Source organism: Orbicella faveolata, unplaced genomic scaffold (genome assembly GCF_042242905.1).
Source record: "Orbicella faveolata isolate gen_17 unplaced genomic scaffold, um_ofav_v1 contig_14, whole genome shotgun sequence".
Classification (NCBI taxonomy): domain Eukaryota; kingdom Metazoa; phylum Cnidaria; class Anthozoa; order Scleractinia; family Merulinidae; genus Orbicella; species Orbicella faveolata.
In genome coordinates this window covers 23,921,632-23,993,019 of record NW_028301541.1, presented here as the reverse complement: position 1 = coordinate 23,993,019, position 71,388 = coordinate 23,921,632, and the positions used below count along the sequence as shown (strand labels likewise).

At 43.4% G+C, this 71,388-nt stretch overlaps 1 protein-coding gene across 1 annotated transcript; it reads left to right on the top strand.

The window, feature by feature from the left end:
* Positions 1-13,727: 13,727 nt before the first annotated feature.
* On the top strand, positions 13,728-18,588 carry LOC149114564 (uncharacterized). Its single transcript, XM_089287216.1, has 8 exons — positions 13,728-14,556; positions 15,026-15,088; positions 15,260-15,342; positions 15,586-15,651; positions 15,992-16,063; positions 16,631-16,696; positions 17,035-17,106; positions 18,467-18,588. Exons 1-8 carry the CDS (start codon positions 14,395-14,397, stop codon positions 18,552-18,554), a joined length of 672 nt encoding a protein of 223 aa, XP_089143342.1. The 5' UTR covers positions 13,728-14,394; the 3' UTR covers positions 18,555-18,588.
* Positions 18,589-71,388: the final 52,800 nt, after the last annotated feature.

Here is a 71,388-nt window from a genome sequence, read left to right as displayed (position 1 = left end):
ATATCATCTGCTGGCCGGACGTCAATTCGCCACCATCGGGACGCAGTGTCGGTGGCTGGATTTTTCTCTGAGGTGCGTAGAGTTGAGTAGCTACTCGGTTTGATGATTAGTTTCGTTTTTGTCGGGTAAAACCGCCTTCAATTAACTTAGTTAAAGTGGAGCTATTTTCTCCAAGCTCTGATTGATTTCATACCGACAGAGGCCCGTGTGAACTGCTTAGAGTTTCAGAGGTATTGCCGGCTGTCTCTGTTCGAGCAATGAGCGCGCAAAGATGATTTACTAAGAATGAATTCTACTCACAGCACATTTTAGGTTGTTTTTTTTCAGTTTTTGTTATGTCCCCGTATTAGTAGGGGAGTTTTCCCCCAGCTAGTCGGCTGATGGCATTCTTAATAAAGTTTCTATCTATCTATCTTATTGTGTTTTCAACTAACGCGAAACGTCGCTTTTAACTGAGACATGTATCACCTCAAGTTCAATTTTCTCGGTCAATGGCGAACGAAGTTAATTGACCCCTTTTATCATGATGGTCTGATGTCATTCATGTCGGTTCTCTCTCCTGTGCCGGTGTCTAGATCGAGGCATATATCATCTGCTGGCCGGACGTCAATTCGCCACCATCGGGACGCAGTGTCGGTGGCTGGATTTTTCTCTGAGGTGCGTAGAGTTGAGTAGCTACTCGGTTTGATGATTAGTTTCGTTTTTGTCGGGTAAAACCGCCTTCAATTAACTTAGTTAAAGTGGAGCTATTTTCTCCAAGCTCTGATTGATTTCATACCGACAGAGGCCCGTGTGAACTGCTTAGAGTTTCAGAGGTATTGCCGGCTGTCTCTGTTCGAGCAATGAGCGCGCAAAGATGATTTACTAAGAATGAATTCTACTCACAGCACATTTTAGGTTGTTTTTTTCAGTTTTTGTTATGTCCCCGTATTAGTAGGGGAGTTTTCCCCCAGCTAGTCGGCTGATGGCATTCTTAATAAAGTTTCTATCTATCTATCTTATTGTGTTTTCAACTAACGCGAAACGTCGCTTTTAACTGAGACATGTATCACCTCAAGTTCAATTTTCTCGGTCAATGGCGAACGAAGTTAATTGACCCCTTTTATCATGATGGTCTGATGTCATTCATGTCGGTTCTCTCTCCTGTGCCGGTGTCTAGATCGAGGCATATATCATCTGCTGGCCGGACGTCAATTCGCCACCATCGGGACGCAGTGTCGGTGGCTGGATTTTTCTCTGAGGTGCGTAGAGTTGAGTAGCTACTCGGTTTGATGATTAGTTTCGTTTTTGTCGGGTAAAACCGCCTTCAATTAACTTAGTTAAAGTGGAGCTATTTTCTCCAAGCTCTGATTGATTTCATACCGACAGAGGCCCGTGTGAACTGCTTAGAGTTTCAGAGGTATTGCCGGCTGTCTCTGTTCGAGCAATGAGCGCGCAAAGATGATTTACTAAGAATGAATTCTACTCACAGCACATTTTAGGTTGTTTTTTTTCAGTTTTTGTTATGTCCCCGTATTAGTAGGGGAGTTTTCCCCCAGCTAGTCGGCTGATGGCATTCTTAATAAAGTTTCTATCTATCTATCTTATTGTGTTTTCAACTAACGCGAAACGTCGCTTTTAACTGAGACATGTATCACCTCAAGTTCAATTTTCTCGGTCAATGGCGAACGAAGTTAATTGACCCCTTTTATCATGATGGTCTGATGTCATTCATGTCGGTTCTCTCTCCTGTGCCGGTGTCTAGATCGAGGCATATATCATCTGCTGGCCGGACGTCAATTCGCCACCATCGGGACGCAGTGTCGGTGGCTGGATTTTTCTCTGAGGTGCGTAGAGTTGAGTAGCTACTCGGTTTGATGATTAGTTTCGTTTTTGTCGGGTAAAACCGCCTTCAATTAACTTAGTTAAAGTGGAGCTATTTTCTCCAAGCTCTGATTGATTTCATACCGACAGAGGCCCGTGTGAACTGCTTAGAGTTTCAGAGGTATTGCCGGCTGTCTCTGTTCGAGCAATGAGCGCGCAAAGATGATTTACTAAGAATGAATTCTACTCACAGCACATTTTAGGTTGTTTTTTTCAGTTTTTGTTATGTCCCCGTATTAGTAGGGGAGTTTTCCCCCAGCTAGTCGGCTGATGGCATTCTTAATAAAGTTTCTATCTATCTATCTTATTGTGTTTTCAACTAACGCGAAACGTCGCTTTTAACTGAGACATGTATCACCTCAAGTTCAATTTTCTCGGTCAATGGCGAACGAAGTTAATTGACCCCTTTTATCATGATGGTCTGATGTCATTCATGTCGGTTCTCTCTCCTGTGCCGGTGTCTAGATCGAGGCATATATCATCTGCTGGCCGGACGTCAATTCGCCACCATCGGGACGCAGTGTCGGTGGCTGGATTTTTCTCTGAGGTGCGTAGAGTTGAGTAGCTACTCGGTTTGATGATTAGTTTCGTTTTTGTCGGGTAAAACCGCCTTCAATTAACTTAGTTAAAGTGGAGCTATTTTCTCCAAGCTCTGATTGATTTCATACCGACAGAGGCCCGTGTGAACTGCTTAGAGTTTCAGAGGTATTGCCGGCTGTCTCTGTTCGAGCAATGAGCGCGCAAAGATGATTTACTAAGAATGAATTCTACTCACAGCACATTTTAGGTTGTTTTTTTTCAGTTTTTGTTATGTCCCCGTATTAGTAGGGGAGTTTTCCCCCAGCTAGTCGGCTGATGGCATTCTTAATAAAGTTTCTATCTATCTATCTTATTGTGTTTTCAACTAACGCGAAACGTCGCTTTTAACTGAGACATGTATCACCTCAAGTTCAATTTTCTCGGTCAATGGCGAACGAAGTTAATTGACCCCTTTTATCATGATGGTCTGATGTCATTCATGTCGGTTCTCTCTCCTGTGCCGGTGTCTAGATCGAGGCATATATCATCTGCTGGCCGGACGTCAATTCGCCACCATCGGGACGCAGTGTCGGTGGCTGGATTTTTCTCTGAGGTGCGTAGAGTTGAGTAGCTACTCGGTTTGATGATTAGTTTCGTTTTTGTCGGGTAAAACCGCCTTCAATTAACTTAGTTAAAGTGGAGCTATTTTCTCCAAGCTCTGATTGATTTCATACCGACAGAGGCCCGTGTGAACTGCTTAGAGTTTCAGAGGTATTGCCGGCTGTCTCTGTTCGAGCAATGAGCGCGCAAAGATGATTTACTAAGAATGAATTCTACTCACAGCACATTTTAGGTTGTTTTTTTCAGTTTTTGTTATGTCCCCGTATTAGTAGGGGAGTTTTCCCCCAGCTAGTCGGCTGATGGCATTCTTAATAAAGTTTCTATCTATCTATCTTATTGTGTTTTCAACTAACGCGAAACGTCGCTTTTAACTGAGACATGTATCACCTCAAGTTCAATTTTCTCGGTCAATGGCGAACGAAGTTAATTGACCCCTTTTATCATGATGGTCTGATGTCATTCATGTCGGTTCTCTCTCCTGTGCCGGTGTCTAGATCGAGGCATATATCATCTGCTGGCCGGACGTCAATTCGCCACCATCGGGACGCAGTGTCGGTGGCTGGATTTTTCTCTGAGGTGCGTAGAGTTGAGTAGCTACTCGGTTTGATGATTAGTTTCGTTTTTGTCGGGTAAAACCGCCTTCAATTAACTTAGTTAAAGTGGAGCTATTTTCTCCAAGCTCTGATTGATTTCATACCGACAGAGGCCCGTGTGAACTGCTTAGAGTTTCAGAGGTATTGCCGGCTGTCTCTGTTCGAGCAATGAGCGCGCAAAGATGATTTACTAAGAATGAATTCTACTCACAGCACATTTTAGGTTGTTTTTTTCAGTTTTTGTTATGTCCCCGTATTAGTAGGGGAGTTTTCCCCCAGCTAGTCGGCTGATGGCATTCTTAATAAAGTTTCTATCTATCTATCTTATTGTGTTTTCAACTAACGCGAAACGTCGCTTTTAACTGAGACATGTATCACCTCAAGTTCAATTTTCTCGGTCAATGGCGAACGAAGTTAATTGACCCCTTTTATCATGATGGTCTGATGTCATTCATGTCGGTTCTCTCTCCTGTGCCGGTGTCTAGATCGAGGCATATATCATCTGCTGGCCGGACGTCAATTCGCCACCATCGGGACGCAGTGTCGGTGGCTGGATTTTTCTCTGAGGTGCGTAGAGTTGAGTAGCTACTCGGTTTGATGATTAGTTTCGTTTTTGTCGGGTAAAACCGCCTTCAATTAACTTAGTTAAAGTGGAGCTATTTTCTCCAAGCTCTGATTGATTTCATACCGACAGAGGCCCGTGTGAACTGCTTAGAGTTTCAGAGGTATTGCCGGCTGTCTCTGTTCGAGCAATGAGCGCGCAAAGATGATTTACTAAGAATGAATTCTACTCACAGCACATTTTAGGTTGTTTTTTTTTCAGTTTTTGTTATGTCCCCGTATTAGTAGGGGAGTTTTCCCCCAGCTAGTCGGCTGATGGCATTCTTAATAAAGTTTCTATCTATCTATCTTATTGTGTTTTCAACTAACGCGAAACGTCGCTTTTAACTGAGACATGTATCACCTCAAGTTCAATTTTCTCGGTCAATGGCGAACGAAGTTAATTGACCCCTTTTATCATGATGGTCTGATGTCATTCATGTCGGTTCTCTCTCCTGTGCCGGTGTCTAGATCGAGGCATATATCATCTGCTGGCCGGACGTCAATTCGCCACCATCGGGACACAGTGTCGGTGGCTGGATTTTTCTCTGAGGTGCGTAGAGTTGAGTAGCTACTCGGTTTGATGATTAGTTTCGTTTTTGTCGGGTAAAACCGCCTTCAATTAACTTAGTTAAAGTGGAGCTATTTTCTCCAAGCTCTGATTGATTTCATACCGACAGAGGCCCGTGTGAACTGCTTAGAGTTTCAGAGGTATTGCCGGCTGTCTCTGTTCGAGCAATGAGCGCGCAAAGATGATTTACTAAGAATGAATTCTACTCACAGCACATTTTAGGTTGTTTTTTTCAGTTTTTGTTATGTCCCCGTATTAGTAGGGGAGTTTTCCCCCAGCTAGTCGGCTGATGGCATTCTTAATAAAGTTTCTATCTATCTATCTTATTGTGTTTTCAACTAACGCGAAACGTCGCTTTTAACTGAGACATGTATCACCTCAAGTTCAATTTTCTCGGTCAATGGCGAACGAAGTTAATTGACCCCTTTTATCATGATGGTCTGATGTCATTCATGTCGGTTCTCTCTCCTGTGCCGGTGTCTAGATCGAGGCATATATCATCTGCTGGCCGGACGTCAATTCGCCACCATCGGGACGCAGTGTCGGTGGCTGGATTTTTCTCTGAGGTGCGTAGAGTTGAGTAGCTACTCGGTTTGATGATTAGTTTCGTTTTTGTCGGGTAAAACCGCCTTCAATTAACTTAGTTAAAGTGGAGCTATTTTCTCCAAGCTCTGATTGATTTCATACCGACAGAGGCCCGTGTGAACTGCTTAGAGTTTCAGAGGTATTGCCGGCTGTCTCTGTTCGAGCAATGAGCGCGCAAAGATGATTTACTAAGAATGAATTCTACTCACAGCACATTTTAGGTTGTTTTTTTCAGTTTTTGTTATGTCCCCGTATTAGTAGGGGAGTTTTCCCCCAGCTAGTCGGCTGATGGCATTCTTAATAAAGTTTCTATCTATCTATCTTATTGTGTTTTCAACTAACGCGAAACGTCGCTTTTAACTGAGACATGTATCACCTCAAGTTCAATTTTCTCGGTCAATGGCGAACGAAGTTAATTGACCCCTTTTATCATGATGGTCTGATGTCATTCATGTCGGTTCTCTCTCCTGTGCCGGTGTCTAGATCGAGGCATATATCATCTGCTGGCCGGACGTCAATTCGCCACCATCGGGACGCAGTGTCGGTGGCTGGATTTTTCTCTGAGGTGCGTAGAGTTGAGTAGCTACTCGGTTTGATGATTAGTTTCGTTTTTGTCGGGTAAAACCGCCTTCAATTAACTTAGTTAAAGTGGAGCTATTTTCTCCAAGCTCTGATTGATTTCATACCGACAGAGGCCCGTGTGAACTGCTTAGAGTTTCAGAGGTATTGCCGGCTGTCTCTGTTCGAGCAATGAGCGCGCAAAGATGATTTACTAAGAATGAATTCTACTCACAGCACATTTTAGGTTGTTTTTTTTCAGTTTTTGTTATGTCCCCGTATTAGTAGGGGAGTTTTCCCCCAGCTAGTCGGCTGATGGCATTCTTAATAAAGTTTCTATCTATCTATCTTATTGTGTTTTCAACTAACGCGAAACGTCGCTTTTAACTGAGACATGTATCACCTCAAGTTCAATTTTCTCGGTCAATGGCGAACGAAGTTAATTGACCCCTTTTATCATGATGGTCTGATGTCATTCATGTCGGTTCTCTCTCCTGTGCCGGTGTCTAGATCGAGGCATATATCATCTGCTGGCCGGACGTCAATTCGCCACCATCGGGACGCAGTGTCGGTGGCTGGATTTTTCTCTGAGGTGCGTAGAGTTGAGTAGCTACTCGGTTTGATGATTAGTTTCGTTTTTGTCGGGTAAAACCGCCTTCAATTAACTTAGTTAAAGTGGAGCTATTTTCTCCAAGCTCTGATTGATTTCATACCGACAGAGGCCCGTGTGAACTGCTTAGAGTTTCAGAGGTATTGCCGGCTGTCTCTGTTCGAGCAATGAGCGCGCAAAGATGATTTACTAAGAATGAATTCTACTCACAGCACATTTTAGGTTGTTTTTTTTCAGTTTTTGTTATGTCCCCGTATTAGTAGGGGAGTTTTCCCCCAGCTAGTCGGCTGATGGCATTCTTAATAAAGTTTCTATCTATCTATCTTATTGTGTTTTCAACTAACGCGAAACGTCGCTTTTAACTGAGACATGTATCACCTCAAGTTCAATTTTCTCGGTCAATGGCGAACGAAGTTAATTGACCCCTTTTATCATGATGGTCTGATGTCATTCATGTCGGTTCTCTCTCCTGTGCCGGTGTCTAGATCGAGGCATATATCATCTGCTGGCCGGACGTCAATTCGCCACCATCGGGACGCAGTGTCGGTGGCTGGATTTTTCTCTGAGGTGCGTAGAGTTGAGTAGCTACTCGGTTTGATGATTAGTTTCGTTTTTGTCGGGTAAAACCGCCTTCAATTAACTTAGTTAAAGTGGAGCTATTTTCTCCAAGCTCTGATTGATTTCATACCGACAGAGGCCCGTGTGAACTGCTTAGAGTTTCAGAGGTATTGCGCTCTTTCTTTATCATATTTAATTAAAGTTTTTTTGAGATTTTGATGTGGTCAGGTAGGTAATTTTATACCGTGGGCCTCCCTCTGGCCTATACGGCGCGTCCCCTAGGTGGCGGATAGGGGAATGCCCCTGATGATCCTGGAGGTTGTCTAAGAGGTGGATTACTGCTGGGTAGTTTGGGGTATCTGTGAAATAACCAATACACAGGCGCGGACCAAGAGGGGCTTAAAGGTGGCTCAAAACAGTTTCCAGTTTCCGGATTAACCACTCTTTATCACCTGATCATTTGATTATTTGATGAGCATGCTAAATATTGCGTCTTATCATGCTTTTGAAATATTGATAGTATGAAAAAATTTTATCCTGCTGTTTTTGAATTAAGGGCTCCTAAAGTTGTAATTAGCGGTGTTTTTAGCAGGTGAAACTGTTTCTATGGTAGTCTATTGTGTCACGACAATGATAAGAACGTGTTGACCAATGGTTGGGCAGTTGTTTGATACCATGATTGTAACATCAAGTGATTAAGAGTGGTTTTAAGGACCCACGAAAATCTGAGTGCTGGAAACTTAGCGTTTAGATTTTGATGGGTCGTTATAACCACTCCTTATCACTTGATGCTACAATCATGGTATCAAAAAACTTAAATGTTTAAAAACTTTCAGGTGGTTATGAGATAGCATCAAGTGATAAAGAGTGGTTATAATGACCCATCATAATCTAATTGCTGGAAACTGTTTTGAGCCACCTTAACTTTTATTTCTACTACATAAATATCATTAATGAATGTGTGCCGATTTTCTTGTCTATCCCTAGAAGTTTGTGGTTGAATGATTGGCACGAACTTTATTATTTTGTTATTGCTTTTTCAGTAGTTATATTAATTAGTAAGGGATTAAGCGGTCCCTGGACGCTACTTTCCCTTCTTATAAAAACCTTCTGCTTGTTGGTTAAAAACAATCCTAACTATGTCTGGACATAGCGAGTTTGGTAGTCCGTCAATTCCTTTAAGTGTCAGCTTTGCAATCATGCATTTCATTTTCACTGTCAATTCATTTCATTTTATTCCTTCCATCACTAATGCGTTGTTTATCTTATTTTAGAGTCACTGCTAAATTACATAGTGATGGAGTCTACAAAAAAGCAAAAAAATTGGTTGTAGTTATAGATCCCTTTAAAATTGAGGTCAACTGCAACTTAGCTAGGTTATCATGCCATTATAATAGACTTAATGATGAGAAATAGAGCTTATGCCAATTTTGAAATCTTTTCATCTGCCATTATTGTTATTCTAATTCTCGTGAAAGTAAACAAAGAAGCAATAAAATTAATATGCATTTTTATTACAGGGATAATTCGCCACTGCTGTTTTGTCAATTACATTACTTTTCATCTTTTTCTTAGATAAATGTAATGATTAGATTTAACGTATTTTGCTATCTATTCTGTTCCATATTTTTGGACCTTTGGTAGGCCAATGAGTATTGTCTAAGTCTCGATGGTTTACGTGGTCATCTGCATGCCGTGTATTATAACTACGTATTTGGGAATTAGCTGGGAAAAGATTTGTCATATTTTTAGGAAACTGATTGTTATGAAATTTAAACGTAAAAAGAGATATTCCTAGGTATTAACTGGACTCCCTCCATACTTAATCTTTAAGCTTACATTCCTAACCGCTCCTTTTTGAAGTGTCACAATTCTAGACAATCTTGTACGATAATTGTTGGCCCAACTAATATTACAATTGTGGATATATGGGTAAACAAGGGAGTAGTATAAAGTGTTGATTACTTTTTTAGTTAAACATTGTCCTACTTTAAACATGATTACAATGTTTTTTTTATATATTTTATTAGTTATAAAATTGATGTGAGGTTTCCATGTTAGGTTTTCAACTTTAATTGAACCTACAAACTTGCATTCGCTAGCTCTGTTTATGATGCGTTCATCTATCTTAAGATTGATGGTCTTCATTCTTAACATTTTTCCTATTTGAGAATAATATATAATATTGTTTTAGAAATATTTCAACATAATTTATTTGCTTTGAACCAAGCTGAAAGCTGTGCTAGCTCATTAGTAGTCATTGAGAGTAACTGATTTGAACTTGTACTATTATAGAATATGTTTGCGTCATCAGCAAATAATGTGAAAGAAAACACTTAACTTGAAGCAGTTATGTCATATATGTAAATCAAGAGGGGCTTTAAGGTGGCTCAAAACAGTTTCCAGTTTCCGGATTAACCACTCTTTATCACTTGATCATTTGATTATTTGATGAGCATGCTAAATATTGCGTGTTATCATGCTTTTAAAATGTTGATAGTATAAAAAAATTCCACCGTGCTGTTTTTGAATTAAGGGCTCCTAAAGCTGTAATTAAGGGTGTTTTTAGTAGGTCATACTGTTTCTATGGTAGTCTATTGTGTCACGACAATGATAAGAACGTGTTGACCAATGGTTGGGCAGTTGTTTGATACCATGATTGTAACATCAAGTGATTAAGAGTGGTTTTAAGGACCCACGAAAATCTGAGTGCTGGAAACTTAGCGTTTAGATTTTGATGGGTCGTTATAACCACTCCTTATCACTTGATGCTACAATCATGGTATCAAAAAACTTAAATGTTTAAAAACTTTCAGGTGGTTATGAGATAGCATCAAGTGATAAAGAGTGGTTATAATGACCCATCATAATCTAATTGCTGGAAACTGTTTTGAGCCACCTTAACTGTTATTTCTACTACATAAATACCCTTAATGAATGTGTGCCGATTTTCTTGTCTATCCCTAGAAGTTTGTGGTTCAATGATTGGCACAAACTTTATTATTTTGTTATTGCTTATTCAGTAGTTATATTAATTAGTAAGGGATTAAGCGGTCCCTGGACGCTACTTTCCCTTCTTATAAAAACCTTCTGCTTGTTGGTTAAAAACAATCCTAACTATGTCTGGACATAGCGAGTTTGGTAGTCCGTCAATTCCTTTAAGTGTCAGCTTTGCAATCATGCATTTCATCTTCACTGTCAATTCATTTCATTTTATTCCTTCCATCACTAATGCGTTGTTTATCTTATTTTAGAGTCACTGCTAAATTACATAGTGATGGAGTCTACAAAAAAGCAAAAAAATTGGTTGTAGTTATAGATCCCTTTAAAATTGAGGTCAACTGCAACTTAGCTAGGTTTTCACGTCATTATAATAGACTTAATGATGAGAAATAGAGCTTATGCCAATTTTGAAATCTTCTCATCTGCCATTATTGTTATCCTAATTCTCGTGAAAGTAAACAAAGAAGCAATAAAATTAATATGCATTTTTATTACAGGGATAATTCGCCACTGCTGTTTTGTCAATTATATTACTTTTCATCTTTTTCTTAGATAAATGTAATGATTAGATTTAACGTATTTTGCTATCTATTCTGTTCCATATTTTTGGACCTTTGGTAGGCCAATGAGTATTGTCTAAGTCTCGATGGTTTACGTGGTCATCTGCATGCCGTGTATTATAACTACGTATTTGGGAATTAGCTGGGAAAAGATTTGTCATATTTTTAGGAAACTGATTGTTATGAAATTTAAACGTAAAAAGAGATATTCCTAGGTATTAACTGGACTCCCTCCATACTTAATCTTTAAGCTTACATTCCTAACCGCTCCTTTTTGAAGTGTCACAATTCTAGACAATCTTGTACGATAATTGTTGGCCCAACTAATATTACAATTGTGGATATATGGGTAAACAAGGGAGTAGTATAAAGTGTTGATTACTTTTTTAGTTAAACATTGTCCTACTTTAAACATGATTACAATGTTTTTTTTATATATTTTATTAGTTATAAAATTGATGTGAGGTTTCCATGTTAGGTTTTCAACTTTAATTGAACCTACAAACTTGCATTCGCTAGCTCTGTTTATGATGCGTTCATCTATCTTAAGATTGATGGTCTTCATTCTTAACATTTTTCCTATTTGAGAATAATATATAATATTGTTTTAGAAATATTTCAACATAATTTATTTGCTTTGAAGCAAAACCGAAAGCTGTGCTAGCTCATTATTAGTCATTAAGAGTAACTGATTCAAACTTGTACTGTTATAGAATATGTTTGTGTGATCAGCAAATAATGTGAAAGAAAACACTTAACTTGAAGCAGTTATGTCGTTTATGTAAGTCAAAAATAGAGGTGGGTCAAGAACAGACGCCTGTGGAACCCCACATGCTATGTCCATCATTTGTGAGTCTATACCATTGTATATGCTATTGGAGCTGAAATTACTGCGGCTGCTGGCACTAGACTTACCCTCCAATGGATTCTTCATTTGGCGTTGTGGCCTTGACTGTTCCGCTCAGCCGAACGGTAAAACAGGGGCTTATTTTAGATGAAAAGTGACTGAGCTAACGTTTAACCGGCTTGGAACCGTGGTAAGTACATTTTAAAATTCCGTACTAGTGTGCGTAAGTGGTAAGACCTAGCCGTGAGTTATTTAAGCAGTAGAGCACACTACCTCTCTATGGCTTTACAGGGGTAATACGAACGCACTTATGCCAAAAGTCAGACTGGATTTTGCACGCCGTAGCTTTTATTTTTTAGGTGCCTCGATTTTTAATTTATTGCCTTTAAGTTTAAGAAACATTAATTCTAGAGTTTTATTTAGGAAAGCCTTAGACGATTATTACTTGTAATTTCTATTGTATTTTTAACGGTTTTTAATATGTATCTTATTTTATATATCTTAATAATTCTTGTTTATTAGTTTTTAATTCTTAGCAGGACCCCGTTGATAACAGTACTTTATACTGAAGGGTTATCCTGAGGAAATATTCGATTATTATTATTATTTGGGAGAACATGAGGAAAGTTTTTAAGTGGGTTATTACCGCCTATAAACCCATTAAAAGTGTGGTCTGTTGCTCTTATAAAATGACTATGGAAAATGTTTGTTATACTTCGTGAAATTCATCGTACGTTTCAGATCAAGTTGCCTCTTCTCAACAAATTCGTCAGACGACGGAGTAAAACTTAAGGTAATCAGTTTTATGTAGCTTATAAGTTGCTCGATAGTTGTGATAAGTCATCTGATGTTCCATGGGATGTTTAGTCTCGCTTAATAAGTTCCAGGCAATAAAGACAGTAGTGTGTCTGCCAAAAAATTGAGTATGTATGTATTGAGTTCTGAGTGATTTGATACGGACAGAACAAGATATGAATTACTTGCGATCTGAAATCTGTTTGCAAGAGTTATATCATTCCATTTCACTCTTTGTCGGTAAGCAGGAATTAGTTTGACAATTCGTTCACTGTACTGCGGATGAAAAAGAGTTATCTCTGTTCTGTTCTGTTCTTTACACTCACTTACAAACTCTCACTCTTCCTATCAAAATGTTTCCTTTGGATATCTATCTATGTGACAAGAAATGTCTTTAAAATCTTTCATGTACACTTCAACCCCTATTAAACGGCCACCCTCGGGGAAATGGATAGTAGTCGCGCACGAGGTGTTTGCCACCTAATAGAGGTAAAAAAAAAATAGAAAAGCCGAGTCTAAAACACCTCACGAGTACATATGAGTACATATGGGTACACACAAGTCTCGATGATTTACGTGGTTAGCAAGGTAAATTTACGTGGTAAACAAGGGAATAGTAAAAAGTGTTGATTACTTGTTTAGTTAAACACTGTCCTACTTTAAACATGATTACAATGTTTTTTTTATATATATATTTTATTAGTCATCAAATTGATGTGAGGTTTATTTAAGCCAAAGGCAAAAACAATCAAGAGTTGCCCGTAAACAACTACATTTGAATCATGTCGTGTCAGAACGAACAAAAGGAGGACTAAACCTATACATCAGGCTCGAGAAACATGAGCTCGATCAGGTATAGGTCCAAGAAATATACGAATGTCTCCAGAGGAACGTATAGCTTACTTGAAGTAAGGCTACGGCGTCTCCTAAGAAAAACGTACGAGGACAAATTTTCCGTGGTAAGAATCTACCTACTGTACTTGCAAACAGTTCTAATCACAGCCGGGCCCAGCGTCACAATATAGAATGCACGTAAGCAACATTTTCACGGTAAATCTCATATTTTTTCCTTCGAAAGCGAATACTTGGAGACTTAAAAACATGTCTTACAATAGAAATGAGCCTCAAAAATGCATAAACACATGGCAATTATAGAGGTGCAAACTCGACATGCAGATAACAGCGGAAATCAAGCAGACCTATGACCTCTAAAAATTTTGCCATAGCACGGTCTTTATACGACATGAAGTCCCCTTCATGAATAGGAGTGAAGAGACAAAAAAGGTCGAGTTACCGAAGACAACGGCAAATGTACAAATGTCACGAACTGTTGGAGTCGTGTAAGCTAGTCAACTCAAACAGGATGATACGCTATCGCATGCTCGCTCGAGACTCTTTGTTATGCTTCGCGCGAAACTTATGACGTTTTATTTTCCCTCCTGTCAGCTATCTGTCATAGGGCACATATTGACTAATCAGGTACTCCATTGTTGGGCTGACGGAGGGTTTGAAAAGTTAAAAAGAGTCCGCAGACGGTGTTTTCTCGTCTCGCCTTCATACTGCCTTTTTGCGTCCGCGATGACCAAGCGCTCGTCTAAGTGACCCTAAGAGAGAAAACCAGCTGCCAGCAGACTATCTGGAAGCTGTCAAGTTTGTCTATAGGATCTCTGCTGTCTTTTAAAGAACAACAGAGTTACGCAGCGCATGTTTGAAGATTTACAACACAGATGTTTTTTTAAGATTAGTTAGTGGCGCCCGGAATTCGACCTTGTGTGGGTGTTATCGCGCAATTAACTGGCACGATTAACTGGCAGGGCTCTTCAGTGCTTGCCTTTCTTGCTCTGTTTTTCTTTATTACTTTTTAACGAAACAAACCACCAGAGAAAGTCGTGTATGTGGTGTTCCACCTTTTAGTAATTTCCTTTGGAGGAGATTTCAACGTTGTTTACCCTTCTGAAGATCGATTTATTTAAAGCAGATGTTCTTTTTGTGGGCGTTTCGTCTTAGAAGCTGTCAATTACGATCACACCGAACACCCTTATTTAGTCGGTTTTAGAGTGCATTCTCATTTAGTAGCTGTTGCGCCAACAGAGTGTCGTGCGGCATGTAGTATGTTTCATGTTTCATGTTTCATCATTTTTCTGCAAGCTACGTTATGCTTGCACTCAGAAAGAAAGAGGAATCATGCAGCTTCTCTTAGTTTGTTACTGAGTCGTCTTTCGCCACTGTCTTATCCCGGAATTATGTCGCGGGAGCGCGACCACGTATTCCAGGTGAGAGCTTTTTGAACAGAGAAACACTCGATGGATTAAGCGCTTAATCAGGCCGGTCATTAGCATTGAAATTTGTTTTTTTTTAACAATGAGTGAAGTCTACAAGAAAGAAAAACGGAGTACTCGCTTTGTGGTTTCAAATAACTGACCGATTTTATAGGCCGGATTTTCACATTTTTAAGTTTGTTTACCATGAATGTGGCGTCGGCTGATTTTGCAAGCTGCCCGTGGGCATTTTACGGCTATCAAGGTGATCTAGGAAGTTTCTACTGGGCGCTGCCTATTTATGCAACATTTAATGTCACTGAACGACCCACAACAGACTGGTAGGGGTGTGGCAGATGAGACGTTGAGGGCCGTTTTGGTTTGCTACCGTAGTTTAATTGTTCGACCAAACCTGCCAGCTTCAAAATGAGAAAGTCCTACATGTCATTAATATACATTGCCTGTTTTCTTTATCTCATTGCAGCCATTGACTACAGCCAGGGAATATTCTGACACTTCTGACGAAATGAGCCTCGATTCGCCTCCGGTAAGAGAGTTTTGCAATGCATGTCTCTTCGATGAGATTGCAACGCTTTAGATTTCTAAAGACCTCTTAGTGTACTTGATAATTATAGAAAACCATTTATCTTTTACATCTGGCTGCTATCAAACGAGACTTAATGCTTTCTTCTTTTATGTTTGTCTAAAACACGCACAGGGTTTGTTCCAAACGCCAGCCATTAGTTCAATTGGGGTTGGTTACCATGATGCTCTGGCAGACAAGAGAAATGTCAAGGTGCGGTAAGTCAATGTCAAATTTAAAAAGCTATCTATCTATGCAGTTTGGTTTCTTTCAACATTGCTTTAAGTGAGACTAGTTCGTCTTCGATCTTATTTGAGCGAGAGAAAGAACAAATGTTCAAAGTGTCAGTTCAGTTTGACGTGGAAATGTGTTGTGCGAGGGATATACCCTAGAATGTGAGAATTGCACTTTAAGCCCGTGATTCACAGCATAATTTATTTATTTGTATTTATTTTTCTCAGAAAAAAGCGCGGATCCGACGAGAACCTACGTGTAGTGGTACAGAGACGTCAGAGCTGGAAGGTCCGGTGAGTTGAGTGAAAACCACCGCTTGATTCTCCATGAAAATATTCAAGAAAGTCAGATTTTTAATTTACGTTTGGCAGAAAAATGCAAACATTTGTTGAATGGAGTCAGGGCGCACTCTTGCTTCGCCGCGGAATCAATTACGGTAGATCACTTTCCAAAAACATGGAGGCCAAGTGTGAGGTCTTAGCGTAGAAAGTTCACTGTTTATTAGGCTGTTATTTTTTGAAACATTGGCAAAGAATTATTTGAGTGACGTATTTTCACTAGTGTCAGAGAATTCTGGTTTTGGTGATGAATGTCATGAATGATGATTTTTTTCATTATTTCTTTTTCTTTCAGAGCAAAGTGCGGGTTAGACGCGAAGAGTTACGAAACTCAAGCTGGACGTCCAACCCGTTACTGGAAGATTCGGTGAGTGTGTCCACATTGTTACGAAATAAGACGACAAAAGCTGGGAGCTGCTACCATCAAATTCATTAACGCATGGCAATCCCCGGAGACTAAGCACTTCCTATTCTTAGCAACAGAATATAAAGGGACAATTTGTAAATCGCCAACAACCATGAAAAATATTACTTCAAATGGTCCTTTATAAGGAATTTGGGTACATTTTACTAAGCGACCACTTTGGTCCGGTTGCCATCAGACAGAAAATCTGGAAAACTTAGCTTAAAACTGAACTTAGATGCTTAAACGTTCAAGATGTAAGTCGATTAGTAATTGGCGGCTCCAGTAACTAATTAAAAGCTAATCACTTCCTGTGTGATTATTGCACCATTTATTCCAAAACAAGTCACTGAGGGAGATTTTCTCTTGAACCTAGGAAACCGAAATCATCACAGTCAATAAAGTAAGATTAAAACAGGATTTTCTAAAAGAGAAGATCAATAACAAGAAAGAACAGATTTGCAAGGCGCGTATTTATAGCGCGTGATTCACATCCTTTAACATTAATCACTTCTTTTCTTTTTTCTTCAGAGAAAAGCGGGCATCGGACGAAAACAAACCTCCAGTAGTTCAACGAGAACGGAGCTTGGAGATCCGGTGAGTTGAGTGAGAACCACTGCTTGATTCTCGTTTAAAACAGTCCATTTCAGATTTTGAATTTGCGTTTGGTAGAAAAATGGGTACATCACTGATTACATGGAGTAAGGACATTAACTTAACTGAGCCGAGAAATCAATTGCGGTTGATCATTTTCGGAAAACATAGAAGCCAAGTGTGAGGTCTTGAACATAGAAATTGCACTGTTTATTAGGTTATTAGTTTTTGAAACTTTGGCGGAGAAATGATTGAGTGAAGTATTTTCACTAGTGTCGGAGAATTCTGGTTTTGGTGATGAATGGTGAGATATAGTTTTTGATTATATGTTTTTCTTTCAGAGTGAAGTGCGGATTAGACGCGAAGAGCTACAAAACTCAAGCTGGACATCAAACTCAGTATTGGAAGATTCGGTGAGTTGTGTGTTCACACTGTTTCGAAATAAGACGACGTCGAAAGGAAAAGGATTGAGCTAAGCTTTCGCTAGTGGGTCTGATTAAGGCTTCGGTAATGGCTATCAAAGTCTGTTTCAATTTCATCTCTCGTCACAAGAGTTGTAAAAGCTGGGAGCTGCTACTTAAGATACGACGATCTCCGGAGACGAAGCGCTTTCTATTCTTAGCAATAGAATTTAAAGGCACCATTTGCTAAACGCCAAGAACCATGGAAAATAGTACTTCAAATGTTCCTTTGTAAAGAATGTGGGAACATTTTACTGAGCGAGCACTTTGGTCCGGTTGCCATCAGACAGAAAATCTGGAAAACTTAGCTTAAAACTGAGCTTGTTGACTGAATGGGCTTGACATGCTCCTAAAGAACCTCTCGTGCAAGAAACAGGGATCACTGAAATAATTTGCTGTGAAATGGTAACCCTGGTTCACATTCGTGCACCACCCCACCCACCTCCACTCGGACATTTGTGCATATATATTGATTTCCACAGAAATGCTTACCTTAGTGGTACATTTTATCCTGTCCACTTTTGAGAAAATTTATCGTCTTATTTGCAGGGAAAATTGATGCTGAGGACGGTTTCAAAGGCTGAAAGCACTGTCAGATATTAGGAATAGCTAGGACAAAGCATTTTCATTTTATTGCGGTTTCTGTTTTTCAACTTCTGGTGACATGTGTTTATCTTAGGATGGAAATTACTTATCCTCAAGAACGAGTTAAAGAGGTAAGTCACCAAACAAAATATAGCTACACATTGAAAAGTATCCGGTATGAAATACAAATTACATAGAAACTTCAATTTAGTACCTCTTCTTTGATTTTTAGGAACAGTGAGTCTATAAACTGTATACGGCTGAATAAAAATAATGTAAACAGAATTTGCGTCACCACTATTTGCATATGCACTGTTGTTATTTGAAACGAACAGCACTGGATGTTTAGCAGCATTATCGCCCCCTCACTCCATATACTCTATAAGCTTGGAGCCTCCTTTACTGACAAACTTAAAAAATGGGTTAGAATATTTTTTGGCAATGTGCTACTTTTAAGAAGTTACTCCGTTCGATAACTGACAGCCGTGAAGAACTGAATTCAAGTACAGAGCTAGTTATTTACGCTTAACCCACGAAACAAAACATAATTACACACTGAGAATGGCTTGTAAACAATTTTAAAGAAAACAGAAAATTATTGTTAAACTTAATATTTGTCACCAGTCTGCCAAATTTTAAGGAATTTCACAGCAGGAAACGCAAAAAATTCACTGTCAGTCTTTAATTCTGATGTAGTGCTCAAATTTCATCATACTTACCCCCGCAGGTTGGCGGCAGATGAAAATTTGACAATATCCTCAAGATCAAGCTACCGACCTCCATCAAAAATAAAAATATCTCTAGACATTAACTAGTATCTGGCACGAAATAAAATTTGAATAGAACTTCCATTTGGTAAATCTTTGAATTTTAACAACAGCGAGTCTATGAACTAAATACGGCTGACTTTAAATAATGTAAACAGAATTCGCGTCTCGCCTATCTGTAGATGCATTGTCGTTATTCGACGCGAACAGCACTGGATGTTTATCAGCATTATACTCCCTCTTTGCTCCATATACTATATAAGCTAGGAGCATAGTTTATTAAAGAACTAAAAAATGGGTTAAAATATTTTCTGACAATGTGCTATTTTCATTAGCGACGTTGGCTAGTTCGATTTCTGACGGCCGCGAAAAAATTAATTCAAGTAACGAGCAAGTTATTTCCGCTTAACCCACGAAACAAACCATAATTATGCGTTGGGTAATGGCTTGTAAACAATTTTAACAACAAAAAATTTATATATAAGGATTTGTCTTCGTTTTCAACAAACAGATGGTCTGCAAACAAAAGCCAATAGATTTTGCTTTGTAAACATTAAAGTTTGGGTAGCAGTTGTTGGGTGTCAAATAACGCAAGCAGAAGGTTTTTGATGTTATCAACTCGTTACATTACACGAAAGGCAAATAACATAAGCAGAGTTCTCCATTCGAGAATCGCATGTCATAACATCGACTTAAAAATATTTCATGACATTGCGTACCCCAATAGAAGTTTCTCGAAACGACCAATTCGAAACTTTCGTCCCATCGAGAATTTCATGCAAGATATGACAAGCGAAATTATCCATTCCACAATTGCATATAATTACGACGACTCACAGATATTTCACAACATCATGTTACCATTATCTAAGTTTGTCGATACGACAGATTCCTTTCATTCGTGGAAAGGAAAATTTTCTGCACGAACCTACAAGCACACTCCTCCATTAGACAATTTGATGTAAATACAAGCCCTTGTAGGTTTTACTTTATTTTACACAACGATACAAAACGAAAGAAACAAATCTATACCGAAATAAACGTATCAAGTATCAAAACAGTAAAATTCCTCTGTACGAAAACCTAAAAAGGAATAAAACAGCGGAACTCCGAAATTTGTAAACTCGAAGATCTGTATTCCGAGAACCGAGTCCTTCCAAGACTGTACTATATAACACTTATTGCTTCAGATTATTTAACACTTCGTACATACAACTGGATGCAGTGATATTTTTTAACAGCGAGTTACAGCCGAAAGATCACAAGTGCTCCATTTCGCAAATTACAAATACGTATTTTAAGAAACGGGTGCTTCAGTACCTTACTTCCTTCGTGACCATAGTGATAAAGCGAACATTAACTCGCGAAAGGTGAGTCAAGTAGTAGGCACTCCTTTTACCGAGCACAAATCTGTAAGCTCGAAACCGAGCGTGCAATAATTTTTCCCCTGACTATTTCCCTGCAAACCAAGGCCATCACGTGCCAGTTTAGAGTCCCGGGTACTGGGAAATATGATCCAAGTTCTGGATATCAACCCATAGTTGCTCAACCGAGCGTTCAATTGTTTTTCCCTGTCCATTTCACTGCAACCCAAGGCCATCAGAAGTTAGTATAGAGTCCCTGGGACTGGACAATATCCCCCAAGTTCCGGGAAATCGAGCCAAAGTTGGTCAAAATCACGATGCGTGTAAGTCGGTCTTCGCTATCTTTTTCACTCTTAAAATTAAGTGGGGCTATTTTGGCGCTAGAAATTAGCTCCAAAGCGAGCGTGCGATAGTTTTACCTCCATCCATGTCACTGAAAACCAAGGCTATCACGATGAAGTTTAGAGTCCCTGGGACTGGAAAATATCATCAAAGTTCCGGCATATCGAGCCAAAATTGGTCAAAATCACGATGCGCGTAAGGCGGTCTCGGCTATTCTTTCAGTCTTAAAATGAAGTGGGGCTATAATTCGGCCTAGAAGCTCAAAACCAAACGTTCAAATATTTTTCCTCTATCCATTTCACTGAAAATCAAGGCCATCACAAGTTAGTTTGAAGTCCCTGAGACTGGAAAATAATCGAGCCAAAGGTGATCAAAATCACAATGCACGTAAGGCGGTCTCAGCTACTCTATCAGTCTTAAAATAAAGTGGGGCTATATTTTGGCCTACAAGCTCGAAACCGAAGGTTCAAATATTTTTCTCTGTCCATTTCACTAAAAACCCAGGCCATCACGAATTAGTTTAGTGTCCCTGGGACTGGAAAATATCCGAAAAGCTCCAGGAAATCGAGCCAAAATTGGTCAAAATCACGATGCTCATAAGGCGGTCTCGGCTACTCAATCAGTCCTTAAATGAAGTGACGTGGAGCTATCTTTCGGCCTAGAACCTCGAAACCGAGCGTTCAAATATTTTTCCTCTGTCCATTTCACTAAAACCCAGGCCATCACAAGTTAAGTTTAGAGTCCATGTGACTAGAAAATATCCCCCAAGTTCCGACAAATCGAGTCAAAGTTGGTCAACATCCCTATGCCCGTAAGGCGGTCTCGGCTACTCAATCAGGATTAAAATAAGGTGACCTGGGGCTAAATTTCAACCTAGAAGCTCGAGATCGAGCGTTCAAATATTTTTCCTCTGTCCATTCTACTGAAAACCAAGGCCATCACCAGCTACTTTAGAGTCCCTGGGACTGGAAAATATCCCAGAAGTTCCGCAAAATCGAGCCAAAGTTGGTCAAAATCAAGATGCGCGCAAGGCAGTCTCGGCTACTCTATCAGTCTTAAAATGAAGTGAGGCTATATCTCGCCCTAGAAGCTCGAAACCGAGCGTTCGAATATTTTCCCTCTGGCCATTTCACTGAAAACCAAGGCCATCACCAGCTCGTTTACAGTCCCTGGGACGGGAAAATATCCCTGACGTTCCGACAAATTTAGCCAAAATTGGTCAAAATTACTGTCGATGCGCGTAAGGCGGTCTCGGCTACTTTTTTAGTCTTAAAATGAAGTGGGGCTATATTTCGGCGTAGAAGCTGGAAACCGAGCGTTCAAATATTTCTCCTCTGTCCATTTCACTTAAAACCAAGGCCATCACGAGTTAGTTTAGAGTCCCTCCCAGTGGAAAATATCTCCTAAGTTCTGGCAAATCGAGCCAAAGCTAGCCAAAATTACGATGCGCGTAGGGCGAGCTATATTTCGGCCTAGAAGCTAGAAACCGAGCGTTCAAACATTTTTCCTCTGCCAATTTAACCTAAAACCAAGGTTATCACGAGTTAGTTTAGAGTCCCCGAGACTGGAAAATATCCCCCAAGTTCCTGGAAATCTACACAAAGTTATTCAAAATTATGCTGCGCGTAAGGCGGTTTCGGCTATATTTTGGGGCTATATTTCGGCCTAGAAGCTCGAAAAAGAGCGTTCAAATATTTTCCTCCGCTTATTTCACACAAAACCAAGGCCATTATCAGTTAGTTTAGAGTCCCCGGGACTGGAAAATCTCCTCCAAGCTCCTGGAAATCGACCCGCAGTTGTTCAAAATTACGCTGCGCATAACGCGGTCTCGGCTACCCTTTTAGTCTTAAAATAAGTGAAGCTATATTTCGGCCTAAAAGCTCGAAATCGAGCGCTCAAATATTTTTCCTCTGCCCATTTCACTGAAAACCAAGGCCATCAGTATTTAGTTCAGAGTCCCCGAAACTGGAAAATATCCTCCAAATTCCTGGAAATCGGCCCAAAGTTGGTCAAAAGTACGCTGCGAGTAAGGCGGTCTCGGTTACCTCTTTGCTCATGGATGTTAGACATCCATGAGCTTATAAGGCAGTCGGATGGCGTTCACTCACTCACTCAGTCCATTGTGATTAATTTATTCATTAAAACAGGATTAAATAGTTTTCACCTATCCCTCCCCTGCTAAGTATAATTTTTGTCCCAGACACTTCGTACTGTTTCTTTGGCTTGTTTTAGGGGGGACAAGAAAGGCGAAATTTTGTCCTATAACACGGAGTTTATACAGGGGAGTTTATACATGGCGGTTAAGACGGCACGAAGATGGGTTTTGGTTCAATCCGTGGAGTTTTAAAATGGAAAGTTCTTAAGCTAATCAGCAGTAGCTGCGACAAATACACATGGAAAGACTAGAAGGACATACTATACCATTTTTGTACGGCATTTTGAGGAGACCTTCGTGGAGTGGTAAAATGGAAAATTATCAAGCTAAGGAACACTAGCTTCGGCAACGGACATTGAAATCCTGAAAGCTACGATGCTCGTTTCGAAATCTTTAAAGCTACGATGTTAAAAAGCGACGATGTCATGTCACGACCGAGGACAAAAAGTCTTTTAAAATGTCACCCGGAGGAGGAAACAATGCAATGGGCCATGAATTCTGTATCATCTGGAACCTAAGGTGAGCCTCCTTGTTGTGTCATATTTTTTTTACTACGCCTTTTATACGAGGGGGATTATTTCGTTCGGAAAGTAGCTCGGGTGCAGGGTCGACCGCTCTTTGAATGAAAAACAAAGACAGTTTTTTAGCATGTCTTATCAGATTTCTAAATAGTATCACTGGAGAAAATTCAGATGATGTGAAAAATGTCAAGACTGCCCCAACTAGTAAAGCAGCATTCAGCATTAAAGGCAATACACTACATGCTGCTTTTAAGATACCTGCCAATAGAGGTTTTGAGCATTTTGCACTGGACAGTGATAGACTGAATACCATTAGAGCAAAACTAAACAAACAGGGTAATTTTCATTGATAAGATTTCTATGGTTGAAAGTGGCATGTTCAACTTTTTGACTTAAAGATTACAACAAATTATTGGAACTAATGAACCATTTGGTGGAATAAGCTTGGTAACTGCTGGAGATCTTTTCCAGCTTAAGCAAGTTTTTGATAAGTGGATCTTTGAAAATTCCCAATCTGGCTGTAATGAATTTGCAACAAAAATTTGGACAGAGTACTTCACCCTCGTTGAATTGACAGAGATAATGAGACAAAGAGATGACAAAGAATTTGCTCAGCTACTCGATCGTTTGAGAGAGTGAAAGCACTCTGAAGATGATATAACCATTTTGAAACAAAGACTTCTGAATGTAAGGCCTGGACAAGATAATTACAATATGAACATGGCACATTTATTTACTAAAAATGCATCCGTTCATGCTCACAACAATGCATTGTATGCCCTCTCTAAAGCTGATAAAGCTCAGACTAAGGCTTTGGACATTGTAATCGGGGACATCTCTGATGATCTCAAGAAACAAATGAAAAACAAAATCCCAGATGATCCAACAAAGACAATGGGTTTATATTTGCTCATGTCAGTAGTAACTGCAACAAAATATGACTGACAACTACATTGATGTGACTGACGGACTCACCAATGGTGCAGAGTGTGTCACAGAACACAGAGACTACAGAGTTGAAATTATACCAGACCAATTATTATTTGGATGTCATTTCCACATCCTGACATAGGCAGAAACCAGCTTAGAGAAAATGCACATTTATACAAGGCAACTATAAATAGAAATTGGACACCAGTATTGGAAGTAACAAGACGATTTTGAGCCAACAAAAAAGTGAGGTCCAAATTCTCCGGCGCCAATTTCCACTTAGACCTGCTGCTTCCAAGACTATTCACCGTTGTCAAGGCGACACATTAAATGAGGTAGTTGTTGATTTTCCAGTATCCAGAAGAGAGCACATACATTATGTTGGCTTGAGCCATGTACGAAACAGCTCTGCAATGCATATTTTTAATTTGAATGAAAACAAACTAAAGGTTAGTGAGAAAGCTAAAAGTGAAATGAGCAGACTAAGAACACAAGTAAGCCTTGTGCCTTAAGCAGTGTTACGGACTGACGACTCACCCCAAACAAAAAGAGTCTTGTTTCAGAATGTTAGATCTCTCCACCTCCACCTAGATGATGTACAAAGTGATTACAACATTCAAGAAGCTGATGACAACATTTTTGTTGGATCAAAACTTTGCTTGTTAGATAGAGATGATACATATCAGATTAGTAAATTAACTCTTTACAGAAATGACTTTAATCAGTCTAACATAAGAACTTGCTATGGAACTGCTTTGTACATTAAGAATGATTTGAATTGTACTAAAATTCCATACAGATATAACTTTTAATTAATAATTTGGAAATCACTGTAATGGTGTTGAGCCAACCAATTCCAAATATTAATGTCATTGGTATCTATCGATCGAAAACTAGTTACAATTTCACAGTTGATTGATCCTCTTACTCATCTTCATGACTTAGTATTCACAGAATCTAAAACTCCGAATGTACTGCTTGGGGATTTCAATACTGATCTAATGCAGGCAAATTCAGAACAAATGGCTCTGAAAAATATCTTATAACAGACAAAGGATACATTCAGTTGATTAACCAGTTTACTACTGACTACAGTACACAGATAGATCATGTATATACCAATTTATTACAATGTGTACAATTAGCAGGTACCCTGGAGTCTTACTACAGTGATCATAAACCTATTTACATTTTCATGAAAGCTGTTTGAATATTTCCCTGTGTTTATCATATGAGATCATTATTAATATATAATTTAGCTGAATTTGGAAACTTTACATACCAAAGAAATACATGTGTCTAAATGTATCAAGCAACTATTTAAATCACACAGCAAAACAGTCAGAAAATTTATTTGCAGAAACAAAGAATGGTTTGAATTTACTGTGCTATTAATGTCCCTAAATTCCTAGTCTTCATAGAGATTCAAAATTACATGTAACTCTACCAAAATTTACAGATGCTCTACACGACAATACCTTTTTTCTAGGTTAAAAGAATTATTTTAACTCCAGTGTTTCTTTAGAGAGAGCACGGCATTATAGCTAGCATTTTCTTTCTTAACCCTTTCCAGAAAGCAAGAAATATCACTTGGACACCTTAGTTAGGTAGGTAGCTTATTTTTATTGGGGCAGCAGGGGGGAGAGAATAGAAAGGAAAGCAAATTAAAGAAATACAATATTTTTTCTGCATATAATCATTTATACCCTTTTAAAATGTGTCACTATTACATTCATTGTGTATTGCAGGTTAGGCAAGTTGTAGTATTGTACATGTGCATATAACCCAGATGAACACTGCAATAACAACTACAGTATGATATGCAAGTGACAGTAAGCAGATGTTACTATTAACACAACATTACTGATGTTATACAGGTTTATTAGCCGTCAAAAATAATATCAAAAGACTTAGTAGAAACTGGCTTTAACAACACAAATTACCATTTAAACTTCATGGAATTAATCTGAGAATTACAGATGGATGTGGAATTCTCCTGCTTACAAAAAGAATAAGATGTTTTCAAGACTTAAGTCAGCTGACACTTGAACTTTTGAAACTCACTCTTTGCAAAATACATTGGGTGCAAGCATATAAAATGGCTCTCCAGGCTGCATGTATAATTACAGAGTTGGAAACACTTTAGAAATTTATCCATATATGTTTCTTAAAGTCAAGAATGTTGACAATTGAAATCCATCCGAACTTGCTATGCGTGTCGAAACTTAACTCGAGAAATGAACTTATAGCTTTACACTGAAATACAGAAATTATATAACAGAAGCTTAAAATTAGCAGTTCTATACCATGTTCATATACATGAACATATACGTGTAGAGTATCGCAATCAGTCTTAATATTAGGACTACAATGAAATGAAACTCCTAGAACCCATCATTAAGGAACACAAAAGTTGAATGTTTTAATCTGTCTCTATTCATAAAATACAAATCTTGCAATGTTTATTCGAAGTATAAGCTGTCCTAACTGTTCCAGCTTATACCTTTTGAATTTCCATTCAGTTCTTAAAATGGTGGTTATCATGCTGTACTTCTACTACGTGTATGTCCTGCTGCTTTAAAGATTGTTATTTATAACTCAGCAAAAATTGTAAAATCTGTATCAGTAGGAGACTGCTGGCTAGAATGTCTCCTCTTACCTTTTATGTGCTACATTATGGTAGTCAGTATTTCAGTGGACTTAATAAGAAAGAAAGGGCTCCTAATAAAAGCAGTGTTCCTCTTGATTTTTGTTGTTGCACTCTGTTGAAAACTATTTTCAATTATGTAATAAATAATTATTTATAATTTATAAAGTAATTTTAACGGAGAGCAAATTCAGCCACCTAAAGGGTGGGAGGCGTGGTAGCCTCATGGTTAGTGCACTCGTCTCTGGATCAAGTGGTCCAGGTTCAGGCCCTGACCGTGGACATTGCGTTGTGTTCTTGGGCAAGACACTTTATTCTCACAGTGCCTCTCTCTACCCCCGTGTATAAATGGGTACCCGCGAACCTAATGCTGGGGAAAACCCTGCAATGGACTGCATCCCATCCAGGGGGGTGTAGAAATACCCCTAGTTGCTTCACACTACAAAAACCGGGATAAGCTCCAGCCTGGTGGGCCACTTGGCCTGTATGCAGACTTTATTTATTACAATTTAGTGGCAGATTTACATAACAATGAAAACAAAATCTATCTAAAAAATATATCCATTAAGTGGCTTGATCCTTACCTATCGATCGCCTTGGTTTCCATTGAAATGGACAGAGCAAAACATTTTAAACGCTCACCTTCAAGCTTCTGAGCCGAATATAGCCCCACTTCACTTTAAGCCCGAAAGAGTTGCCGAGACCGCCATACGCGCATCGTGATTTTGACCAACTTTGGCTTGATTTTCCGGAACTTGGGGGATATTTTCCAGTCCCGGGGACTCTAAACTAACTCCTGATGGCCTTGCTTTGCAGTGAAATGGACACAGCAAAACTTTTTGAACGCTCACTTTGGACCTTCTGGGCCGAAATATAACCCCACTTTACTTTAAGACTGAAAGAGTTGCGGAGACCGCTTTACGCGCATCGTGATTTTGACCATCTTCGGCTTGATTTCCCGGGACTTGGGGGATATTTTCTAGTCCCGGGGACTATAAACTAAGTCCTGATGACCTTGTTTTGCAGTGAAATTGAAACAGCAAAAGTTTTTGAAAGCAGAGTTTCGAGCTTCTGGGCCGAAATATAGCCCCACTTCACTTGAGGAGTGAAAGATGAGCCGAGTCCGGCTTACGCGCATCGTGATTTTGACCAACTTCGGCTCGATTGGCCGGAACTTGGGGAATATTTTCCAGTTCTGTGGACTCTAAACTAATTCCTGATGGCCTTGGTTTGCAATGAAATGGACACAGCAAAACTTTTTGAACGCTCATCTTCGAGCTTCTGCGCCAAAATATAGCCCCACTTCACTTGAAGACTGAAAGAATAGCCGAGACTGCCTTACAGACATCGTGATTTTCACCAAGTTCAGCTCGATTTCCCGGAACTTGGGGGATATTTTCCAGTCCGGGGGACTTTAAAATAACTCCTGATGGTCTTTTTTTGCAGTTAAATGCACGAAGCGTAACTTTTTCAACGGTCACTTTCGAGCTTCTGGGCTAAAATATAGCTCCACTTCACTTTAAGACTGCAACAATAGCCGACCCGCGTTTCGCGAATCGTGATTTTGACCAACTTCGGATCGATATCCCGGAACTTGGGGGATATTTTCCAGTCCTGGGGACCCTCAACTAACTCCTGACCACCTTGGTCTGAAGTGAACTTGATAAGGGAAAACTTTTTCAACGCTCACTTTCGAGCTTCTGGGCCGAAATATAGCCCCACTTCACTTTAAGACTGAAAGATTAGCAAAGACCGTCTTACGCCCATGGTGATTTTGACAAACTTAGGCTAAATTTCCTGGAATTTGGGGGATATTTTCCACTCCCTGGGTCTCTATACTACCTCCGGATGGCCTTGGTTTGCAGTGAAATTGACACAGCAAAACTTTTTAAACACTCAGTTTCGAGCTTCTGGGACGAAATATTGCCCCACTTCACTTTTAGACTGAAAGAGTAGCCGAGACCGCGTACGCGCGTCGTGATTTTGACCAACTTCGGCTAAATTTCCCGGAACTTGGGGGATATTTTCCATTCCCGGGCACTCTAAACTGACCCCCGACGTCCTTGGTCTGCAGTAAACTGGACACAGCGAGGCTTTTTGAACGCTCATTTTCGAGCTTCTGGGACGAGATATAGCCCCACTTTACTTGAAGACTAAAAGAGTAGCCGAGCTCGCCTTACGCGCATCGTGATTTTGACCAACTTCGGCTCGGTTTCCCGGAACTTGGGGAATATTTTTTAGTCCCGCGGACTCTTAAGTAACTCCTGATGGCCTTGGTTCGCATTGAAATGGACACAGCAAAACTTTTTGAACGTTCACTTTCGAGCTTCTTGGCCCAAATATAGCCCCACTTCACTTACAGACTGAAAGAGTAAGCGAGAGCGCCTTACGCGATCGTGATTTTGACCAACTTCGGCTCGATTTCGCGCAGCTTGGGGGATACTTTTTCAGTCCCGGGGACTCGAAACTAACTCCTGATGGCCTTGGTTTGCATTGAAATGGACATAGGAAAACATTTTGAACGCACACCTTCGAGCTTCTGGGCTAAAAATATAGGCCCACTTCACTTTAAGACTTTAAGAGTAGCCGAGACCGCCTTACGCGCATCCTGATTTTGACCAACTTCGGATCGATTTCTAGGAACTTGGGGAATATTTTCCAGTCCCGAGTACTCTAAACTAACCCCTGATCGCCTTGGTTTTTATTGAAATGGACAGAGGAAAACATTTTGAACGCTCACCTTCGAGCTTCTGGGCCGAAATATAGCCCCACTCTACTTTAAGATTGAACGAGTAGCCGAGTCCGTCTTACGCGCATCGTGAGTTTGACAAACTTTGGCTCGATTTCCCGGAACTTAGGGGATATATTCAAGTCTCGAGGACTCTAAACTATCTCCTGATTGCCTTGGTTTGCAGTGAAATGGACACAGCAATTTTTTGAACGCTCACTTTGGATCTTCTGGGCCGAAGTAGAGCCTCACTTCACTTTAAGACTCAACGAATAGCCGAGACGGCCTTACGCGTATCTTGATTTTGACAACCTTTGTCCCCATTTTCCCGCACTTACAGGATATTTTCCAGTCCCTGGGACTCTAACCTAACTTCTGCTCGCCTTTGTTTGCAGTGAAATTGACACAGGAAGACCTTTCGAACGGTCACTTTCGAGCTTCTGGGCAGAAATATAGCCCCACTTCACTTTAAGACTGAAAGATTGGCCGAGACCACCTTACGCACATGGTGATTTTGACCAACTTCGGCTAAATTTCCCGGAATTTGGGGGATATTTTCCACTCCCTGGGTCTGTAAACTAATTCCTGATTGCCTTGCTTTGCAGTGAAATGGACACAGGAAAACTTTTTGAACGCTTATCTTCGAGCTTCTCGCCTAAAATATAGCCCATCTTCACTTTAAGACTGAAAGAATAGCTGAGACCGCCTTGCGCGCATTGTGATTTTGACCGACTTCGGCTCGATTTCCCGGAATTTGGGGAATATTTTCCAGTCCCGGAGACTCTAAACTAACTCCTGATCGTCTTGGTTTGCATTGAAATAGACAGAGCAAAACTTTTTGAACGCTCACTTTCGAGCTTCTGGCCCAAAATATAGCCCACTTTACCTTAAGACTGAAAGAGTAGCCGAAACCGTCTTGCGCGAATCGTGCTTTTGACCAACTTCGAGTCGATTTCCCGGAGCTTCGCGGATATATTCGAGTCCCGCGAGCTCTAAATTAACTCCTTATGGCCTTGGTTTTCGGAGAAATGGACAGAGCAGAACTTTTTTAACACTCACCTTCTAGCTTGTGGGCTTAAATAGAAGCCCACTTCACTTTAACCCTGAAATAGTAGCCGAGACCACCTTACGCGCATCGTGATTTTGACCAAGTTCAGCTCGATTTCCCGGTACTTGGGGGACATTTTCATGTCCGCGGGACTCTAAACTAACTCCTGATGGCCTTGGTTTGCAGTGAAATCCACAGAGCATAACTTTTTTAACGATCACTTTGCAGCTTCTGGGCCGAAATATAGCCCCACTTCACTTTAAGACTGAAAGAGTAGCGGAGACCGCCTTAGAGGCATCATCATTTTGACTAACTTCAGCTCAATTTCCCGGAACTTGCGGATATTTTCTAGTCCGGGGGACTTTAAACTGACTCCTGATGGCCTTTGTTTGCAGTTAAATGCACAAAGCGTAACTTTTTAAACGGTCACTTTCGAGCTTCTGGGCCGAAATATAGCCCCACTTCATTTTAAGACTGAAACAATAGCCGAGATCGCGTTTCGCGCATCGTGATTTTGACCAACTTCGGATCGATATCACGCAACTTGGGGGATACTTTCCAGTCCCGGGGACTCTAAACTAACTCCTGATCGCCCTGCTTTGCATTGAAACTGACAGAGCAAAACGTTGTGAAGACTCACCTTCGAGCTTCTGAGCCGAAATATAGCCCCACTTCTTTTTAAGAGTAAGAGTAGCCGAGTCTGTCTTGCGCAAATCGTGATTTTGACTAACTTCGGCTCGATTTCCCGGAACCTGGGGGATATATTGCAGTCCCGGGAACACTAAACTAACTCCTGATGGCCTTGGTCTCCAGTGAAATGGACACGGCAAATTTTTTTGAACCCTTACTTCGGAGCTTCTGGGCCGAAATAGAGCCCCACTTTATTTTAACACTAAAAGAGTAGCCGAGACGGCCTTACACGCTTATTTATTTTGCCAAACTTTGTCTCGAATTTTCGGCACTTACGGGATATTTTCCAGTCCCTGAAACTCTAAAGTAACTCCTGATGGCTTTGGTTTGCAGTGAATTGGACACAGGATAACTTTTTGAACGCTCACTTTCGAGCTTCTGGGCCGAAGCATAGCCGTACTTCACTTTAAGACTGAAAGAGTAGCTGAGATTGCCTTACGCGCATTGTGATTTTGGGTTACTTCGGCTCGATTTCCCGGAACTTGGGAAATAATTCCCAGTCCCGGGCACTCTAAACTAATTCCTGATGGCCCTGGTTTTCAGTGAAATGGACACAGCCAAACTTTTTGAACGTTCACTTTCGAGCTTCTGGGCCGAAATATAGCCCCACTTCACTTTAAGACTGAAAGAGTAGCCGAGACCGCGTTACGCGCATGGTAAATTTGTCCAACTTCGGCTTGATTTCTCGGAGTTTGGGGATATTTTCCAGTCCCGGAATTTCTAAACTAACTCCTGATTGCCTTGGTCTTCAGTGAAATGGACACAGGTAAAAGGAGCGCACGCTAGGTTTCCAGGTTGTAGGCCGAAATGTAGCCTCACTTTATTTTAAGACTGAAAGGGTAGACGAAACCGCCTTAAGCGCATCGAAATTTTTAGCCACTATGGCTCGATCTGCCAAAACTTGGGGGATATTTTCCAGTCCGGTGGACTCTAAGCTAACGCCTGATAACCTTAGTTTTCAGTAAAATGGTCACAGGTAACAGGAGCGCACGCTCCCTGTCGAGCTTCTAGGTCGAAATAAAGCCCCACTTCATTTTAAGACTGAAAGAGTAAACGAAACTGCCGTACGCTTATCGTAATTTTAAGAAACTATGGCTCAATTTGCCGAAACTTGGAGGATAGTTTCCAGTCTCGAGGACTCTAAACTATCTCCGGATGGACTTAGTTCTTAGTGAAAAAGACACAGGCAAAAGGAGCGTACTCTCGCTGTCAAGCTTGTAGAACCGAAATATGGCCCCACTTTATTTTCAGAGTGAAAGAGTAGCCGAGACCGCCCTACTCGCATCTTGATTTTGAGCATCTTTGGCTCGATTTGCCGGAATTCGGGGAATATTTTCCAGTCCCGAGGACTCTATGGTAACTCATGATGAACTTAGTTTTCAGTGATATGTACAAAGGCAAAAGGAGCGCACGCTCGGTGTCGAGCTTCTCGGCCGAAATATAGCCACACTTCACTTTAAGACTGAAACAGTTGCCGAGACCGCGTTACGCGCATCGTGATTTTGATCAACTTCTGCTAGATTTCCCGGAACTTGGGGAATATTTTCCAGTCCCGGGGACTCTAAACTAACTCCTGATGGCCATGGTTTGCAGTGAAATTTACACAGCACAAGTTTTTGAACGCACACTTTCGAGGTTCTGGAGCGAAATAGAGCCCCACTTGACTTGAGGACTGAAAGAGTAGCCGAGACCGACTTACGCGCATCCTGATTTTGAGCAACTTCGGCTCGATTTGCCGGAACTTAGGGCATATATTCCAGTTCTGATGACTCTAAAATAATTCCTGATGGCCTTGGTTTGCAGTAAAATGGACACAGCAAAACTTTTTGAACGCTCAATTTCGAGCTTCTGGGCCAAAATATAGCCCCACTTTACTTTAACACTAAAAGGGTAGCCGAGACCGCCTTACGCGCATCGTGATTTTGACAAACTTCGGGTTGATTTCCCGTAACTTCGGGGGTATTTTCCAGTCCCGGGGACTCTAAACTAACTTCTGCTTGTCTTGGTTTGGAGTGAAATGGAAACGGCAAAACTTTTTGAACGCTGACTTTCCAGCTTCTGGACCCAAAAGTTTAGCCGCGCTTCATTTTAAGATTGAAAGAGTAGCCGAGGCCGCCTTACGCGCATCGTAATTTTGACTAGCTTAAGCTCGATTTTCGGAAACTTGGGGGATATTTTCCAGTCCCGGGGACTCTAAACTAACTCCTGATTGCCTTGGTTGGCCGAGCAATGGACACAGGAAAACTTTTTGAACGCTTACTTTCGAGCTGCTGGGTCGAAATATAGTCCCACTTTACTTTAAAACTGAAAGAGTAGCCGAGAACGCCTTGCGCGCAACGTGATTTTGACCAACTTCCGCTTGATTTCCCGGAACTTGGGTGATATTTTACACTCCCGGGGACTCTAACGTATTTCCTCTTGGCCTTGGTTTGCAGTGAAATGGACACAGGAAAACTTTTTGAACGGTCACTTTCGAGCCTTTGGGCCGAAATGTAGCCCATTTCATTTAAAGGCTAAAAGAGTAGACGAGACCGCGTTACGCGCATCGTGATTTTGAGCCTCTATGGCTCGATTTCCCGGAACTTGGGGGATAGTTTCCAGCTTTGGGAGCTCTAAACTAACTCCTGATTGCCTTAGTTTTCAGTGAAATCGACACAGATTAAATTAGCGCACGCTCGGTGCCGAGCTTCTACGTCAAAATATAGCCCCACTTCATTTTAAGACTGAAAAAATAGACGAAACGGCCTTACGCGCATCGTGATTTTGAGCAACTTTGGCTCAATTTGCCGGATCTTGTGGGATATTTTTCAGTCCCCGGGACTGTAAACTAACTCCCGATTGCCTTGGTCTGCATTGAAATGGACAGACCAAAACAGTTTAAACGCTCACCTTCAAGCTTCTGAGCCGAATATAGCCCCACTTCACTTTAAGACTGAAAGAGTAGCCGAGACCGTCTTACGCGCATCGTGATTTTGACCAACTTTGGCTTGATTTTCCGGAACTTGGGGGATATTTTCCAGTCCCGGGGACTCTAAACTAAGTCCTGATGGCCTTGCTTTGCAGTGAAATGGACACCGCAAAACTTTTTGAACGCTCACTTTGGACCTTCTGGGCCGAAATTTAACCCCACTTCACTTTAAGACTTAAAGAGTTGCCGAGACCGCTTTACGCGCATCGTGATTTTGACCAACTTTGGCTTGATTTTCCGGAACTTGGGGATATTTTCCAGTCCCGGGGACTCTAAACTTACTCCTGATAGCCTTGCTTTGCAGTGAAATGGACACAGCAAAACTTTTTGAACGCTCACTTTTGAGCTTCTGGGCCGAAATATAACCCCACTTCACTTTCAGACTGAAAGAGTTGCCGAGACCGCTTTACGCATCGTGATTTTGACCATCTTCGGCTTGATTTCCCGGGACTTGGGGGGATATTTTCTAGTCCCGGGGACTTTAAACTAAGTCCTGATGACCTTGTTTTGCAGTGAAATTGAAACAGCAAAAGTTTTTGAAAGCAGAGTTTCGATCTTCTGGGCCGAAATATAGCCCCACTGCACTTGAGGAGTGAAAGATGAGCCGAGGCTGCCTTACGGGCATCGTGATTTTGACCAACTTTGGCTCGATTGGCCGGAACTTAGGGAATATTTTCCAGTTCTGTGGACTCTAAACTAATTCCTGATGGCCTTGGTTTGCAATGAAATGGACACAGCAAAACTTTTTGAACGCTCATCTTCGAGCTTCTGCGCCAAAATATAGCCCCACTTCACTTTAAGACTGAAACAGTTGCCGAGACCGCGTTACGCGCATCGTGATTTTGATCAACTTCTGCTGGATTTCCCGGAACTTGGGGAATATTTTCCAGTCCCGGGGACTCTAAACTAACTCCTGATGGCCATGGTTTGTAGTTAAATGCACGAAGCGTAACTTTTTCAACGGTCACTTTCGAGCTTCTGGGCTGAAATATAGCCCCACTTCACTTTAAGACTGCAACAATAGCCGACCCGCGTTTCGCGAATCGTGATTTTGACCAACTTCGGATCGATATCCCGGAACTTGGGGGATATTTTCCAGTCCTGGGGACCCTAAACTAACTCCTGATCACCTTGGTGTGAAGTGAACTTGACAAGGGAAAACTTTTTGAACGCTCACTTTCGAGCTCCTGGGGCGAAATATTGCACCACTTCACTTTAAGACTGAAAGATTAGCCAAGACCGCCTTAGGCCCATGGTGATTTTGACAAACTTCGGCTAAATTTCCCGGAACTTGGGGGATATTTTCCATTCCCGGGCACTCTAAACTGACCCCCGACGTCCTTGGTCTGCAGTAAACTGGAGACAGCGAGGCTTTTTGAACGCTCATTTTCGAGCTTCTGGGACGAGATATAGCCCCACTTTACTTTAAGGCTAAAAGGGTAGGCGAGCCCGCCTTACGCGCATCGTAATTTTGACCAACTTCGGCTAAATTTCCCGGAACTTGGGGAATATTTTTTAGTCCCGCGGACTCTAAAGTAACTCCTGATGGCCTTGGTTCGCATTGAAATGGACACAGCAAAACTTTTTGAACGTTCACTTTCGAGCTTTTTGGCTCAAATATAGCCCTACTTCACTTAAAGACTGAAAGAGTAAGCGAGCGCGCCTTACGCGCATCGTGATTTTGACCAACTTCGGCTCGATTTCCCGCAACTTAGGGGATAGTTTTTTAGTCCCGGGGACTCTAAACTAACTCCTGATGGCCTTGTTTTTCATTGAAATGGACATAGGAAAATATTTTGAACGCTCACCTTCGAGCTTCTGGGCCGAAATATAGCCCCACTCTACTTTAAGATTGAAAGAGTAGCCGAGTCCGTCTTACGCGCATCGTGACTTTGACAAACTTTGGCTCGATTTCCCGGAACTTAGGGGATATATTCAAGTCTCGGGGACTCTAAATTATCTCCTGATTGCCTTGGTTTGCAGTGAAATGGACACAGCAATTTTTTTTGAACGCTCACTTTGGACCTTCTGGCCCGAAGTAGAGCCTCACTTCACTTTAAGACTCAACGAATAGCCGAGACGGCCTTACGCGTATCTTGATTTTGACAACCTTTGTCCCCATTTTCCCGCACTTACAGGATATTTTCCAGTCCCTGGGACTCTAACCTAACTTCTGCTCGCCTTTGTTTGCAGTGAAATTGACACAGGAAGACCTTTTGAACGGTCACTTTCGAGCTTCTGGGCAGAAATATAGCCCCACTTCACTTTAAGACTGAAAGATTAGCCGAGACCGCTTTACGCACATGGTGATTTTGACCAACTTCGGCTAAATTTCCCGGAATTTGGGGGATATTTTCCACTCCCTGGGTCTGTAAACTAATTCCTGATGGCCTTGGTTTGCAGTGAAATTGACACAGCAAAACCTTTTTAAACACTCACTTTAGAACTTCTGGGCCGAAATATTGCCCCACTTCACTTTAAGACTGAAAGGGTAGCCGAGACCGCCTTACGGGCATGATGATTTTAACCAACCTCGGCTCGATTGCCAGGAATTTGGGGGATATTTTCTACTCCCGGAAACTCTAAATTAACTCCTGATGGCCTTCGTTTGCAGTGAAATAGACAGAGCAAAACTTTTTAAACGCTCACTTTCAAGCTCTTGGGCAGCAATGTAGCCCCACTTCACTTCAAGACTGGAAGAGTAGCCGAGACCGCCTTACGCGCATCGTGATTTTGATCAACTTCGGCTCGGTTTTCCGGAAATTGGGTGATATTTTCCAGTGCCGGAATCTCTAAACTAAACCCTGATGTCTTTATTTTTTTCTGAAATGGACACAGGTTAAAGAAGCGGAAGCTAGGTGTCGAGCTTGCATGCCGAAATATAGCCCCACTTCATTTTAAGACTAAAAGAGTAGCCGAGCCCGCCTTACGCGAATGGTGATTTTTGAGCATCTTTGGCTGGATTTGCGGGGACTAGGGGCATATTTTTCAGTCCCGGTGACTCTAAACTAACTCCTGATTGCCGTATTATTAAGTGAAAAGGACAGAGGTAAACGAAGCGGACGCTTGGTGTGGAGCTTCTAGGCCGAAATATAGCCCCACTTTAATTTAAAACGGTAAGAGTACCATAAACTCTTACGCACATCGTGTTTTTTAGCAACTTTGGTTGATTTGCCGGATTTTGGTTGATATTTTACAGTCCCGGGGACTCTAAACTAACTTCTGATGGCCTTAATTTTTACTAAAATGGACACAGATAAAAGCAGCGCTCGCTCGGTGTCGAGCTTCTAGGCCGAAATATAGCCCCACTTCACTTTAAGACGGAAAGAGTAGCAAAGAACGCCTTCCGCGCATCGTGATTTTCACCAGCTTCGGCTCGATTTCCCGCAACTTCGAGGATATTTTCCAGTCCCGGGATTTCTAAACTAACTCCTCATTGTCATGGCTTGTAGTGAAGTGGACTTAGCAGAACTTTTTAAACGCTCACTTGCGAGTTTCTGGAACAAAATATAGCCCAACTTTACTTTAAGACTGATAGAGTAGCCGAGACCGGCTTACGCGCATGGTGATTTTGACCAAATTTGGCTCGATTTCCCGGAACTTGGGGGATATATTCCAGTCCCGGGGACCCTAAACTAACTCCTGATGGCCTGGGTTTGCAGTGAAATGGACACAGGAAAACTTTTTGAACGCTTCCTTTCGAGCTTCTGGGCCGAAACATAGCCCCACTTCACTTTAAGACTTAAAGAGTAGCCGACACCGCCTTACGCGCATCGTGATTTTGACCATCTTCGGCTTGATTTCGCGGGACTTGGAGGTTATTTTCTAGTCCCGGGTATTTGAAAATATCCCCCAAGCTCCGGGAAATCGAGCCTAAGCTGGTCAAAATCACGATGCGCGTAAGCCGGTCTCGGCTACTCTTAAAGTCTTAAAGGGAAGTGGGGCTATATCTGGGCCCAGAAGCTCGAAGGTGAGCGTTCAAAATGCTTTCCTATGTCCATTTCAGTGCAAACCAAGGCCATCAGGAGTTAGTTTAGAGTCCCCGGGACTAAAAAACTATCCCCTAAGTTGCGGGAAATCGAGCCGAAGTTGGTCAAAATCACAATGCGCGTAAGGCGCTCTCGCTTTAAGTGAAGTGGGGCTATATTTCGGCGCAGAAGCTCGAAGATGAGCGTTCAAAAAGTTTTGCTGTGTCCATTTCATTGCAAACCAAGGCCATCAGGAATTAGTTTAGAGTCCACAGAACTGGAAAATATTCCCCAAGTTCCGGCCAATCGAGCCGAAGTTGGTCAAAATCACGATGCCCGTAAGGCGGACTCGGCTCATCTTTCACTCCTCAAGTGAAGTGTGGCTATATTTCGGCCCAGAAGCTCGAAACTCTGCTTTCAAAAACTTTTGCTGTTTCAATTTCATTGCAAAACAAGCTCAACAGGACTTAGTTTATAGTCCCCGGAACTACAAAATATCCCCCCAAGTCCCGGGAAATCAAGCCGAAGATGGTCAAAATCACGATGCGCGTAAAGCGGTCTCGGCCACTCTTTAAGTCTTAAAGTGAAGTGGGGTTATATTTCGGCCCAGAAGCTCCAAAGTGAGCTTTCAAAAAGTATTGCTGTGTCCATTTCACTGCAAAGCAACGCCATCAGGAGTTAGTTTAGAGTTCCCAGGACTGGAAAATATCCCCCAAGTTCCGGAAAATCAAGCCAAAGTTGGTCAAAATCACGATGCGCGTAAGACGGTCTCGGCTACTCTTTCAGTCTTAAAGTGAAGTGGGGCTATATTCGGCTCAGAAGCTTGAAGGTGAGCGTTTAAAATGTTTTGCTCTGTCCATTTCAATGCAAACCAAGGCGATCGGGAGTTAGTTTACAGTCCCGGGGACTGAAAAATATCCCACAAGTTCCGGCAAATTGAGCCAAAGTTGCTCAAAATCACGATGCGCGTAAGGCCGTTTCGTCTATTTCTTCAGTCTTAAAATGAAGTGGGGCTATATTTCGACCCAGAAGCTCGCCACCGAGCGTGCGCTAATTTAATCTGTGTCGATTTCACTGAAAACTAAGGCAATCAGGAGTTAGTTTAGAGCTCCCGAAGTTGGAACTATCCCCCAAGTTCCGGGAAATCGAGCCATAGAGGCTCAAAATCACGATGCGCCTAAGGCGGTCTCGTCTACTCTTTCAGCCTTAAAATGAAATGGGCTATATTTCGTTCCAAAGGCTCGAAAGTGAGCGTTCAAAAAGTTTTCCTGTGTCCATTTTACTGCAAACCAAGGCCATCAGGAATTACTTTAGAGTCCTTAGAACTGCAATATATCCCCTAAGTTCCGGCAAATCGAGCCGAAGTTGCTCAAAATCAGGATGCGCGTAAGTAGGTCTCGGCTACTCTTTCAGTCTTCAAGCGAAGTAAGGCTCTATTTCGGTCCAGAACCTCGAAAATGTGCGTTCAAAAACTTATGCTGTGTAAATTTCACTGCAAACCATGGCCATCAGGAGTTAGTTTAGAGTCCCCGGGACTGGAAAATATTCCCCAAGTTCCGGGAAATCTAGCAGATGTTGATCAAAATCACGATGCGCGTAGCGCGGTCTCAGCTACTGTTTTAGTCTTAAAGTGAAGTGTGGCTGTATTTCGGCCCACAAGCTCGAAAGTGAGCGTTCAAACAGTTTTGCTGTTTCCATTTCACTGAGAGCCAAGGCCATCAGGCGTTAGTTTAGAGTACGCGAAAGTAGAAAATATCCCCCCAGTTCCGGGAAATCGAGCCCAAGTTGGTCAAAATCACGATGCGCGCAAGGCGGTCCCGGCTACTCTTTCAGTCTTAAAGTGAAGTTGCGCTATATTTCGGCCGAGAGGCTCGAAAGTGCGCTTCGAAACGTTTCGCTGTGTCCATTTCACTGCAAACCAAGGCCATCAGGAGTTAGTTTAGAGCCCTTGGGACTAGAAAATATTTCCCAGGTTCCGCCAGATCGAGGCGAAGTTGGTCAAAGTCACGATGCGCGTAAGGCGCTCTCGATTAGTCTTTCAGTCTTAAAGTGAAGTTGGGCTATACTTCGGCAAAGAAGCTCGAAAGTGCGCGTTCAAAAAGTTTTGCTCTGTCCCTTTCACTGGAAACCAAGGCCGTCAGGAGTTAGTTTAGAGTGCCCGGAACTGGAAAATATTCTCCAAGTTCCAGGAAATCGCGCCGAAGTTGATCAAAATCACCATGCGCGTAACGGGCTCTCGGCTATTCTTTCAGTCTTAAATTTAAGCAGGGCTATATTTCGGCCCTGAGGCTCGAAGGTGAGCGTTCAGAATGTTTTGCTGTGTTCATTAAATTGGAAACCAAGGTCATCGCGAGTTAGTTTAGAGTTCCCGGGACTTGAAATTATTCGCCAACTTCCGGAAATCGAGCAAAAGTGGCCCAAAATCACGATGCGCGTAAGGCGGTCTCGGCTACTCTTTCAGTCTGAAAATTAAGGGGAGCTATATTTCGACCTAGAAGCTCGAGACCGGGCGTGCGCTAATTTTACCTGTGTCCATTTCACTGAAAACCAAGGCAATCAGGAGTTAGTTTAGACCTTCCGGGACTGGAAAATATCCCCCAAAGCCTGAGAAATCAAGCCGAAGTTGGACAAATTTACCATGCGCGTAAGGCGGTCTCGGCTACTCTTTCAGTCTTAAAGTGAAGTAGGGCTATATTTCGGCCCAGAAGCTCGAAAGTGAACGTTCAAAAAGTTTGGCTGTGTCCATTTCACTGAAAACCAAGGCCATCAGGAATTAGTTTAGAGTGCCCGGGACTGGGAATTATTTCCCAAGTTCCGGGAAATCAAAACGAAGTAACCCAAAGTCACGATGCGCGTAAGGCAATCTCAGCTACTCTTTCAGTCTTAAAGTGAAGTAGGGCTATATTTCGCCTCAGAAGCTCGAAAGTGAGCGTTCAAAAAGTTTTCCTGTGTCAATTTCACTTCGAACCAAAGCCATCAAGAGTTAGTTTGGAGTCGATGGGACTGGAAAATATCCCGTAACTGCCGAAAAATCGAGACAAAGTTTGGCAAAATAAATAAGCGCGTAAGGCCGTCTCGGCTACTCTTTTAGTGTTAAAATAAAGTGGGGCTCTATTTCGGCCCAGAAGCTCCAAAGTCAGGGTTCAAAAACATTTGCTGTGTCCATTTCACTGGAAACCAAGGCCATCAGGAGTTAGTTTAGTGTTCCCGGGACTGCAATATATCCCCCAGGTTCCGGGAAATCGAGCCGAAGTTAGTCAAAATCACGATTTGCGTAAGACAGACTCGGCTACTCTTACTCTTAAAAAGAAGTGGGGCTATATTTCGGCCCAGAAGCTCGAAGGTGAGTCTTCACAACGTTTTGCTCTGTCAGTTTCAATGCAAAGCAAGGCGATCAGGAGTTAGTTTAGAGTCCCCGGGACTGGAAAATATCCCCCAAGTTCCGGGATATCGATCCGAAGTTGGTCAAAATCACGATGCGCGAAACGCGATCTCGGCTATTGTTTCAGTCTTAAAGCGAAGTGGGGCTATATTTCGGCCCAGAAGCTCGAAAGTGACCGTTTAAAAAGTTACGCTTTGTGCATTTAACTGCAAACAAAGGCCATGAGGAGTTAGTTTAAAGTCGCCCGGACTAGAAAATATCCGCCAAGTTCCCGGAGATCGAGCTGAAGTGGGTCAAAATCAGGATGCCTGTAAGGCGGTCTTCGCTACTCTTTCAGTCTTAAAGTGAAGTAGGGCTATATTTCAGCCCAGAAGCTGCAAAGTGATCGTTAAAAAAGTTATGCTCTGTGCATGTCACTGCAAACCAAGGCCAAGGTGAAGGCGAGGTGAACTTGGTCAAAATCACGATGCGCGTAAGGCGGTCTCGGCTACTATTTCAGGGTTAAAGTGAAGTGGGCTTCTATTTAAGCCCACAAGATAGAAGGTGAGTGTTAAAAAAGTTCTGCTCTGTCCATTTCTCCGAAAACCAAGGCCATAAGGAGTTAATTTAGAGCTCGCGGGACTCGAGTATATCCGCCAAGCTCCGGGAAATCGGCTCGAAGTTGGTCAAAATCACGATTCGCGCAAGACGGTTTCGGCTACTCTTTCGATCTTAAAGTAAAGTGGGCTATATTTCGGGCCAGAAGCTCGAAAGTGAGCGTTCAAAAAGTTTCGCTGTGTCTATTTCAATTCAAACCAAGACGATCAGGAGTTAGTTTAGAGTCTCCGGGACTGGAAAATATCCCCCAAAATTCCGGGAAATCGAGCCGAAGTCGGTCAAAATCACAATGCGCGCAAGGCGGTCTCAGCTATTCTTGCAGTCTCAAAGTGAAGTTGGGCTATATTTTAGGCGAGAAGCTCGAAGATAAGCGTTCAAAAAGTTTTGCTGTGTCAATTTCACTGCAAACCAAGGCCATCAGTAATTAGTTTAGAGACCCAGGGAGTGGGAAACATGCCCCAAATTCCGGCAAATTTAGCCGAAGTTGGTCAAAATCACCAGGGCGTAGGGCGGTCTTGGCTAATCTTTCAGTCTTAAAGTGAAGTGGGGCTATATTTCCCTCCAGAAGCTCAAAAGTGAGCGTTCAAAAAGTTTTCTTGTGTCAATTTCACTTCGAGCCAAAGCTATCAAAAGTTAGTTTAGAGTTCCAGGGACTGCAAAATATCCCATAAGTGCCGAAAAATCGAGACAAAGTTTGGCAAAATAAATAAGCGCGTAAGGCCGTCTCGGCTACTCTTTTAGTGTTAAAATAAGGTGTGGCTCTATTTCGGCCCAGAAGCTCCAAAGTCAGGGTTCAAAAACATTTGCTGTGTCCATTTCACTGGAAACCAAGGCCATCAGGAGTTAGTTTAGTGTTCCCGGGACTGCAATATATCCCCCAGGTTCCGGGAAATCGAGCCGAAGTTAGTCAAAATCACGATTTGCGTAAGACAGACTCGGCTACTCTTACTCTTAAAAAGAAGTGGGGCTATATTTCGGCCCAGAAGCTCGAAGGTGAGTCTTCACAACGTTTTGCTCTGTCAGTTTCAATGCAAAGCAAGGCGATCAGGAGTTAGTTTAGAGTCCCCGGGACTGGAAAATATCCCCCAAGTTCCGGGATATCGATCCGAAGTTGGTCAAAATCACGATGCGCGAAACGCGATCTCGGCTATTGTTTCAGTCTTAAAGTGAAGTAGGGCTATATTTCGGCCCAGAAGCTCGAAAGTGGCCGTTTCAAAAGTTACGCTTTGTGCATTTAACTGCAAACAAAGGCCATCAGGAGTTAGTTTAAAGTCGCCCGGACTGGAAAATATCCGCCAAGTTCCGGGAAATCGAGCTGAGGTTGGTAAAATCAGGATGCCTGTAAGGCGCTCTCCGCTACTCTTTCAGTCTTAAAGTGAAGTGGGGCTATATTTCGGCCCAGAAGCTGCACAGTGATCGTTAAAAAAGTTATGCTCTGTGCATAGTTTAAAGTCCTCGGGACTGGAAAATATCCCCCAAGTTCCGAAAAATCAAGGCAAAGTTTGGCAAAATCACGATGCGCGTAAGACGCTCTCGGCTACTCTTTCACGCTTAAAGTGAAGTGGGGCTATATTCGGCTCAGAAGCTTGAAGGTGAGCGTTTAAACTGTTTTGCTCTGTCCATTTGAATGCAAACCAAGGCGATCGGGAGTTAGTTTACAGTCCCCGGGACTGAAAAATATCCCTCAAGTTCCGGCAAATTGAGCCAAAGTTGCTCAAAATCACGATGCGCGTAAGGCCGTTTAGTCTATTTTTTCAGTCTTAAAATGAAGTGGGGCTATATTTCGACCTAGAAGCTTGGCACCGAGCGTGCGCTAATTTAATCTGTGTCGATTTCACTGAAAACTAAGGCAATCAGGAGTTAGTTTAGAGTCCCCGGGACTGAAAAATATTCCCTAAATTAAGGCAAATTGAGCCAAAGTTCCATGAAATCACGATGTGCGTAAGGCGCTCCCAGCTACTCCTTCAGTCTTAAAATGAAGTGGGGGTATATTTCGACCTAGAAGCTCGACACCGAGCGTGTGCCCCTTTTCCCTGTGCCCATTTTACTGAAAACCAAGGCAATCAGGAGTCAGTTTAGAGTCCCCGGTACTGGAAAATATCCCCCAAATTTGGGCAACTAGAGCCAAAGTTAGTGAAAATAATTATGCGCGTGATGCGGTTTCGTCTACTCTTTCAGGCTTAAAATGTAGTGGGGCTATATTTCGGCCTAGAAGCTCGACACCGAGCGTGCGCTCTATTTACCTGTGTCCATTTCACGGAAAACTAAGGCCATCAGGAGTTAGTTTCGAGTCCCCAGAACTGAAAAATATCCCCCAAGTTTCGGCAAATCGTATCAGGGATGCTCAAAATCACGATGCGCGTAAGAATGTCTCGGCTACTCTTTCAGTCTTAAAATAAAGCTGGCCTTTATTTCGGCCTATAAGCTCGACACCGAGCGTGCGCTCCTTTTACCTCTGTCCGTTTCAATGGAAACTAAGGCCATCAGGAGTTACTTAAGACTTCCCTGAAGTGGAAACTATCCCCCAACTTCCGGCAAATCGAGCCAAAGTTTCTCAAAATCACGATGCGCGTAAGGTGGTCTAAGCTACTCTTTCAGTCTTAAAATGAGGCAATGCTACATTTCGGGCAAGAAACTTGACACCGAGCATCCGCTCCTTTTACATGTGCCCATTTCACTGAAAACTAAGGCAATCAGGAGTTAGTCTAGAGCTCCCAAAGCTGGGAAATACCCCCCAAGTTCCCGGAAATCGAGCCATAGAGGCTCAAAATCACGCTGCGCGTAAGGCGGTCTCGTCTACTCTTTCAGCCTTAAAATGAAATGGGCTATATTTCGGCCCAAAGGCTCGAAAGTGAGCGTTCAAAGAGTTTTCCTGCGTCCATTTCACTGCAAACCAAGGCAAAGAGGAAATACGTTAGAGTCCCCGGGACTGTAAAATATCCCCCAAGTTCTGGGAAATCAAGCGGAAGTTGGTCAAAATCACGTTGCGCGCAAGGCGGTCTCGGCTACTCTTTCAGTTTTAAAGTGAAGTGGGGCTATATTTCGAGCCAGCAGCTCGAAAGTGAGCGTTCAAAAAGTTTTCCTGTGTCCATTGCTCCGCCAACCAAGGCAATCAGGAGTTTGTTTAGAGTCCCCGGGACTGGATAATATCCTTCCAGTTCCGGGAAATGGAGCCGAACTTGGTCAAAATCACGATGCGCTTAAGACGGCCTCGGCTACTCTTTAAGTCTTAAAGTGAAGTGGGGCTATGTGTTGGCCCAGAAGCTTTAAAGTGAGCGTTGAAAAAGTTTTGCAGTTTCCATTTTACTGCAAACCAAGGCAATCAGGAGTTAGTTTAAAGTTACTGGGTCTGGAAAATATCCCCAAAGTTCCGGGAAATCGAGGCGTAGTTTGTCAAAATCACGATTCGCATAAGGCGGTCTCGGCTACTCTTTCAGTCTTAAAGTGAAGTGTGGCTATATTTTGGCCCAGAAGCTCGCACAAGAGTGTTAAAAAAGTTTTCCTGTGTCCATTTCACTGCAAAGCAAGGCTATCAGGACTTAGTTTAGAGTCCCCGGGACTAGAAAATATCCCCCAAGTTTCCGAAAATTGAGCTTAAGTTAGTCAAAATTACGATGCGCGTAAGGCGCCCTCGGCTACTCTTTCAATCTTAAAATGAAGTGGGGCTAAACTTTTGGGCACAGAAGCTGGAAAGTCAGCGTTCAAAAAGTTTTGCTGTTTCCATTTTACTCCAAACCAAGACAAGCAGAAGTTAGTTTAGAGTCCCCGGGACTGGAAAATATCCCCCAAGTTCCGGGAAATCAACCCGAAGTTTGTCAAAATCACGATGCGCGTAAGGCGGTCTCGGCTACCCTTTTAGTGTTAAAGTAAAGTGGGGCTATATTTTGGCCCAGAAGCTCGAAATTGAGCGTTCAAAAAGTTTTGCTCTGTCCATTTTACTGCAAACCAAGGCCATCAGGAATTAGTTTAGAGTCCTCAGAACTGCAATATATCCCCTAATTTCCGGCAAATCGAGCCGAAGTTGCTCAAAATCCGGATGCGCGTAAGTCGGTCTCGGCTACTCTTTCCGTCTTGAAGTGAAGTGGGGCTCTATTTCGCTCCAGAACCTCGAAAGTGTGCGTTCAAACACTTGTGCTGTGTAAATTTTACTGCAAACCATGGCCATCAGGAGTTAGTTTAGAGTCCCCGGGACTGGAAAATATTCCCCAAGTTCCGGGAAATCCAGCAGAAGTTGATCAAAATCACGATGCGCGTAACGCGGTCTCGGCTACTGTTTCAGTCTTAAAGTGAAGTGTGGCTGTATTTCGGCCCACAAGCTCGAAAGTGAGCGTTCAAACAGTTTTGCTGTTTCCATTTCACTGCAAGCCAAGGCCATCAGGCGTTAGTTTAGAGTACGCGGAAGTAGAAAATATCCCCCCAGTTCCGGGAAATCGAGCCCAAGTTGGTCAAAATCACGATGCGCGCAAGGCGGTCCTGGCTACTATTTCAGTCTTAAGGTGAAGTTGCGCTATATTTCGGCCCAGAGGCTCGAAAGTGCGCATTGGAAAAGTTTTGCTGTGTCCAATTCACTGCAAAGCAAGGCCATCAGGAGTTAGTTTAGAGCCCTTGGGACTAGAAAATATTTCCCAAGTTCCGCCAGATCGAGGCGAAGTTGGTCAAAGTCACGATGCGCGTAAGGCGCTCTCGGTTAGTCTTTCAGTCTTAAAGTGAAGTTGGGCTATAGTTCGGTCAAGAAGCTCGGAAGTGCGCGTTCAAAAAGTTTTGCGCTCTCCCTTTCGCTGGAAACCAAGGCCGTCAGGAGTTAGTTGAGAGTCCCCGGAACTGGAAAATATTCTCCAAGTTCCAGGAGATCGCGCCGAAGTTCATCAAAATCACCATGCGCGTAACGGGCTCTCGGCTATTGTTTCAGTCTTAAATTTAAGTAGGGCTATACTTCGGCCCTGAGGCTCGAAGGTGAGCGTTCAGAATGTTTTGCTGTGTTCATTACATTGGAAACCAAGGTCATCGGGAGTTAGTTTAGCGTCCCCGGGACTTGAAATTATTCGCCAACTTCCGGGAAATCGAGCAAAAGTGGCCCAAAATCACGATGCGCGTAAGGCGGTCTCGGCTACTCTTTCAGTCTTAAAATTAAGGGGGGCTATATTTCGACCTAGAAGCTCGAGACCGGGCGTGCGCTAATTTTACCTGTGTCCATTTCACTGACATCTTAGGCGATCAGGTGTTAGTTTAGAGTCCTTGGGACTGGAAAAGATTTCCCAAATTCTGGCAGATCAAGCCAAAGTTGCTCAAAATCACGATCCGCGTAAGGCGGTCTCGGCTACTCTTTCAGTCTTAAAATGAAGTGGGGCTATATTTCGGCCAAGAAGCTCGACACCGAGCGTGCGCTCCTTTTGCCTGTGTACATATCACTGAAAACTAAGTTCATCATGAGTTAGCATAGAGTCCTCGGGACTGGAAAATATTCCCCGAATTCCGGCAAATTGAGCCATAGTTTCTTAAAATTACGATAAGCGTACGGAAGTTTCGTTTACACTTTCAGTCTTAAAATGAAGTGGGGCTTTATTTCGACCTAGGAGCTCGAGAGGGAGCGTGCGCTCCTGTTACCTCTGACCATTTTACTGAAAACTAAGGTTATCAGGAGTTAGCTTAGAGTCCCCAGGTGTGGAAAATATCCCCCAAGTTTTGGCAGATCGAGCCATAGTGGCTAAAAATTTCGATGCGCTTAAGGCGGTTTCGTCTACCCTTTCAGTCTTAAAATAAAGTGGGGCTACATTTCGGCCTACAACCTGGAAACCTAGCGTGCGCTCCTGTTACCTGTGTCCATTTCACTGAAAACCAAGGCAATGAGGAGCTAGTTTAGAGCTTCCGGGACTGGAAAATATCCCCCAAAGCCCGAGAAATCAAGCCGAAGTTGGACAAATTTACCTAGCGCGTAACGCGGTCTCGGCTACTCTTTCAGTCTTAAAGTGAAGTGGGGCTATATTTCGGCCCAGAAGCTCGAAAGTGAACGTTCAAAAAGTTTGGCTGTGTCCATTTGACTGAAAACCAAGGCCATGAGGAATTAGTTTAGAGTGCCCGTGACTGGGAATTGTTTCCCAAGCTCCGGGAAATCGAGCCGAAGTAACCCAAAATCACGATGCGCGTAAGGTAATCTCAGCTACTCTTTCAGTCTTAAAGTGAAGTAGGGCTATGCTTCGGCCCAGAAGCTCGAAAATGAGCGTTCAAAAAGCCTTGCTGTGTCCATTTTACTGCAGACCAAGGACGTCGGGGGTCAGTTTAGAGTCCCCGAGAATGGAAAATATCCCCCAAGTTCCGGGAAATTTAGCCAAAGTTGGTCAAAATCACGACGCACGTACGGCGGTCTCGGCTACTCTTTCAGTCTTAAAGTGAAGTGGGGCAATATTTCGGCCCAGAAGCTCGAAACTGAGTGTTTAAAAAGTTTTGCTGTGTCAGTTTCACTCCAAACCAAGGCCATCAGGAGTTAGTTTAGAGACCCAGGGAGTGGAAAATATACCCCAAGTTCCGGCAAATTTAGCCGAAATTTGTCAAAATCACCAGGGTGTAAGGCGGTCTTGGCTAATCTTTCAGTCTTAAAGTGAAGTGGGGCTATATTTCGCCCCAGAAGCTCGAAAGTGAGGGTTCAAAACGTTTTCCTGTGTCAATTTTCACTTCGAACCAAAGCCATCAAGAGTTAATTTAGAGTCGCAGGACTGGAAAATATCCCGTAAGTGCCGAAAAATCGAGACAAACTTTGGCAAAATAAATAAGCGCGTAAGGCCGTCTCGGCTACTCTTTTAGTGTTAAAATAAAGTGGGGCTCTATTTCGGCCCAGAAGCTTCAAAGTCAGGGTTCAAAAACATTTGCTGTGTTCATTTCACCGGACACCAAGGCCATCAGGAGTTAGTTTAGTGTTCCCGGGACTGCAATATGCCCCAGGTTCCGGGAAATCGAGCCGAAGTTAGTCAAAATCACGATTTGCGTAAGACAGACTCGGCTACTCTTACCCTTAAAAAGAAGTGGGGCTATATTTCGGCCCAGAAGCTCGAAGGTGAGTCTTCACAACGTTTTGCTCTGTCAGTTTCAATGCAAAGCAAGGCGATCAGGAGTTAGTTTAGAGTCCCCGGGACTGGAAAATATCCCCCAAGTTCCGGGATATCGATCCGAAGTTGGTCAAAATCACGATGCGCGAAACGCGATCTCGGCTATTGTTTCAGTCTTAAAGTGAAGTAGGGCTATATTTCGGCCCAGAAGCTCGAAAGTGGCCGTTTCAAAAGTTACGCTTTGTGCATTTAACTGCAAACAAAGGCCATCAGGAGTTAGTTTAAAGTCGCCCGGACTGGAAAATATCCGCCAAGTTTCGGGAAATCAATCCGAAGTTGGTCAAAATCACGATGCGCGAAACGCGGGTCAGCTATTGTTGCAGTCTTAAAGTGAAGTGGGGCTATATTTCGGTCCAGAAGCTCGAAAGTGACCGTTTAAAAAGTTACGCTTCGTGCCTTTAACTGCAAAAAAAGACCATCAGGAGTTATTTTAAAGTCGCCCGGACTGGAAAATATCCGCCAAGTTCCGGGAAATCGAGCTGAACTTGGTCAAAATCACGATGTGTTTAAGGCGGTCTCGGCTATTCTTTCAGTGTTCAAGGGAAGTGGGGCTATATTTTGGCGCAGAAGCTCGAAGATGAGCGTTCAAAAAGTTTTGCTGTGTCCATTTCATTGGAAACCAAGGCCATCAGGAATTAGTTTAGAGTCCACAGAACTGGAAAATATTCCCCAAGTTCCGGCCAATCGAGCCGAAGTTGGTCAAAATCACGATGCGCGTAAGGCGGACTCGGCTCATCTTTCACTCCTCAGGTGGTGGGGCTATATTTCGGCCCAGAAGCTCGAAACTCTGCTTTCAAAAACTTTTGCTGTTTCAATTTCACTGCAAAATAAGGTCATCAGGACTTAGTTTATAGTCCCCGGGACTAGAAAATATCCCCCAAGTCCCGGGAAATCAAGCCGAAGATGGTCAAAATCACGATGCGCGTAAAGCGGTCTCGGCAACTCCTTAAGTCTTAAAGTAAAGTGTGGTTATATTTCGGCCCAGAAGGTCCAAAGTGAGCGTTCAAAAAGTTTTGCTGTGTCCATTTCACTGCAAAGCAAGGCCATCAGGAGTTAGTTTAGAGTCCCCGGGACTGGAAAATATGCCCCAAGTTCCGGAAAATCAAGCCAAAGTTTGTCAAAATTACGATGCGCGTAAGACGGTCTCGGCTACTCTTTCGGGCTTAAAGTGAAGTGGGGCTATATTCGGCTCAGAAGCTTGAAGGTGAGCGTTTAAACTGTTTTGCACTGTCTATTTTCAATGCAAACCAAGGCGATCGGGAGTTAGTTTACAGTCCCGGGGACTGAAAAATATCCCACAAGTTCCGGCAAATTGAGCCAAAGTTGCTCAAAATCACGATGCGCGTAAGGCCGTTTAGTCTATTTTTTCAGTCTTAAAATGAAGTGGGGCTATATTTCGACCTAGAAGCTTGGCACCGAGCGTGCGCTAATTTAATCTGTGTCGATTTCACTGAAAACTAAGGCAATCAGGAGTTAGTTTAGAGTCCCCGGGACTGAAAAATATTCCCTAAATTAAGGCAAATCGAGCCAAAATTCCATAAAATCACGATGTGCGTAGGGCGCTCCCGGCTTCTCCTTCAGTCTTAAAATGAAGTGGGGCTATATTTCGACCTAGAAGCTCAACACCGAGGGTGTGCCCCTTTTCCCTGTGCCCATTTTACTGAAAACCAAGGCAATCAGGAGTCAGTTTAGAGTCCCCGGTACTGGAAAATATTCCCCAAACTTTGGCAACTAGAGCGAAAGTTAGTGAAAATAATTATGCGCGTGATGCGGTTTCGTCTATTCTTTCAGGCTTAAAATGTAGTGGGGCTATATTTCGGCCTAGAAGCTCGACACCGAGCGTGCGCTCTATTTACCTGTGTCCATTTCACGGAAAACTAAGGCCATCAGGAGTTAGTTTCGAGTCCCCAGGACTGGAAAATATCCCCCAAAGCTCGGCAAATCGTATCAGGGATGCTCAAAATCACGATGCGCGTGAGAATGTCTCGGCTACTCTTTCAGTCTTAAAATAAAGCTGGCCTTTATTTCGGCCTATAAGCTCGACACCGAGCGTGCGCTCCTTTTACCTCTGTCCGTTTCAATGGAAACTAAGGGCATCAGGAGTTACTTTAGATTTTTTTTGAAGTGGAAAATATCCCCAACTTCCGGTAAATCGAGCCAAAGTTTCTCAAAATCACGATGCGCGTAAGGTGGTCTAGGCTACTCTTTCAGTCTTAAAATGAGGGAATGCTACATTTCGGGCTAGAAACTTGACACCGAGCGTGCGCTCCTTTTACATGTGTCCATTTCACTGAAAACTAAGGATATCAGAAGTTAGTTTAGAGCTCCCAAAGCTGGAAAATACCCCCGTAGTTCCGGGAAATCGAGCCATAGAGGGTCAAAATCACGATGCGCGTAAGGTGGTCTCGTCTACTCTTTCAGCCTTAAAATGAAATGGGCTATATTTCGGCCCAAAGGCTCGAAGGTGAGCGTTCAAAAAGTTTTCCTGTGTCCATTGCTCGGCCAACCAAGGCAATCAGGAGTTAGTTTAGAGTCCCCGGGACTGCAAAATATCCCCCCAGTTCCGGGAAATGGAGCCGAACTTGGTCAAAATCACAATGCGCTGAAGATGGTCTCTGCTACTCTTTAAGTCTTAAAGTGAAGTGGGGCTATGTGTTGGCCCAGAAGCTTTAAAGTGAGCGTTGAAAAAGTTTTGCCGTTTCCATTTTACTGCAAACCAAGGCAATCAGGAGTTAGTTTAAAGTTCCCGGGTCTGGAAAATATCCCCCAAGTTCCGGGAAATCGAGGCGTAGTTTGTCAAAATCACGATTCGCATAAGGCGGTCTCGGCTACTCTTTCAGTCTTAAAGTGAAGTGTGGCTATATTTTGGCCCAGAACCTCGCACAAGAGCGTTCAAAAAGTTTTCCTGTGTCCATTTCACTGCAAAGCAAGGCCATCAGGAGTTACTTTAGAGTCCCCGGGACTGGAAAATATCCCCGAAGTTTCGAAAATCGAGCTTAAGTTAGTCAAAATTACGATCCGCGTAAGGCGGCCTCGGCTACTCTTTCAATCTTAAAATGAAGTGGGGCTAAACTTTTCGGCCCAAAATCTAAAAAGTTAGCGTTCAAAGAGTTTTTCTGTTTCCATTTCACTCCAAACCAAGACAAGCAGGAGTTAGTTTAGAGTCCCCGGGACTGGAACATATCCCCGAAGTTCCGGGAAATCAACCCGAAGTTTGTCAAAATCACGATGTGCGTAAGGCGGTCTCGGCTACCCTTTTAGTGTTAAAGTAAAGTGGGGCTATATTTTGGCCCAGAAGCTCGAAATTGAGCGTTCAAAAAGTTTTGCTCTGTCCATTTTACTGCAAACCAAGGCCATCAGGAATTAGTTTAGAGTCCTCAGAACTGCAATATATCCCCTAATTTCCGGCAAATCGAGCCGAAGTTGCTCAAAATCCGGATGCGCGTAAGTCGGTCTCGGCTACTCTTTCCGTCTTCAAGTGAAGTGAGGCTGTATTTCGCTCCAGAACCTCGAAAGTGTGCGTTCAAACACTTGTGCTGTGTAAATTTCACTGCAAACCATGGCCATCAGGAGTTAGTTTAGAGTCCCTGGGACTGGAAAATATTCCCCAAGTTCCGGGAAATCCAGCAGAAGTTGATCAAAATCACGATGCGCGTAACGCGGTCTCGGCTACTGTTTCAGTCTTAAAGTGAAGTGTGGCTGTATTTCGGCCCACAAGCTCGAAAGTGAGCGTTCAAACAGTGTTGCTGTGTCCATTTCACTGCAAACCAAGGCCATCAGGCGTTAGTTTAGAGTACGCGGAAGTAGAAAATATCCCCCCAGTTCCGGGAAATCGAGCCCAAGTTGGTCAAAATCACGATGCGCGCAAGGCGGTCCTGGCTACTCTTTCAGTCTTAAAGTGAAGTTGCGCTATATTTTGGCTCAGAGGCTCGAAAGTGCGCATTGGAAAAGTTTTGCTGTGTCCATTTCACTGCAAAGCAAGGCCATCAGGAGTTAGTTTAGAGCCCTTGGGACTAGAAAATATTTCCCACATTCCGCCAGATCGAGGCGAAGTTTGTCAAAGTCACGATGCGCGTAAGGCGCTCTCGGTTAGTCTTTCAGTCTTGAAGTGAAGTTGGGCTATAGTTCGGCCAAGAAGCTCGAAAGTGCACGTTCAAAAAGTTTTGCTCTGTCCTTTTCGCTGGAAACCAAGGCCGTCAGGAGTTAGTTTAGAGTCCCCGGGAATGGAAAATATTCTCCAAGTTCCAGGAAATCGCGCCGAAGTTCATCAAAATCACCATGCGCGTAAGGGGCTCTCGGCTATTGTTTCAGTCTTAAATTTAAGTAGGGCTATGGTTCGGCCCTGAGGCTCGAAGGTGAGCGTTCAGAATGTTTTGCTGTGTTCATTAAATTGGAAACCAAGGTCATCGGGAGTTAGTTTAGCGTCCCCGGGACTTGAAATTATTCGCCAACTTGCGGGAAATCGAGCAAAAGTGGCCCAAAATCACGATGCGCGTAAGGCGGTCTCGGCTACTCTTTCAGTCTTAAAATTAAGGGGGGCTATATTTCGACCTAGAAGCTCGAGACCGGGCGTGCGCTAATTTTACCTGTGTCCATTTCACTGACATGTTAGGCCATCAGGAGTTAGTTTAGAGTCCTTGGGACTGGAAAAGATTTCCCAAATTCTGGCAGATCGAGCCAAAGTTGCTCAAAATCACGATGCGCGTAAGGCGGTCTCGGCTACTCTTTTAGTCTTAAAATGAAGTGGGGCTATATTTCGGCCGAGAAGCTCGACAGCGAGCGTGCGCTCCTTTTGCCTGTGTACATATAACTGAAAACTGAGTTCATCATGAGTTAGCATAGTGTCCTCGGGACTGGAACATATTCCCCGAATTCCGGCAAATCGAGCCAAAGATGCTCAAAATCAAGATGCGAGTAAGGTGGTCTCGGCTACTCTTTCACTCTGAAAATGAAGTGGGGCCATACTTCGGTTTTACAAGCTTGACACCGAGCATGCGCTCCTTTTGCCTGTGTCCTTTTCACTAAGTACTAAGTCCATCAGGAGATAGTTTAGAGTCCTCGAGACTGGAAACTATCCTCCAAGTTTCGGCAAATTGAGCCATAGTTTCTTAAAATTACGGTAAGCGTACGGCAGTTTCGTTTACTCTTTCAGTCTTAAAATGAAGTGGGGCTTTATTTCGACCTTGAAGCTCGACAGGGAGCGTGCGCTCCTGTTACCTGTGACCATTTTACTGAAAACTAAGGTTATCAGGCGTTAGCTTAGAGTCCACCGGACTGGAAAATATCCCCCAAGTTTTGGCAGATCGAGCCATAGTGGCTAAAAATTTCGATGCGCTTAAGGCGGTTTCGTCTACCCTTTCAGTCTTAAAATAAAGTGGGGCTACATTTCGGCCTACAACCTGGAAACCTAGCGTGCGCTCCTTTTACCTGTGTCCATTTCACTGCAAACCAAAGCCATCAGGAGTTAGTTTAGAGTTCCCGGAACTGGAAAATATCCCCCAAGTTCCGTGAAATGAAGACGAAGTTTGTCAAAATCACAATGCGCGTAAGGCGGTCTCGGCTACTCTTTCAGTCTTAAAGAAAAGTAGGGCTATATTTCGGTCCAGAAGCTCGAAAGTGAGCGTTCAAAAAGTTTTGCTCTCTCAAATTAACTGAAAAGCAAGGCTATCGTGAGTTAGTTTAGAGTCCCCGGGACTGAAAAATATCCCTTAAGTTCCGGAAACTCGAGCCGAAGTTGGTCAAAATCACGATGCGCCTAAGGCGGTCTCGGCTACTCTTTCAGTTTTAAAGTGAAGTGGGGCTATATTTCTCCCCAGAATTTCGAAAGTATGCGTTTAAAACAATTGGCTGTGTCCATTTCACTGCAAACCAAGGCCATCAGGAATTACTTTAGAGTTCTTGGGACTGCAATATATCCCCGAAGTTTCGGGAAATCTAGCCGAAGTTGGTCAAAACCACGATGCGCCTAAGACGGTCTCGGCTACTCTTTCAGTCTTAAAGTGAAGTGGGGCTATATTTCGGCTGAGAAGCTCGAAGGGGAGCGTTCAAAAAGTTTTGCTCTCTCCATTTCAATGCAAGCCAAGGCAATCAGGAGTTACTTTAGAGTGCCCGGTACCGGAAAATATCCCCCATTTCCCGGGAAATCGAGCCAAAGGTGGTCACAATCACGATAAGCGTAAGGCGGTCTCGGCTACTCTTTCATTCTTAAAGTGAACTGGGGCAATATTTCCGCCCAGAAGCTTGAAAGTGAGCGTTCAGAAAGTTTTGCTGTGTCCATTTCACTCCAAAGCAAGGCCATCAGGAGTTACTTTAGAGTCCGCGGGACTGTGAAATATCCCCCAAGTTCCGGAAAATGAAGCCGAAGTTGGTGAAAATTACGATGCGCGTAAGCAGGTCTCGGCTACTCTTTCAATCTTAAAGTAAAGTGGAGGTATATTTCGACCCAGAAGCTCGAAACTGAGCGTTCAAAAAGTTTTGCTGTGTCCAGTTTACTGCAGACCAAGGACGTCGGGGGCCAGTTTAGAGTCCCCGGGAATGGAAAATATCCCCCAAGTTCCGGGAAATTTAGCCAAAGTTGGTCATAATCACGACGCGCGTACGGCGGTCTCGGCTACTCTTGCAGTCTTAAAGTGAAGTGGGGCAATATTTCGGCCCAGAAGCTCGAAACTGAGTGTTTAAAAAGTTTTGCTGTGTCAATTTCACTGCAAACCAAGGCCATCAGGAGTTAGTTTAGAGACCCAGGGAGTGGAAAATATTCCCCAAATACCGGCAAATTTAGCCGAAATTTGTCAAAATCACTAATCTTTCAGTCTTAAAGTGAAGTGGGGCTATATTTCGGCCCAGAAGCTCGAAAGTGAGCGTTCAAATAGTTTTCCTGTGTCAATTTTACTTCGAAGCAAAGGCATCAAAAGTTAGTTTAAAGTCCTAGGGACTGGAAAATATCCCGTAAGTGCCAAAAATCGACACAAAGTTTGGCAAAATAAATAAGCGCGTAAGGCCGTCTCGGCTGCTCTTTCAGTGTTAAAATAAAGTGGGGCTCTATTTCGGCCCAGAAGCTCCAAAGTAAGGGTTCAAAAAAATTTGCTGGAAACCAAGGCCATCAGGAGTTAGTTTAGTGTTCCCGGGACTGCAATATATCCCCCAGGTTCCGGGAAATCGAGCCGAAGTTAGTCAAAATCACGATTTGCGTAAGACAGACTCGGCTACTCATACTCTTAAAAAGAAGTGGGGCTATATTTCGGCCCAGAAGCTCGAAGGTGAGTCTTCACAACGTTTTGCTCTGTCAGTTTCAATGCAAAGCAAGGCGATCAGGAGTTAGTTAAGAGTCCCCGGGACTGGAAAATATCCCCCAAGTTCCGGGATATCGATCAGAAGTTGGTCAAAATCACGATGCGCGAGGCGCGATCTCGGCTATTGTTTCAGCCTTAAAGTGAAGTGGGGCTATATTTCGGCCCAGACGCTCGAAAGTGACCGTTTAGAAAGTTACGCTTTGTGCATTTAACTGCAAAGAAAGGCCATCAGGAGTTAGTTTAGAGACCCCCGGACTGGAAAATATCCGATAAGTTCCCGGAAATCGAGCTGAAGTTGGTCAAAATCACGATGCCTGTAAGGCGTTATCCGCTACTCTTTCAGTCTTAAAGTGAAGTGGGGCTATATTTCGGCCCAGAAGCTGCAAAGTGATCGCTAAAAAAGTTGTGCTCTGTGCATTTCACTGCAAACCAAGGCCATCAGGAGTTAGTTTAGAGACCCTCGGACTGGAAAATATCCCCCAAGTTCTGGGAAATCGAGCTGAACTTGGTCAAAATCACGATGCGCGTAAGGCGGTCTCCGCTACTATTTCAGGGTTAAAGTGAAGTTGGCTTCTATTTAAGCCCACAAGCTAGAAGGTGAGTGTTAAAAAAGTTCTGCTCTGGCCATTTCTCCGAAAACCAAGGCCATAAGGAGTTAATTTAGAGCTCGCGAGACTCGAATATATCCGCCAAGCTCCGGGAAATCGACCCGAAGTTGGTCAAAATCCCGATTCGCGCAAGACGGTTTCGGCTACTCTTTTAGTCTTAAAGTAAAGTGGGGCTATATCTCGTCCCAGAAGCTCGAAAATGAGCGTTCAAAAAGCCTTGCTGTGTCCAGTTTACTGCAGACCAAGGACGTCGGGGGTCAGTTTAGAGTCCCCGGGAACGGAAAATATCCCCCAAGTTCCGGGAAATTTAGCCGAAGTTGGTCAAAATCACGACGCGCGTACGCGGTCTCGGCTACTGTTTCAGTCTTAAAGTGAGGTGGGGCAATATTTCGCCCAAGAAGCTCGAAACTGAGTGTTTAAAAAGTTTTGCTGTGTCAATTTCACTGCAAACCAATGCCATCAGGAGTTTGTATAGAGACCCAGGGAGTGGAAAATGTCCCCCAAATTCCGGGAAATTTAGCCTAAGTTTGTCAAAATCACCATGGGGGTAAGACGGTCTTGGCTAATTTTTCAATCTTAAAGTGAAGTGGGGCTATATTTTGCCCCAGAAGCTCGAAAGTGAGCGTTCAAAAAGTTTTCCCTTGTCAAGTTCACTTCAAACCAAGGTGATCAGGAGTTAGTTTAGGGTCCCCAGGACTGGAAAATATCCCCTAAGTTCCGGGATATCGATCCGAAGTTGGTCAAAATCACGATTCGCGAAACGCGGGTCGGCTATTGTTGCAGTCTTAAAGTGAAGTGGGGCTATATTTCAGCTCAGAAGCTCGAAAGTGACCGTTTAAAAAGTTACGCTTCGTGCCTAACTGCAAAAAAGGCACTCAGGAGTTATTTTAAAGTCGCCCGGACTGGAAAATATCCCCCAAGTTCCGGGAAATCGAGCTGAACTTGGTGAAAATCACGATGTCTGTAAGGCAGTCTCGGCTATTCTTTCAGTGTTCAAGTGAAGTGGGGCTATATTTTGGCGAAGAAGCTCGAAGATGAGCATTCAAAAAGTTTTGCTGTGTCCATTTCATTGTAAACCAAGGCCATCAGGAATTAGTTTAGAGTCCACAGAACTGGAAAATATTCCCTAAGTTCCGGGCAATCGAGCCGAAGTTGGTCAAAATCACGATGCGCGTAAGGCGGACTCGGCTCATCTTTCACTCCTCAAGTGAAGTGGGGCTATATTTCGGCCCAGAAGCTCGAAACTCTGCTTTCAAAAACTTTTGCTGTTTCAATTTCACTGCAAAACAAGGTCATCAGGACTTAGTTTATAGTCCCCGGGACTAGAAAATATCCCCCAAGTCCCGGGAAATCAAGCCGAAGATGGTCAAAATCACGATGCGCGTAAAGCGGTCTCGGCAACTCTTTAAGTCTTAAAGTGAGATGCGGTTATATTTCGGCCCAGAAGGTCCAAAGTGAGCGTTCAAAAAGTTTTGCTGTGTCCATTTCACTGCAAAGCAAGGCCATCAGGAGTTAGTTTAGAGTCCCCGGGACTGGAAAATATCCCCCAAGTTCCGAAAAATCAAGCCAAAGTTTGTCAAAATCACGATGCGCGTAAGACGGTCTCGGCTACTCTTTCAGGCTTAAAGTGAAGTGGGGCTATATTCGGCTCAGAAGCTTGAAGGTGAGCGTTTAAAATGTTTTGCTCTGTCCATTTCAATGCAAACCAAGGCGATCGGGAGTTAGTTTACAGTCCCCGGGACTGAAAAATATCCCTCAAGTTCCGGCAAATTGAGCCAAAGTTGCTCAAAATCACGATGCGGGTAAGGCTGTTTCGTCAATTTTTTCAGTCTTAAAATGAAGTGGATCTATATTTCGACCTAGAAGCTCGGCACCGAGCGTGCGCTAATTTAATGTGTGTCGATTTCACTGAAAACTAAGGCAATCAGGACTTAGTTTAGAGTCCCCAGGACTGAAAAATATTCCCTAAATTGAGGCAAATTGAGTCGAAGTTCCATAAAATCACAATGTGCGTAAGGCGTTCCCGGCTACTCCTTCAGTCTTAAAATGAAGTGGGGCTATATTTCGACCTAGAAGCTCGACACCGAGCGTGTACCCCTTTTACCTGTGCCCATTTTACTGAAAACCAAGGCCATCCGGAGTCAGTTTAGAGTCCCCGGTACTGGAAAATATCCCCCAAATTTGGGCTACTAGAGCCAAAGTTAGTGAAAACAATTATGCGCGTGATGCGGTTTCGTCTACTCTTTCAGGCTTAAAATGTAGTGGGGCTATATTTCGGCCTAGAAGCTCAACACCGAGCGTGCGCTCTATTTACCTGTGTCCATATCACGGAAAACTAAGGCCATCAGGAGTTAGTTTGCAGTCCCCAGGACTGGAAAATATCCCCCAAGTTTCGGCAAATCGTATCAGGGATGCTCAAAGTCACGATGCGCGTGAGAATGTCTCGGCTACTCTTTCAGTCTTAAAATAAAGCTGGCCTTTATTTCGGCCTATAAGCTCGACACCGAGCGTGCGCTCCTTTTACCTCTGTCTGTTTCAATGGAAACCAACGCCATCAGGAGTTACTTTAGATTTCCTTGAAGTGGAAAATATCCCCCAACTTCCGGCAAATCGAGCCAAAGTTTCTCAAAATCACGATGCGCGTAAGGTGGTCTAGGCTACTCTTTCATTCTTACAATGAGGCAAGGCTACATTTCGGGCTAGAAACTTGACACCGAGCGTGCGCTCCTGTTACCTGTGTCCATTTCACTGAAAACTAAGGCAATCAGGAGTTAGTTTAGAGCTTTCAAAGCTGGAAAATACCCCCCAAGTTCTGGGAAATCGAGCCATACAGGCTCAAAATCACGATGCGCGTAAGGCGGTCTCGTGTACTCTTTCAGCCTTAAAATGAAATGGGATATATTTCGGCCCAAAGGCTCGAAAGAAAGCGTTCAAAAAGTTTTCCTGTGTCCATTTCACTGCAAACCAAGGCCAAGAGGAAATACGTTAGAGTCCCCGGGACTGTAAAATATCCCCCAAGTTCTGGGAAATCAAGCGGAAGTTGGTCAAAATCACGTTGCGCGAGAGGGGGTCTCGGCTACTCTTTCAGTTTTAAAGTGAAGTGGGGCTATATTTCGACCCGAGCAGCTCGAAAGTGAGCGTTCAAAAAGTTTTCCTGTGTCCATTGCTCGGCCAACCAAGGCAATCAGGAGTTAGTTTAGAGTCCCCGGGACTGCAAAATATCCCCCCAGTTCCGGGAAATGGAGCCGAACTTGGTCAAAATCACAATGCGCTGAAGACGGTCTCTGCTACTCTTTAAGTCTTAAAGTGAAGTGGGGCTATGTGTTGGCCCAGAAGCTTTAAAGTGAGCGTTGAAAAAGTTTTGCCGTTTCCATTTTACTGCAAACCAAGGCAATCAGGAGTTAGTTTAAAGTTCCCGGGTCTGGAAAATATCCCCCAAGTTCCGGGAAATCGAGGCGTAGTTTGTCAAAATCACGATTCGCATAAGGCGGTCTCGGCTACTCTTTCAGTCTTAAAGTGAAGTGTGGCTATATTTTGGCCCAGAACCTCGCACAAGAGCGTTCAAAAAGTTTTCCTGTGTCCATTTCACTGCAAAGCAAGGCCATCAGGAGTTACTTTAGAGTCCCCGGGACTGGAAAATATCCCCGAAGTTTCGAAAATCGAGCTTAAGTTAGTCAAAATTACGATCCGCGTAAGGCGGCCTCGGCTACTCTTTCAATCTTAAAATGAAGTGGGGCTAAACTTTTCGGCCCAAAATCTAAAAAGTTAGCGTTCAAAGAGTTTTTCTGTTTCCATTTCACTCCAAACCAAGACAAGCAGGAGTTAGTTTAGAGTCCCCGGGACTGGAACATATCCCCGAAGTTCCGGGAAATCAACCCGAAGTTTGTCAAAATCACGATGTGCGTAAGGCGGTCTCGGCTACCCTTTTAGTGTTAAAGTAAAGTGGGGCTATATTTTGGCCCAGAAGCTCGAAATTGAGCGTTCGAAAAGTTTTGCTCTGTCCATTTTACTGCAAACCAAGGCCATCAGGAATTAGTTTAGAGTCCTCAGAACTGCAATATATCCCCTAATTTCCGGCAAATCGAGCCGAAGTTGCTCAAAATCCGGATGCGCGTAAGTCGGTCTCGGCTACTCTTTCCGTCTTCAAGTGAAGTGAGGCTGTATTTCGCTCCAGAACCTCGAAAGTGTGCGTTCAAACACTTGTGCTGTGTAAATTTCACTGCAAACCATGGCCATCAGGAGTTAGTTTAGAGTCCCTGGGACTGGAAAATATTCCCCAAGTTCCGGGAAATCCAGCAGAAGTTGATCAAAATCACGATGCGCGTAACGCGGTCTCGGCTACTGTTTCAGTCTTAAAGTGAAGTGTGGCTGTATTTCGGCCCACAAGCTCGAAAGTGAGCGTTCAAACAGTGTTGCTGTGTCCATTTCACTGCAAACCAAGGCCATCAGGCGTTAGTTTAGAGTACGCGGAAGTAGAAAATATCCCCCCAGTTCCGGGAAATCGAGCCCAAGTTGGTCAAAATCACGATGCGCGCAAGGCGGTCCTGGCTACTCTTTCAGTCTTAAAGTGAAGTTGCGCTATATTTTGGCTCAGAGGCTCGAAAGTGCGCATTGGAAAAGTTTTGCTGTGTCCATTTCACTGCAAAGCAAGGCCATCAGGAGTTAGTTTAGAGCCCTTGGGACTAGAAAATATTTCCCACATTCCGCCAGATCGAGGCGAAGTTTGTCAAAGTCACGATGCGCGTAAGGCGCTCTCGGTTAGTCTTTCAGTCTTGAAGTGAAGTTGGGCTATAGTTCGGCCAAGAAGCTCGAAAGTGCACGTTCAAAAAGTTTTGCTCTGTCCTTTTCGCTGGAAACCAAGGCCGTCAGGAGTTAGTTTAGAGTCCCCGGGAATGGAAAATATTCTCCAAGTTCCAGGAAATCGCGCCGAAGTTCATCAAAATCACCATGCGCGTAAGGGGCTCTCGGCTATTGTTTCAGTCTTAAATTTAAGTAGGGCTATGGTTCGGCCCTGAGGCTCGAAGGTGAGCGTTCAGAATGTTTTGCTGTGTTCATTAAATTGGAAACCAAGGTCATCGGGAGTTAGTTTAGCGTCCCCGGGACTTGAAATTATTCGCCAACTTGCGGGAAATCGAGCAAAAGTGGCCCAAAATCACGATGCGCGTAAGGCGGTCTCGGCTACTCTTTCAGTCTTAAAATTAAGGGGGGCTATATTTCGACCTAGAAGCTCGAGACCGGGCGTGCGCTAATTTTACCTGTGTCCATTTCACTGACATGTTAGGCCATCAGGAGTTAGTTTAGAGTCCTTGGGACTGGAAAAGATTTCCCAAATTCTGGCAGATCGAGCCAAAGTTGCTCAAAATCACGATGCGCGTAAGGCGGTCTCGGCTACTCTTTTAGTCTTAAAATGAAGTGGGGCTATATTTCGGCCGAGAAGCTCGACAGCGAGCGTGCGCTCCTTTTGCCTGTGTACATATAACTGAAAACTGAGTTCATCATGAGTTAGCATAGTGTCCTCGGGACTGGAACATATTCCCCGAATTCCGGCAAATCGAGCCAAAGATGCTCAAAATCAAGATGCGAGTAAGGTGGTCTCGGCTACTCTTTCACTCTGAAAATGAAGTGGGGCCATACTTCGGTTTTACAAGCTTGACACCGAGCATGCGCTCCTTTTGCCTGTGTCCTTTTCACTAAGTACTAAGTCCATCAGGAGATAGTTTAGAGTCCTCGAGACTGGAAACTATCCTCCAAGTTTCGGCAAATTGAGCCATAGTTTCTTAAAATTACGGTAAGCGTACGGCAGTTTCGTTTACTCTTTCAGTCTTAAAATGAAGTGGGGCTTTATTTCGACCTTGAAGCTCGACAGGGAGCGTGCGCTCCTGTTACCTGTGACCATTTTACTGAAAACTAAGGTTATCAGGCGTTAGCTTAGAGTCCACCGGACTGGAAAATATCCCCCAAGTTTTGGCAGATCGAGCCATAGTGGCTAAAAATTTCGATGCGCTTAAGGCGGTTTCGTCTACCCTTTCAGTCTTAAAATAAAGTGGGGCTACATTTCGGCCTACAACCTGGAAACCTAGCGTGCGCTCCTTTTACCTGTGTCCATTTCACTGCAAACCAAAGCCATCAGGAGTTAGTTTAGAGTTCCCGGAACTGGAAAATATCCCCCAAGTTCCGTGAAATGAAGACGAAGTTTGTCAAAATCACAATGCGCGTAAGGCGGTCTCGGCTACTCTTTCAGTCTTAAAGAAAAGTAGGGCTATATTTCGGTCCAGAAGCTCGAAAGTGAGCGTTCAAAAAGTTTTGCTCTCTCAAATTAACTGAAAAGCAAGGCTATCGTGAGTTAGTTTAGAGTCCCCGGGACTGAAAAATATCCCTTAAGTTCCGGAAACTCGAGCCGAAGTTGGTCAAAATCACGATGCGCCTAAGGCGGTCTCGGCTACTCTTTCAGTTTTAAAGTGAAGTGGGGCTATATTTCTCCCCAGAATTTCGAAAGTATGCGTTTAAAACAATTGGCTGTGTCCATTTCACTGCAAACCAAGGCCATCAGGAATTACTTTAGAGTTCTTGGGACTGCAATATATCCCCGAAGTTTCGGGAAATCTAGCCGAAGTTGGTCAAAACCACGATGCGCCTAAGACGGTCTCGGCTACTCTTTCAGTCTTAAAGTGAAGTGGGGCTATATTTCGGCTGAGAAGCTCGAAGGGGAGCGTTCAAAAAGTTTTGCTCTCTCCATTTCAATGCAAGCCAAGGCAATCAGGAGTTACTTTAGAGTGCCCGGTACCGGAAAATATCCCCCATTTCCCGGGAAATCGAGCCAAAGGTGGTCACAATCACGATAAGCGTAAGGCGGTCTCGGCTACTCTTTCATTCTTAAAGTGAACTGGGGCAATATTTCCGCCCAGAAGCTTGAAAGTGAGCGTTCAGAAAGTTTTGCTGTGTCCATTTCACTCCAAAGCAAGGCCATCAGGAGTTACTTTAGAGTCCGCGGGACTGTGAAATATCCCCCAAGTTCCGGAAAATGAAGCCGAAGTTGGTGAAAATTACGATGCGCGTAAGCAGGTCTCGGCTACTCTTTCAATCTTAAAGTAAAGTGGAGGTATATTTCGACCCAGAAGCTCGAAACTGAGCGTTCAAAAAGTTTTGCTGTGTCCAGTTTACTGCAGACCAAGGACGTCGGGGGCCAGTTTAGAGTCCCCGGGAATGGAAAATATCCCCCAAGTTCCGGGAAATTTAGCCAAAGTTGGTCATAATCACGACGCGCGTACGGCGGTCTCGGCTACTCTTGCAGTCTTAAAGTGAAGTGGGGCAATATTTCGGCCCAGAAGCTCGAAACTGAGTGTTTAAAAAGTTTTGCTGTGTCAATTTCACTGCAAACCAAGGCCATCAGGAGTTAGTTTAGAGACCCAGGGAGTGGAAAATATTCCCCAAATACCGGCAAATTTAGCCGAAATTTGTCAAAATCACTAATCTTTCAGTCTTAAAGTGAAGTGGGGCTATATTTCGGCCCAGAAGCTCGAAAGTGAGCGTTCAAATAGTTTTCCTGTGTCAATTTTACTTCGAAGCAAAGGCATCAAAAGTTAGTTTAAAGTCCTAGGGACTGGAAAATATCCCGTAAGTGCCAAAAATCGACACAAAGTTTGGCAAAATAAATAAGCGCGTAAGGCCGTCTCGGCTGCTCTTTCAGTGTTAAAATAAAGTGGGGCTCTATTTCGGCCCAGAAGCTCCAAAGTAAGGGTTCAAAAAAATTTGCTGGAAACCAAGGCCATCAGGAGTTAGTTTAGTGTTCCCGGGACTGCAATATATCCCCCAGGTTCCGGGAAATCGAGCCGAAGTTAGTCAAAATCACGATTTGCGTAAGACAGACTCGGCTACTCATACTCTTAAAAAGAAGTGGGGCTATATTTCGGCCCAGAAGCTCGAAGGTGAGTCTTCACAACGTTTTGCTCTGTCAGTTTCAATGCAAAGCAAGGCGATCAGGAGTTAGTTAAGAGTCCCCGGGACTGGAAAATATCCCCCAAGTTCCGGGATATCGATCAGAAGTTGGTCAAAATCACGATGCGCGAGGCGCGATCTCGGCTATTGTTTCAGCCTTAAAGTGAAGTGGGGCTATATTTCGGCCCAGACGCTCGAAAGTGACCGTTTAGAAAGTTACGCTTTGTGCATTTAACTGCAAAGAAAGGCCATCAGGAGTTAGTTTAGAGACCCCCGGACTGGAAAATATCCGATAAGTTCCCGGAAATCGAGCTGAAGTTGGTCAAAATCACGATGCCTGTAAGGCGTTATCCGCTACTCTTTCAGTCTTAAAGTGAAGTGGGGCTATATTTCGGCCCAGAAGCTGCAAAGTGATCGCTAAAAAAGTTGTGCTCTGTGCATTTCACTGCAAACCAAGGCCATCAGGAGTTAGTTTAGAGACCCTCGGACTGGAAAATATCCCCCAAGTTCTGGGAAATCGAGCTGAACTTGGTCAAAATCACGATGCCTGTAAGGCGTTATCCGCTACTCTTTCAGTCTTAAAGTGAAGTGGGGCTATATTTCGGCCCAGAAGCTGCAAAGTGATCGCTAAAAAAGTTGTGCTCTGTGCATTTCACTGCAAACCAAGGCCATCAGGAGTTAGTTTAGAGACCCTCGGACTGGAAAATATCCCCCAAGTTCTGGGAAATCGAGCTGAACTTGGTCAAAATCACGATGCGCGTAAGGCGGTCTCCGCTACTATTTCAGGGTTAAAGTGAAGTTGGCTTCTATTTAAGCCCACAAGCTAGAAGGTGAGTGTTAAAAAAGTTCTGCTCTGGCCATTTCTCCGAAAACCAAGGCCATAAGGAGTTAATTTAGAGCTCGCGAGACTCGAATATATCGGCCAAGCTCCGGGAAATCGACCCGAAGTTGGTCAAAATCCCGATTCGCGCAAGACGGTTTCGGCTACTCTTTTAGTCTTAAAGTAAAGTGGGGCTATATCTCGTCCCAGAAGCTCGAAAATGAGCGTTCAAAAAGCCTTGCTGTGTCCAGTTTACTGCAGACCAAGGACGTCGGGGGTCAGTTTAGAGTCCCCGGGAACGGAAAATATCCCCCAAGTTCCGGGAAATTTAGCCGAAGTTGGTCAAAATCACGACGCGCGTACGCGGTCTCGGCTACTATTTCAGTCTTAAAGTGAGGTGGGGCAATATTTCGCCCAAGAAGCTCGAAACTGAGTGTTTAAAAAGTTTTGCTGTGTCAATTTCACTGCAAACCAATGCCATCAGGAGTTTGTATAGAGACCCAGGGAGTGGAAAATGTCCCCCAAATTCCGGGAAATTTAGCCTAAGTTTGTCAAAATCACCATGGGGGTAAGACGGTCTTGGCTAATTTTTCAATCTTAAAGTGAAGTGGGGCTATATTTTGCCCCAGAAGCTCGAAAGTGAGCGTTCAAAAAGTTTTCCCTTGTCAAGTTCACTTCAAACCAAGGTGATCAGGAGTTAGTTTAGGGTCCCCAGGACTGGAAAATATCCCCTAAGTTCCGGGATATCGATCCGAAGTTGGTCAAAATCACGATTCGCGAAACGCGGGTCGGCTATTGTTGCAGTCTTAAAGTGAAGTGGGGCTATATTTCAGCTCAGAAGCTCGAAAGTGACCGTTTAAAAAGTTACGCTTCGTGCCTAACTGCAAAAAAGGCACTCAGGAGTTATTTTAAAGTCGCCCGGACTGGAAAATATCCCCCAAGTTCCGGGAAATCGAGCTGAACTTGGTCAAAATCACGATGTCTGTAAGGCGGTCTCGGCTATTCTTTCAGTGTTCAAGTGAAGTGGGGCTATATTTTGGCGAAGAAGCTCGAAGATGAGCATTCAAAAAGTTTTGCTGTGTCCATTTCATTGTAAACCAAGGCCATCAGGAATTAGTTTAGAGTCCACAGAACTGGAAAATATTCCCTAAGTTCCGGGCAATCGAGCCGAAGTTGGTCAAAATCACGATGCGCGTAAGGCGGACTCGGCTCATCTTTCACTCCTCAAGTGAAGTGGGGCTATATTTCGGCCCAGAAGCTCGAAACTCTGCTTTCAAAAACTTTTGCTGTTTCAATTTCACTGCAAAACAAGGTCATCAGGACTTAGTTTATAGTCCCCGGGACTAGAAAATATCCCCCAAGTCCCGGGAAATCAAGCCGAAGATGGTCAAAATCACGATGCGCGTAAAGCGGTCTCGGCAACTCTTTAAGTCTTAAAGTGAGATGCGGTTATATTTCGGCCCAGAAGGTCCAAAGTGAGCGTTCAAAAAGTTTTGCTGTGTCCATTTCACTGCAAAGCAAGGCCATCAGGAGTTAGTTTAGAGTCCCCGGGACTGGAAAATATCCCCCAAGTTCCGAAAAATCAAGCCAAAGTTTGTCAAAATCACGATGCGCGTAAGACGGTCTCGGCTACTCTTTCAGGCTTAAAGTGAAGTGGGGCTATATTCGGCTCAGAAGCTTGAAGGTGAGCGTTTAAAATGTTTTGCTCTGTCCATTTCAATGCAAACCAAGGCGATCAGGAGTTAGTTTACAGTCCCCGGGACTGAAAAATATCCCTCAAGTTCCGGCAAATTGAGCCAAAGTTGCTCAAAATCACGATGCGGGTAAGGCTGTTTCGTCAATTTTTTCAGTCTTAAAATGAAGTGGATCTATATTTCGACCTAGAAGCTCGGCACCGAGCGTGCGCTAATTTAATGTGTGTCGATTTCACTGAAAACTAAGGCAATCAGGACTTAGTTTAGAGTCCCCAGGACTGAAAAATATTCCCTAAATTGAGGCAAATTGAGTCGAAGTTCCATAAAATCACAATGTGCGTAAGGCGTTCCCGGCTACTCCTTCAGTCTTAAAATGAAGTGGGGCTATATTTCGACCTAGAAGCTCGACACCGAGCGTGTACCCCTTTTACCTGTGCCCATTTTACTGAAAACCAAGGCCATCCGGAGTCAGTTTAGAGTCCCCGGTACTGGAAAATATCCCCCAAATTTGGGCTACTAGAGCCAAAGTTAGTGAAAACAATTATGCGCGTGATGCGGTTTCGTCTACTCTTTCAGGCTTAAAATGTAGTGGGGCTATATTTCGGCCTAGAAGCTCAACACCGAGCGTGCGCTCTATTTACCTGTGTCCATATCACGGAAAACTAAGGCCATCAGGAGTTAGTTTGCAGTCCCCAGGACTGGAAAATATCCCCCAAGTTTCGGCAAATCGTATCAGGGATGCTCAAAGTCACGATGCGCGTGAGAATGTCTCGGCTACTCTTTCAGTCTTAAAATAAAGCTGGCCTTTATTTCGGCCTATAAGCTCGACACCGAGCGTGCGCTCCTTTTACCTCTGTCTGTTTCAATGGAAACCAACGCCATCAGGAGTTACTTTAGATTTCCTTGAAGTGGAAAATATCCCCCAACTTCCGGCAAATCGAGCCAAAGTTTCTCAAAATCACGATGCGCGTAAGGTGGTCTAGGCTACTCTTTCATTCTTACAATGAGGCAAGGCTACATTTCGGGCTAGAAACTTGACACCGAGCGTGCGCTCCTGTTACCTGTGTCCATTTCACTGAAAACTAAGGCAATCAGGAGTTAGTTTAGAGCTTTCAAAGCTGGAAAATACCCCCCAAGTTCTGGGAAATCGAGCCATACAGGCTCAAAATCACGATGCGCGTAAGGCGGTCTCGTGTACTCTTTCAGCCTTAAAATGAAATGGGATATATTTCGGCCCAAAGGCTCGAAAGAAAGCGTTCAAAAAGTTTTCCTGTGTCCATTTCACTGCAAACCAAGGCCAAGAGGAAATACGTTAGAGTCCCCGGGACTGTAAAATATCCCCCAAGTTCTGGGAAATCAAGCGGAAGTTGGTCAAAATCACGTTGCGCGAGAGGGGGTCTCGGCTACTCTTTCAGTTTTAAAGTGAAGTGGGGCTATATTTCGACCCGAGCAGCTCGAAAGTGAGCGTTCAAAAAGTTTTCCTGTGTCCGTTTCACTGCAAAGCAGGGCCATCAGGAGTTAGTTTAGAGTCCCCGGAACTGGAAAATATTCCCCAAGTTTCCGAAAATCGAGCTTAAGTTAGTCAAAATCACGATGCGCGTAACGCGGTCTCGTTTACTGTTTAAGTCTTAAAGTGAAGGGTGGCTGTATTTTGGCCCACAAGCTCGAAAGTGAGCGTTCAAAAAGTTTTCCTGTGTCCATTTCACTGCAAACCAAGGCCATCAGGCGTTAGTTTAGAGTACGCGGAAGTAGAAAATATCCCCCCAGTTCCGGGAAATCCAGCCCAAGTTGGTCAAAATCACGATGGGCGAGGGGCGGTCCCGGCTACTCTTTCAGTCTTAAAGTCAAGTTGCGCTATATTTCGGCCCAGAGCCTCGAAAGTGCGCATTCGAAAAGTTTTGCGGTGTCCATGTCACTGCAAAGCAAGGCCATCAGGAGTTAGTTTAGAGCCGTTCGGACTAGCAAATATTTCCCAAGTTCCGCCAGATCGAGGCGAAGTTCGTCAAAGTCACGATGCGCGTAAGGCGCTCTCGGTTAGTCTTTCAGTCTTAAAGTGAAGTTGGGCTATAGTTCGGCCAAGAAGCTCGAAAGTGCGCGTTCAAAAAGTTTTGCTCTGTCCTTTTCACTGGAAACCAAGGCCGTCAGGAGTTAGTTTAGAGTCCCCGGAACTGGAAAATATCCTCTAAGTACCAGGAAATCGCGCCGAAGTTGATCAAAATCACCATGCGCGTAACGGGCTCTCGGCTATTCTTTTAGTCTTAAATTTAACTAGGGCTATATTTCGGCCCTGAAGCTGGAAGGTGAGCGTTCAGAATGTTTTGCTGTGTTCATTAAATTGGAAACCAAGGTCATCGGGAGTTAGTTTAGCGTCCCCGGGACTTGAAATTATTCGCCAACTTCCGGGAAATCGAGCAAAAGTGGCCCAAAATCACGATGCGCGTAAGGCGGTCTCGGCTACTCTTTCAGTCTTAAAATTAAGGGGGGCTATATTTCGACCTAGAAGCTCGAGACCGGGCGTGCGCTAATTTTACCTGTGTCCATTTCACTGACATCTTAGGCAATCAGGAGTTAGTTTAGAGTCCTTGGGACTGGAAAATATTTCCCAAATTCTGGCAGAGCGAGCCAAAGTTGCTCAAAATCACGATGCGCGTAATGCGGTCTCGGCTACTCTTTCAGTCTTAAAATGAAGTGGGGCAATATTTCGGCCGAGAAGCTCAACACCGAGCGTGCGCTCCTTTTGCCTGTGTACATATCACTGAGAACTAAGTTCATCATGAGTTAGCATAGAGTCCTCGGGACTGGAAAATATTCCCCGAATTCCGGCAAATCGAGCCAAAGATGCTCAAAATCAAGATGCGAGTAAGGCGGTGTCGGCTACTCTTTCACTCTGAAAATGAAGTGGGGCCATATTTCGGTTCTACAAGCTTGACACTGAGCGTGCGCTCCTTTTGACTGTGTCCTTTTCACTCAGAACTAAGTCCATCAGGAGATAGTTTAGAGTCCTCGAGACTGGAAACTATCCTCCAAGTTTCGGCAAATTGAGCCATACTTTCTTAAAATTACGACAAGCGTACGGCAGTTTCGTTTACTCTTTCAGTCTTAAAATGAAGTGGGGCTTTATTTCGACCTTGAAGCTCGACAGGGAGCGTGCGCTCCTGTTACCTGTGACCATTTTACTGAAAACTAAGGTTATCAGGCGTTAGCTTAGAGTCCACCGGACTGGAAAATATCCCCCAAGTTTTGGCAGATCGAGCCATAGTGGCTAAAAATTTCGATGCGCTTAAGGCGGTTTCGTCTACCCTTTCAGTCTTAAAATAAAGTGGGGCTACATTTCGGCCTACAACCTGGAAACCTAGCGTGCGCTCCTTTTACCTGTGTCCATTTCACTGAAAACCAAGGCAATTAGGAGTTAGTTTAGAGCTTTCGGGACGGGAAAATATCCCCCAAAGCCCGAGAAATCAAGCCGAAGTTGGACAAATTTACCTAGCGCGTAAGGCGGTCTCGGCTACTCTTTCAGTCTTAAAGTGAAGTGGGGCTATATTTCGGCCCAGAAGCTCGAAAGTGAACGTTCAAAAGGTTTGGCTGTGTCCATTTTACTGAAAACCAAGGCCATCAGGAATTAGTTTAGAGTGCCTGGGACTGGGAACTATTTCCCAAGTTCCGGGAAATCGAGCCGAAGTAACCCAAAATCACGATGCGCGTAAGGTAATCTCAGCTACTCTTTCAGTCTTAAAGTGAAATAGGGCTATTCTTGGGCCCAGAAGCTCGAAAGTGAGCGTTCAGAAAGTTATCCTGTGTCCAATTCACTGCAAACCAAAGCCATCAGGAGTTAGTTTAGAGTTCCCGGAACTGGAAAATATCCCCCAAGTTCCGCGAAGTCGAGACGAAGTTGGTCAAAATCACGATTCGCGTAAGGCGGTCTCGGCTACTCTTTCAGTCTTAAAGTGAAGTAGGGCTATATTTCGGTCCAGAAGCTCGAAAGTGAGCGTTCAAAAAGTTTTGCTCTCTCAATTTAACTGAAAACCAAGGCCAGCGTCAGTTAGTTTAGAGTCCCCGGGACTGAAAAATATCCCTTAAGTTCCCGAAAATTTAGCCG

What these genes read in the sequence shown, in the direction of transcription:
- LOC149114564 (XM_089287216.1), top strand. Translation starts at nt 14,395, where the DNA reads ATGTTTCATGTTTCATGTTTCATCATTTTTCTGCAAGCTACGTTATGC. An exon ending in AGCGCGACCACGTATTCCAG is followed by an intron (nt 14,557 to 15,025) that starts GTGAGAGCTTTT and finishes ATCTCATTGCAG; the next exon opens with CCATTGACTACAGCCAGGGA. An exon ending in AAGAGAAATGTCAAGGTGCG is followed by an intron (nt 15,343 to 15,585) that starts GTAAGTCAATGT and finishes TATTTTTCTCAG; the next exon opens with AAAAAAGCGCGGATCCGACG.